Source organism: Triticum aestivum, chromosome 6D (assembly GCF_018294505.1).
Source record: "Triticum aestivum cultivar Chinese Spring chromosome 6D, IWGSC CS RefSeq v2.1, whole genome shotgun sequence".
Lineage (NCBI taxonomy): Eukaryota > Viridiplantae > Streptophyta > Magnoliopsida > Poales > Poaceae > Triticum > Triticum aestivum.
The window spans coordinates 174,791,412-174,863,500 of NC_057811.1; the positions used below are offsets into that span (position 1 = coordinate 174,791,412).

At 45.2% G+C, this 72,089-nt stretch overlaps 1 protein-coding gene across 2 annotated transcripts; it reads left to right on the forward strand.

Moving 5' to 3' along the window:
• The first annotated feature begins 19,239 nt into the window (after window positions 1–19,239).
• On the forward strand, window positions 19,240–51,596 carry LOC123144361 (nuclear pore complex protein NUP205). 2 transcript variants are annotated; one of them, XM_044563463.1, is made up of 44 exons: window positions 19,240–19,529; window positions 19,626–19,721; window positions 20,328–20,402; window positions 20,502–20,606; window positions 20,691–20,801; window positions 21,802–21,961; window positions 22,170–22,252; window positions 22,367–22,489; window positions 22,596–22,823; window positions 30,906–30,995; window positions 31,179–31,334; window positions 32,269–32,385; window positions 32,455–32,661; window positions 33,301–33,402; window positions 33,489–33,620; window positions 35,675–35,805; window positions 35,881–36,000; window positions 36,272–36,389; window positions 37,108–37,305; window positions 37,391–37,509; window positions 37,826–37,976; window positions 38,065–38,177; window positions 38,249–38,330; window positions 38,423–38,509; window positions 38,597–38,674; window positions 39,239–39,433; window positions 44,377–44,469; window positions 44,537–44,650; window positions 44,725–44,883; window positions 44,961–45,016; window positions 45,098–45,170; window positions 45,272–45,462; window positions 45,566–45,776; window positions 46,616–46,780; window positions 47,641–47,811; window positions 47,894–48,028; window positions 48,634–48,777; window positions 48,852–48,974; window positions 49,053–49,145; window positions 49,961–50,146; window positions 50,307–50,407; window positions 50,785–50,904; window positions 50,993–51,068; window positions 51,266–51,596. In XM_044563463.1, the coding sequence occupies exons 1-44, from the start codon at window positions 19,383–19,385 to the stop codon at window positions 51,347–51,349; spliced, it is 5,619 nt and encodes a 1,872-aa protein (XP_044419398.1). In that variant the 5' UTR covers window positions 19,240–19,382; the 3' UTR covers window positions 51,350–51,596. The 2 variants fall into 2 exon arrangements, with proteins under 2 accessions (XP_044419398.1, XP_044419400.1); XM_044563465.1 differs by having other exon boundaries at window positions 49,961–50,089.
• Window positions 51,597–72,089: the final 20,493 nt, after the last annotated feature.

Sequence of the window (72,089 nt, forward strand, 5' to 3'; positions counted from 1 at the left end):
GCTCAACCTGGTAATGATAATGATGTAGAAATTGAACCTGCTGTTGATCTTGATAACCCACAATCAAAGAATCAATGTTATGATAAGAGAGACTTTGTTGCTAGGAAACATGGTAAAGAAAGAGAACCATGGGTTCAGAAACCCATGCCTTTTCCTCCCAAACCATCCAAGAAAAAGGATGATGAGGATTTTGAGCGCTTTGCTGAAATGATTAGACCTATCTTCTTGCGTATGCGTTTGACTGATATGCTCAAAATGAATCCTTATGCTAAGTATATGAAAGAAATTGTTACTAATAAAAGAAAGATACCGGAAGCTGAAATTTCCACCATGCTTGCTAATTATACTTTTAAGGGGTGGAATACCTAAGAAACTTGGAGATCCAGGAGTACCAACTATACCATGCTCCATTAAAAGAAACTATGTTAAAACCGCTTTGTGTGATCTTGGAGCCGGTGTTAGTTTTATGCCTCTCTCTTTATATCGTAGACTTTATTTGAATAAGTTGACACCTACTGAAATATCTTTGCAAATGGCTGGTAAATCAACTGCTATACCCGTTGGTATTTGTGAGGATGTGCCTGTTGTGGTTGCAAACGTTACTATTTTAACGGACTTTGTTATTCTTGATATTCCCGAGGACGATAGTATGTCTATTATTCTTGGAAGACCTTTTTTTAATACTGCAGGGGCTGTTATTGATTGCAACAAAGGCAATGTCACTTTTCATGTTAATGGTAATGAGCATACGGTACACTTTCCGAGGAAACAACCTCAAGTCCACAGTATCAATTCTATCGGAAAAAATCCATCGATTATTTTTGGAGGCTTTGAATTTCCTCTTCCTACTGTCAAGAAGAAATATGATATTCTTATTATTGGGGATGTGCATATCCCCATTGAGGTAACATAGTTTTATTCGAAATTTCTCCGGCTCCATGTTATTCGGAATGGGTTTGTTAACAAGACTTGATCAACCTTGTTAGTGGATTCCTTTTGATGAGCATGAGATGGATGAAACTAGAAGGCACAACCTTCTGTACCCTCTCTCTACTTTCTGTTATTTAGTTGAAATAAAGTAAAAATAGTATTTTCTTGTCTATTTTCTGAATTATCCGTGCAATATAAAAATACCCCAAAAATAAAAGTTCTCCAAATGCCCTGCCAATTTAATATGATTTTTTCTGGAATATTTGAGAATATCTGGAACTGAGAACACATCAGGGGGAGCAAGCACCTGGCCACGAGGGTCCAGGGCGCGCCCCCTGCCTCGTGGGCCCACGGTGGCTCCCCTCCACTTATTCCTGCACCCACACACTTCTTCTTCCTCCCAAAAAAATCACCATCCAGCTCAAGCACGAGTTCTAGGTCATTTTGCTGTGATTTTCGATCTCCTTGCTCAAAGCACCTCTCACAAAACTGCTTGGGGGGATTGTTCCTTGGTATGTGACTCCTCCATTGGTCCAATTAGTTTTTGTTCTAGTGCTTTATTCGTTGCAAATTTGTGCTGCCTAGGTGACCATGTTCTTGAGCTTGCATGTCAAATTTATATGGTTGCAAGTAGTTCTAATGCATGATATAGGCTCTAGGAACTTGTAGGGGTAGTTGCTATCAATTTTGTTGAGCTTGGTTCACTTTTATTTGAAGTTACTAAAAATTTCAGAATTTTTCAGAAAATAATGAATAGATTTTTGAGGGGCTCATCGAGCCGAAGCTCGAAGGAAAAGCAAAGTGAAGAAGCACAGAGGCCCAAATATAATTTGCCTCGCACCGCAGAGGTCCGGCCGTGTGAATGGCCTTCCAATGATTTCTTGAGAGCAGCCGGGATTCATGATGATTTTTATGAATTGGCTGAGAATGCAGGCCTCACCGACTTCCTCCACGACCAACGCGAACAGTATCTCTTACTCACCAATACTTTTGTGCAAAACTTCTACTATTATCCTAAGGAATCACCTCCTTCAGTAGAGTTTCATTTATATGATGTGGTTAAGAAGATGCCACTAGATGAATTTTGCAAGGTTTGCAAAATACCTTTCGAGGGTAGTTTAGAGGAACCACATCGTAAAGATGTGGATGGGTTTATTGACACTATTACTGTAGGGGGAACTAGGAAGGTTTCCGATGCAAGAATCACTAGCATACATTTTCCTGTTTTACGCTACTTTGCCATATTTGCTAGTCGTTGCTTAATTGGTCGCGGAAACTGCGGAAACCTTAGTGTTCCTGATATTATCATTTTGTTCCATGGTTTATTCTGTGATAACACTGTTAGTATGGGCGGTATTATTGCTAAACGGTTAAGTTTGAACCGTACAAAGGGCCCCATCTTTGGAGATATTTACGCTTCACGCCTTGCTGCACATTATAACATACCTATTAGGCACTATGAAAAAGAAGAAAAATTGCTGCCCACTGCTTATTTAGATTATAAGAGTATGGTAGCGCATGACTTTATTGTTAAGAATAGGGAAGGGGCGCTTAAATACAAATTGTTCTTTGATAAACATCACCCTGAGACTATTACCTTGCCTGCTCCCTCCTTGTTTAATTTACTGCAGGTCCGTATCTCGTTCCGTTGGCAGCCATTCACGCCTATCGGAACCCTACACCAGCCACGGAGCCGGAACCACAATTTGAACCTCCACGACAGTCTAATTACCAGTGGGATCCGGGATGATTGCCAACCAGTGGCAATCAGGGTCTTCTTCATCTCAGTACGACCCCAGCTACAACTATGGATATCCGCCAGGCCATCCGTGGCAATAAACCAACTTAGGCCAAAGGCCTAAGCTTGGGGGAGTACGTATTTCTCACCGACATTACATTCATGTTCACACACTCATTGCTAGATGTCGGTGCTCATACTTTTTCACTGTAATATCCTTGCTAGTTTATTTTTCTTGCTTTCTTCTTGTGTGATTGATAAACCTTAAGAAAAACCCAAAAAATTAGTTGTAGCTTTAGCTAGTTTACTTTCTTGCTGTAGTAGTAATAATTAAAAAGAAAACCCAAAAAGATTTCTCGTTCTTCTTTTGCTTGTTGGGAGCTTTCCCGTGTAAATAGTTTTTATTTCTTTTCTTTGGGGGTCGATAGGAGAAGACCATACTTAAATTGTTGAAGTGGCTCTTATATGCTTTGTTGTTGATTTAACCAAGAGCCCATATTGCCTTGTCTTCTCCTGTTTATTGAATGCTCGCAGATTCCAGCTTAGTCCAATGCACGTGCACTCTTATTATTATTCACATCGCTCGGTCGTGCAAGTGAAAGGCAATTATGACGATATATGATGGACTGATTGAGATGAGAGAAGCTGGTATGAACTCGACCTCTCTTGTTTTTGTAAATATGATTAGTTCATTGTTCCTAATTCAGCCTATTATGAATAAACATGTTTGCAATGACAATTAGAGATCATAGTTGCTTATGCCATGCTTGATTAGCTATGAGTTATAATGGTTTACCTTGTGTGCCAGCATGCTATTAAAATGGTTGTGATGTGGTATAGTGGGGTGGTATCCTCCTTTGAATGATTTAAATGACTCGACTTGGCACATGTTCACACATGTAGTTGAAACAAATCAACATAGCCTTCACGATATTTATGTTCATGGTGGATTATATCCTGCTCATGCTTGCACTCAATGCTTATTAATTTTAATGCATGTTCATGACTGTTGCCGCTCTCTAGTTGGTCGCTTCCCAGTCTTTTGCTAGCCTTCACTTGTACTAAGCAGGAATACTGCTTGTGCATCCAATCCCTTAAACCCCAAAGTTATTCCATATGAGTCCACTATACCTTCCTATATGCGGTATCTACCTGTCGTTCCAAGTAAATTTGTATGTGCCAAACTCCAAACCTTCAAATGAAATTCTGTTTTGTATGCTCGAATAGCTCATGTATCAACTAGGGTTGTTCGTATCTTCCATGCTAGGCGGGTTATTCTCAAGAGGAGTGGACTCCGCTCCTCACTCACGAGAAAATGGCTGGTCACCGGGATGCCCAGTCCCATGCTTTATGCAAACTAAATCAAAATAATTGCAAACAAAACTCCCCCAGGGCTGTTGCTAGTTGGAGGCACTCGTTGTTTCGAGCAAGCCATGGATTGATGCTTGTTGGTGGAGGGGGAGTATAAACTTTACCATTCTGTTTGAGAACCGCCTATAATGTGTGTAGCATGGAAGATATCGCCATCTCTTGGTTGTTATGTTGACAATGAAAGTATGCCGCTCAAAATATTATTTATCTCTATTTCAAAATCGAGCTCTGGCACCTCTACAAATCCCTGCTTCCCTCCACGAAGGGCCTATCTATTTACTTTTATGTTGAGTCATCACCCTCTTATTAAAAAGCACTAGCTGGAGAGCGCTGTTGTCATTTGCATCCATTACTATTAATTTATATTGGGTATGACTATGATTGGATCTCTTTTACCATGAATTACAATGTCTAGTTAGTCCTTGATCTTTAAAGGTGCTCTGCATTTATGTTTTGCGGTCTCAGAAAGGGCTAGCGAGATACCATCCTATTATATCATATCATGATTGTTTTGAGAAAGTGTTGTCATCCGAGATTTATTACTATTGCTCGTTAGTTGATTATGCCATTGATATGAGTAAACATGAGACCTAAGAGTTATTGTGAATGTGGTTAGTCATAATCTTTGCTGAAAACTTGAATGCTGGCTTTACATATTTACAACAACAAGAGCAAACAGAGTTTGTAAAAGTTTTTCTTTATCACTTTCAGTTTGTCAACTGAATTGCTTGAGGACAAGCAAAGGTTTAAGCTTGGGGGAGTTGATACGTCTCCGTCGTATCTACTTTCCCAAACACTTTTGCCCTTGTTTTCGACTCTAAATTGTATGATTTGAATGGAACTAACCCGGACTGACGCTGTTTTCAGCACACTTTCCATGGTGTTATTTATGTGCAGAAACAAAAGCTCTCGGAATGACCTGAAACTCCACGGAACATATTTTTGGAAATTATTAAAAATACTGGAAGAAGAATCCACGTTAGGGGGCCCACACCCTGTCCACGAGGGTGGGGGGCACGCCCCTGCCTCGTGGGCCCCCTAACGCTGCACCGACCTCAACTCCAACTCCATATATTCGTGTTCGGGGAGAAAAAATTAGAGAGAAGGATTCATCGCGTTTTACGATACGGAGCCGCCGCCAAGCCCTAAAACCTCTCGGGAGGGTTGATCTGGAGTCCGTTCGGGGCTCCGGAGAGGGGAATCCGTCGCCATCGTCATCATCAACTATCCTCCATCACCAATTTCATGATGGTCACCGTCGTGCGTGAGTAATTCCATCGTAGGCTTGCTGGACGGTGATGGGTTGGATGAGATTTATGATGTAATCGAGTTAGTTTTGTTAGGGTTTGATCCCTAGTATCCACTATGTTCTGAGATTGATGTTGCTATGACTTTGCTATGCTTAATGCTTGTCACTAGGGCCCGAGTGCCATGATTTCAGATCTGAACCTATTATGTTTTCATGAATATATGTGAGTTCTTGATCCTATCTTGCAAGTCTATAGTCACCTACTATGTGTTATGATCCGGCAACCCCGAAGTGACAATAATCGAGACCACTCCCGGTGATGGCCGTAGTTTGAGGAGTTAATGTATTCACTATGTGTTAATGCTTTGGTCCGGTACTCTATTAAAAGGAGGCCTTAATATCCCTTAGTTTCCATTATGACCCCGCTGCCACGGGAGGGTAGGACAAAAGATGTCATGCAAGTTCTTTTCCATAAGCACGTATGACTATATTCGGAATACATGCCTACATTACATTGATGAATTGGAGCTAGTTCTGTGTCACCCTATGTTATGACTGTTACATGATGAACCGCATCCGGCATAATTCTCCATCACCGATCCAATGCCTACGAGCTTTTCACATATTGTTCCTCGCTTATTTACTTTTCCGTTGCTACTGTTACAATCACTACAAAACCCAAAAATATTACTTTTGCTATCGTTACCGTTACTTCCATATTACTTTGCTACTAAATACCTTGCTGCAGATACTGAGTTATCTAGGTGTGGTTGAATTGACAACTCAACTGCTAATACTTGAGAATATTCTTTGGCTCCCCTTGTGTCGAATCAATAAATTTGGGTTGAATACTCTACCCTCGAAAACTGTTGCGATCCGCTATACTTGTGGGTTATTAGGAGCTAACCCGGACTGACGCTGTTTTCAGCAGAATTGCCATGGTGTTATTTTTGTGGAGAAACAAAAGTTCTCGGAATGACCTGAAACTCTATGGAACATATTTTTGGAAAATATTAAAAATACTGGAAGAAGAATCCACATTAGGGGGCCCACACCTTGTCCACGAGGGTGGGGGCGCACCGCCTACCTCGTGGGCCCCCTGACGCTCCACCGACCTCAACTCCAACTCCATATATTCGTGTTCGGGGAGAAAAAAATCAGAGAGAAGGATTCATCGCGTTTTACGATACGGAGCCGCCGCCAAGCCCTAAAACCTCTCGGGAGGGCTGATCTGGAGTCCGTTCGGGGCTCCGGAGAGGGGAATCCGTCGCCATCGTCATCATCAACCATCCTCCATCACCAATTTCATGATGCTCATCACCGTGCGTGAGTAATTCCATCGTAGGCTTGCTGGACGGTGATGGGTTGGATGAGATTTATCATGTAATCGAGTTAGTTTTGTTAGGGTTTGATCCCTAGTATCCACTATGTTCTGAGATTGGTGTTGCTATGACTTTGCTATGCTTAATGCTTGTCACTAGGGCCCGAGTGCCATGATTTCAGATCTGAACCTATTATGTTTTCATGAATATATGTGAGTTCTTGATCCTATCTTGCAAGTCTATAGTCACCTACTATGTGTTATGATCCGGCAACCCCGAAGTGACAATAATCGGGACCACTCCCGGTGATGACCGTAGTTTGAGGAGTTAATGTATTCACTATGTGTTAATGCTTTGGTCCGGTACTCTATTAAAAGGAGGCCTTAATATCCCTTAGTTTCCATTATGACCCCGCTGCCACGGGAGGGTAGGACAAAAGATGTCATGCAAGTTCTTTTCCATAAGCATGTATGTTTATATTCGGAATACATGCCTACATTACATTGATGAATTGGAGCTAGTTCTGTGTCACCCTATGTTATGACTGTTACATGATGAACCGCATCCGGCATAATTCTCCATCACCGATCCAATGCCTACGAGCTTTTCACATATTGTTCTTCGCTTATTTACTTTTCCGTTGCTACTGTTACAATCACTACAAAACCCAAAAATATTACTTTTGCTATCGTTACCGTTACTTCCATATTACTTTGCTACTAAATACCTTGCTGCAGATACTGAGTTATCCAGGTGTGGTTGAATTGACAACTCAACTGCTAATACTTGAGAATATTCTTTGGCTCCCCTTGTGTCGAATCAATAAATTTGGGTTGAATACTCTACCCTCGAAAACTGTTGCGATCCGCTATACTTGTGGGTTATTAGGAGCTAACCCGGACTGACGCTGTTTTCAGCAAAATTGCCATGGTGTTATTTTTGTGCAGAAATAAAAGTTCTCGGAATGCACTGAAACTTTACGGAGAATATTTTTGGAATAAATAAAAAATACTGGCGAAAGAAGCAACATCAGGGGCCCCACACCCTATCCACGAGGGTGCAGGGCGCGCCCCCCTGCCTCGTGGGCCCCCTGAGACTCCACCGACCTCAACTCCAACTCCATATATCCACGTTCGGGGAGAAAAAAATCAGGGAGAAGGATTCATCGCATTTTACGATACGGAGCCACCGCCAAGCCCTAATCTTCCTCGGGAGGGCTAATTTGGAGTCCGTTCGGGGCTCCGGAGAGGGGAATCCGTCGTCGTTGTCATCATCAACCATCCTCCATCACCAATTTCATGATGCTCACCGCCGTGCGTGAGTAATTCCATCGTAGGCTTGCTAGACGGTGATGGGTTGGATGAGATTTATCATGTAACCGAGTTAGTTTTGTTAGGGATTGATCCCTAGTATCGATTGTGTTCTGAGATTGATGTTGCGATGACTTTTCTATGCTTAATGCTTGTCACTAGGGCCCGAGTGCCATGATTTCAGATCTGAACCTATTATGTTTTCATGAATATATGTGAGTTCTTGATCCTATCTTGCAAGTCTATAGTCACCTACTATGTGTTATGATCCGGCAACCCCGAAGTGACAATAATCGGGCCCACTCCCGGCGATGACCATAGTTTGAGGAGTTAATGTATTCACTATGTGTTAATGCTTTGGTCCAGTACTCTATTAAAAGGAGGCCTTAATATCCCTTAGTTTCCATTATGACCCCGCTGCCATGGGAGGGTAGGACAAAAGATGTCATGCAAGTTCTTTTCCATAAGCACGTATGACTATATTCGGAATACATGCCTACATTACATTGATGAATTGGAGCTAGTTCTGTGTCACCCTATGTTATGACTGTTACATGATGAACCGCATCCGGCATAATTCTCCATCACCGATCCAATGCCTACGAGCTTTTCACATATTGTTCTTCGCTTATTTACTTTTCCGTTGCTACTGTTACAATCACTACAAAACCCAAAAATATTACTTTTGCTATCGTTACCGTTACTTCCATATTACTTTGCTACTAAATACCTTGCTGCAGATACTAAGTTATCCAGGTGTGGTTGAATTGACAACTCAACTGCTAATACTTGAGACTATTCTTTGGCTCCCCTTGTGTCGAATCAATAAATTTGGGTTGAATACTCTACCCTCGAAAACTGTTGCGATCCCCTATACTTGTGGGTTATCAGGAGCTAACCCGGACTGACGCTGTTTTCAGCAGAATTGCCATGGTGTTATTTTTGTGCAGAAATAAAAGTTCTCGGAATGACCTAAAACTTCACGGAGAATATTTTTGGAATAAATAAAAAATACTGGCGAAAGAAGCAACATCAGGGGGCCCACACCCTGTCCACGAGGGTGCAGGGCGCGCCCCTTGCCTCGTGGGCCCCCTGAGACTCCACCGACCTCAACTCCAACTCCATATATTCATGTTCGGGGAGAAAAAAATCAGGGAGAAGGATTCATCGCGTTTTACGATACGGAGCCGCCGCCAAGCCCTAATCTTCCTCGGGAGGGCTAATTTGGAGTCCGTTCGGGGCTTCGGAGAGGGGAATCCGTCGTCGTTGTCATCATCAACCATCCTCCATCACCAATTTCATGATGCTCACCGCCGTGCGTGAGTAATTCCATCGTAGGCTTGCTAGACGGTGATGGGTTGGATGAGATTTATCATGTAACCGAGTTAGTTTTGTTAGGGTTTGATCCCTAGTATCGATTGTGTTCTGAGATTGATGTTGCGATGACTTTTCTATGCTTAATGCTTGTCACTAGGGCCCGAGTGCCATGATTTCAGATCTGAATCTATTATGTTTTCATGAATATATGTGAGTTCTTGATCCTATCTTGCAAGTCAATAGTCACCTACTATGTGTTATGATCCGGCAACCCCGAAGTGACAATAATTGGGACCACTCCAGGTGATGACCGTAGTTTGAGGAGTTCATGTATTCACTAAGTGTTAATGCTTTGGTCCGGTACTCTATTAAAAGGAGGCCTTAATATCCCTTAGTTTCCAATAGGATCCCGCTGCCACGGGAGGGTAGGACAAAAGATGTCATGCAAGCTCTTTTCCATGACTATATTCGGAATACATGCCTACATTACATTGATGAACTGGAGCTAGTTCTGTGTCACCCTATGTTAAAACTGTTGCATGAGGAATCACATCCGACATAATTATCCATCATTGATCCATTGCCTACGAGCTTTTCACATATTGATCTTTGCTTAGTTACTTTTTCGTTGCCATTGTTACGATTGCTACAAAACTACTATTGTTACTTTTGCCATAGTTACAGTTACTTCCATACTACTTTGCTACTAAATACTTTGCCGCAGATATTAAGTCTTTTAGGTGTGGTTGAATTGACAACTCATCTTCTAATACTTGAGAATATTCTTTGGCTCCCCTTGTGTTGAATCAATAAATTTGGGTTGAATACTCTACCCTCGAAAACTGTTGCAATCACCTATACTTGTGGGTTATCATTGTGTTGTTTGACCGATAAAGATCTTCGTAGAATATGTAGGAGCCAATATGAGCATCCAGGTTCCGCTATTGGTTATTGACCGGAGATGTGTCTCGGTCATGTCTACATAGTTCTCGAACCCGTAGGGTCCGCACGCTTAACGTTCTATGACGATTTGATTATATGAGTTATGTGATTTGGTGAGCGAATGTTGTTCGGAGTCCCGGATGAGATCACGGACATGACGAGGAGTCTCAAAATGGCTGAGAGGTAAAGATTCATATATAGGACGATAGTATTCGGGCACCGGAAGTGTTATGGGGGTACCGGGTACATATCGGGTCACCGGAAGGGGTTCCGGGCACCCCCCGGCAAATATATGGGCCTATTGGGCCAAGGGCGGGACGAACCAGCCCCTAGTGGGCTGGTGCGCCCCATATATGCCAAATAGAAGGAGAAGGGAGGAGGGGAAGAGAGAAAGGAAAGAGGAGGATTCGGCCTCCCCTTCCCTTCTCTCCCCCATCTCTTTCCTCCCCCCTCCAACACTTTTGGAAGGGGGGAGGCCGAATTGGACAAGGCCTCAAGTAGGATTCCTCCTACTTGGGCGCGCCCTTGCTACTCCCCTCCCCCTCCCACCTATATATACGTGGGGACGGGGCGCCTAGAACACACAACAAACATTGTTAGCCGTGTGCGGCGCCCCCCTCCACAGTTTACGCCTCCGGTCATATTCGTGTAGTGCTTAGGCAAAGCCCTGCGCGGATTACTTCACCATCACCGTCACCACGCCGTTGTGCTGACGGAACTCTCCCTCGACACTTTGTTGGATCAATAGTTCGAGGGACGTCATCGAGTTGAACGTGTGCAGAACTCGGAGGTGCCGTACGTTTGGTGCTTGGATCGGTCGGATCCTGAAGACGTTCGACTACATCAACCGCGTTACTAAACGCTTCCGCTTTCGGTGTACGAGGGTACGTGGACACACTCTCCCCCCTCATTGCTATGCTTCTCCTAGGTAGATCTTGCGTGATTGTAGGCAAAATTTTGAAATACTACGTTCCCCAACAATGGAGGCCGCCGGGATGATGAAGATGGCCTCCGGTGATGGTTTCCCCCTCCGGCAGGGTGCCAGAACGGGCTCCTGATTGGTTTTTCATGGCTACAGAGGCTTACGGCGGCGGAAATCCCGATCTAGGGTTCTTTTCGGAGGTTTCTATATTTATAAGAATTTTTGGCGTCGGAAACAAGTCAAGGAGGCGTCCGAGGGGCCCACAAACCCTCAAGGCGCGCCGGGGGGGGTAGGGCGTGCCCCTAGCTTGTGGGCTCCTCGCAACTCTTCTGGTCCAGCTCCGGTGCTTCGGGGGTCTCTTTTGGTCCATAAAAATCACCATAATTTTTTAGCCCATTCCGAGAACTTTTATTTCTGCAAAAAAACGACACCACGGTAGTTCTGCTGAAGACAGCGTCAGTCCGGGTTAGTTCTAATAAAATCATACCAAAACCATATAAAATTGTTGCAAACATGGCCTTAATACTTCATAAATTATAGATACGTTGGAGACGTATCAACAGTGCCCACGGCGGTCGCGCACGTAGATAAAACAAGGCACGTGGCGGTTTTTCGGGGTGTAGATCGAGGTGTCATGCCCCACTTTCCTCACTAGTCGCGGCGTAACCGCTTCCGCGCATGCATGCACGATTTCAAATCCCGATACTTCAACAGTAAATCGATCTGATTGATTGCCCTCTGTCCCTTTCCTAAAAGGACACTCGTCGGCCCGACCGACCACCCTCCAAGGGTCACCGTGCACTCAGACACGTAAAACACCTGACTGAAGTCATCTTCAGAATTGTGATGGTATGAGCTCGACGCCCCTTTGCGGGTTAACTTCGCCCTTTTTCTAGGCTCCAAGGCGTGAGCCTCATAAACTTGGACTCGAAGATGGCCCATGCTTGTGTTCCCCTCGGATAATGAGTGGCATCTCTCTAGAGAATCAGATCACGCGTCGGCGTACTCAGGTTTCATGGCATGCCCTCATTCGGACCCCTAGTCTATCTCTCCCGAGAGACACATGAATGCCACCAAGTTTTGCCCAACAATAACCATGATCCGATCACTCGAAAACCTTTAGTCCAGGATCTGCTGTGGTTTCGCCCAGGTCACAATAGGTAACCACTTGGCAACAGATCCCGGGTGCTCCCGAAGCACTCGGACCAAGCCAATGATTCAACCCATTCGTCCTACAAAACCTCATCCAATTCGGGGGCTAATGATGGGGTCACCTACTACTGGTAGGGTCAAGGACCTGACATCTAAGGCCCACCTAGGGTCTCACACCATCATTGGAAGGTCCCTGGACCGCAGGCGCATTCGGATGCGCACGCCTAGAAATCCACTCGGATATTCCATCAGCAGTCAGACGTCTTCCCCTAGCCGGTCTCGCCAACATCACTTGGACAGCGTGAGGCGTGGAGGCGACGTGGGAACCGCAACGGTCGGGTGCCTTAAGCTCGGTCTTCAAGTGTAGTTATAGCTGTCGTTACCAGTAACTGTTGTAGTTGTGCTCATTTAACCTCTTGTAACGTGACATTAATGGGTCGGGGCACACTCTATATAAGCCTCCCCTCATCTCCATGCAAGGGTTCAACACCCATTGTAATCATACACCCAACAGAAAACACAAGCCCCCGGCCAAGAGACGTAGGGTTGCCTCTCCGAGAAGGGCCCGGACTCGCTAAATTCGAGTGATACACTTGCGTCGTAGGTAGGCTTTGCCCTTACTTCATACCCCTACCACTCATTGTCAGGTTCGTTGCCTCGACAACCGCAGCCATCCTCCTCCGATCCCGTTCTCCTCTCTGCACCACACCATGGCCTCCTCGCGCTCCAAAGTCCTCTGGGTCACCCTCTCCTCGGAGCAAAAGAAGGAGATGGCCGCCATTACTGCCATCCAACAGGCTGGCCAGCAGACAGAGGCCGATGACGCCCCAATGGAGGACGAGGCGGCGCCACCCTCCTCGCTAGTGCATGCGGGCCTCACCATCGGTAAGGCCCGTGTGCACTACACGAACATGCCGCGGGAGGAGGAGGAGGCCAAGTTCCGGCAGGTGCAGGTCGACCAGGCCTACAACCTTCGCCTCCTAGAGGAGGACCGACGCGCGGAGGAGCTGCTCGTTGCCGGCACATCCATCGTGCCATACATGGACATGCTCGAGCAAGAGGCGTTGCTCGAGTACTACCGCTCCGCCTGCGAGATCGGCGGCGCCCGTTGGTGCTTCTGCCAACACCAGGCTGAATTAGAAGCCGCCTACAGGGAGTTTGACGAGGCGGAGGATGAGGTGTAGGGCAAAGCGACGAGGAGGAGGATATCACCAGCTCCGCCCTGCCCGCGCCCCGCCACCATGACCATGAAGCCGACACATTCACCGACGCCGCCGGTAGCAAGGAAGAGTAGTGCATGGTAGGACGCGACCACTTGGGTCCCAAGAAGGCCACTGCTCCCCCTCCCGTTGAAAGCAAGCTTGGTGGGCTAAACATCTTCGACCGATTAGCTGCTTGTCAGCGACATGGAGGTGGACAGTTTCACTTCCGAAGGCTCCAAAGGTGAAGCTGGAGAGCGCCGAGGCGGAATTGGAGAAGGCGAAGCTTCAGTTCTCGGGGCTCATGGTCAGACATGGGGAACGGGCGCCGACGATCATTTAGTTTAGGTTTAGAGTAGGGTTTACTATGGTTTATATGAAAAATGTAATGAATTTCATCCGGTTTATATGAAAAATGTTTAAAATGTAATGAATTTCGTCCGGTTTACATGAAATCCGCCGTGTTTGCACGGATTTCGTCATGTTAGTTCAAACAGAGATTGAAATGTATGCGGGCAGCGTTGGATGGCCGCCTTCGGCATCAGCGTCCGTGGCCTGGTCCCTCCTTGTCCGTGGACGGACGTCAGAGCAAATTTACGGGGAGAGCGTTGCAGATGCCTTTAGTCGGATTTCGGGTCGGCGCTGCAAAGCAACAACGCGACGTTATTCCTGGTGCTCCCCAGCCCACCAGGGTTCAAGTCCTGGTGCCCGCATTATTCCTGGTTTTATTTCAGGATTTCTGGCGATGCATGCTACCTCTTGAGCATGCGTTGGTTTTCCCTTGAAGAGGAAAGGGTGATGCAGCAAAGTAGCGTAAGTATTTCCCTCAGTTTTTGAGAACCAAGGTATCAATCCAGTAGGAGATAACACGCAAGTCACCTAGTACCTGCACAAACAATCAAGAACCTTGCAACCAACGCGATAAAGGGGTTGTCAATCCCTTCACGGTCACTCGCAAAAGTGAGATCTAATAAAGATAATAAGATAAATATTTTTGGTATTTTTGCTGTATAGATCGGAAAGTAAAGATTGCAAAATAAAATAAATAGGAAACTAGAATTGTAGATCGGAAACTTATATGATGTAAAATAGAAGATTATATGATGGAAAATAGACTCGTGGGGCCATAGGTTTCACTAGTGGCTTCTCTCAAGATAGCATAGTGGGTGAACAAATTACTGCCGAGCAATTGATAGAAGAGCGCATAGTTATGAGAATATCTAGGCAATGATCATGAATATAGGCATCACGTCCGTGTCAAGTAGACCGAAACGATTCTGCATCTACTACTATTACTCCACACATCGACCGCTATCCAGCATGCATCTAGAGTATTAAGTTCATAAGAACAGAGTAATGCATTAAGCAAGATGACATTATGTAGAGGGATAAACTCAAGCAATATGATATAAACCCCATCTTTTTATCCTCGATGGCAACAATACAATACGTGCCTTGCTGCCCCTACTGTCACTTGGAAAGGACACCGCAAGATTGAACCCAAAGCTAAGCACTTCTCCCATTGCAAGAAAGAGCAATCTAGTAGGCCAAACTAAACCGATAATTCGAAGAGACTTGTAAAGATATCAAATCATGCATATAAGAATTCAGAGAAGAACCAAATATTATTTATAGATAAACTTGATCATAAATCCACAATTCATCGGATCACGACAAACACACCGAAAAAGAGTATTACATCGAATAGATCTCCAAGAACATCGAGGAGAACTTTGTATTGAGAACCAAAGAGAGAGAAGAAACCATCTAGCTAATAACTATGGACCCGAAGGTATGTGGTAAACTACTCACACATCATCGGAGAAGCTATGGTGTTGATGTAGAAGCCCTCCGTGATCGATTCCCCCTCCGGCAGATCGCCGGAAAAGGCCCCAAGATGGGATCTCATGGTACAGAAGGTTGCGGCGGTGGAAAAGTGGTTTCGTGGCTCCCCTTGATGTTTTTAGGGTATAAGAGTATAGGCGAAAGAAGTACATCGGTGGAGCTCCGTGGGATCCATGAGGGGGGGCGCCTACACCCCTGGGCGCGCCCTCCTGCCTCGTGGCCGCCTTGCGGAGTTCCAGACTCCAACTCCAAGTCTTCTGGATTTCTTTCGTTCCAAGAAAGATCATCGCGAATGTTTCATTCCGTTTGGATTCCCTTTGGTATTCCTTTTATGCAAAACACAGAAATAGGCAAAAAAACAAAAACTGGCAGTGGGCCTTCGGTTAATAGGTTAGTCCCAAAAATAATATAAAAGAGCATATTAAAGCCCATTAAACATCCAAAACAGATAATATAATAGCATGGAACAATAAAAAATTATAGATACGTTGGAGATGTATCAATGCACTTTCAGTGGGAGGAGACTATCCCGTCGACGACGAGGCGCCTACGGTGACTTCGTAAATCTGAAGATCCCCCAGGGCGACTTTTTTCGTGCCGGCACTAAAAAAAACCCCAGCTGCGCCCCCAAGACGCCGAAATCCGCCGGCTCGGCCCGTTTTTGGGCCTGGCGATCGCAGGCCGAACCCAGCGCATTGGGGGCGCTCGGGGGCTCCGGCGGAAGGGGAAAACACGCCTAGGCCACACTGTCAGGCGAAAAGTCAAGGCAATCGTTCAGATTCGCCCCCACCCCCGCGTGCTCGGCCACCACCCTGCCGATCCCAGCGCCGCCCACCGCCCAGCACCGCTAGATAGGCTATTCCCCGCCGGAAAAGAGAGAAGGTTTCGCCGCGACAACCTCTCCACCACCGTCCGGGCGAGTTTTCTGGCGCTCCAGCCGCGTAGGGTGGTATACCGGCGGCTGTGCGCCCACCACGCCTGCCAGGTGTTCGGCGATTTGTCTGCTCAGCGATGGACTCGGACGACGAGGAGGCGCTCGATGCGCTGCTGCAGGAGGAACCGGATGCCGACGTCCAGGGCGAGGAACATCTCATGGTCCTCGCCGCCCTCGCCGGCCTGCTCGTGAGCAATGAAAAGCCGCGGCGAGGTTGCTTGGAAGCATCGATTGCATGCATTGAAAATGGAAGAACTGTCCATTTGCTTGGCAGGGGATGTACAAAGGCGCCAAAGGCGGTTGCAGTGTGGTACTTGAGGCAGTGGCCACACAGGACCTCTGGATTTGACACTCCTTATTTGGTATGTCAGGAACTCACAATGACATCAACGTGCTGCAGTGCTCCCCTGTCTTTGCCAAACTTGTTGAAGGTCATTCTCCGCCGGTGAACTTCGAGGTCAATGGGCGGCATTACAACAAGGCGTACTACCTAGCTGATGGCATCTATCCAGATGGTCTACATTTGTGAAGACTATCTCAAACGCTGTGCCAGGAGGCAAGAAGTCCCACTTTGCGAAGGTTCAGGAGGCTTGCAGGAAGGATGTCGAGCGGACATTTGGTGTACTCCAAACTCAATTTGCTGTTGTCCGGTACCCTGCTCAGACCTGGTCGAAAGATCAAATGTGGGAGATCATGACTTGCTGTGTCATCTTGCACAACATGATCATTGAGAGCGAGCAGGAAGAGCCAGTGTTTGACACTGAACCATATTACAGGCATGGTCCTCTTGCGCAAGTTGATCACTAACTACCGGCAACCTGGACTGCCTTCCTCAATATGCGTCAGGAGATCCGAGACCCACAGGTGCATCAACAACTGCAGCAGGATCTGGTGGAGCACCTATGGAGGCTCAAGGGCAACGCCTAGCTCGACGTGTGATGAAATATGAGTTTTTATTGTTGAACTATATAATTTGTATTGAACTATTTGTTGTTGAACTATTTGATTTCTATTGATTTTCTATGATGAACTATTTGATAAAAAATTACTTTTGTTGAATTTGCGTCGAACCACGACGAATATGAGCTGATTTGCGCCGATATCAGGCTGAATTTTTGCCGAAAAGCGGGCACATTTGCGTAAAAAATAGACCAATATCAACGCCTGGGGGCGATCTGGGAGCGGTGAGCCGATTTTAGCGCCGGCTCGCCCTCCAATGACGATTTTTATGCCTCGTGGGGGGCCAACAGGTGGAGATGCTCTAAGAGCATCTCCAGCCACGCCCCCAACAAGGCCCCCAGGCGATTTTTCGGCCACCGGCGCCGAAAAATCGACCCAGTCACGCCCCCAAAGGCCGAATTTTTGCTGGCTCGGGGCCGAAATTGGCGCCGGCGGACCCAGGGCGAACCCGGCACGCTGGAGGCGCTTGGGGGCGCCGGCCGAATCGTTTTTGGCGCGAAAATCGGCGGGCCCTCCTTGGCAGCGACCCGGCTCTTCTCGTCGCTTCGTCGTCTTCATCGCCTCGGTTCCCGCGGCGGAATCAATTCCAAAGCTGCCGGGCGCTGCCGCGCCGGTCAGCCTCCTCCATTGATGCCTCATAGGCGGCGCAGTGAAGACCGGACGACGCACGTCCCTCGCCCGCCACGCGTACACACGGCGGCTCCGTCTATATAAGCCGCCCCCTCCCGCACCGGTGACGTACAGACTCTCCACCGCCGATGCCCCCGTTCCTCCCTCTCTTCTCGCCGTTTCCAGTTCACCCAATGGCCGAGCGCTTTCCAGGCGGTGGCGCGGCGGCGAACGGCTTCGGTCGCCGCCACCTTCACGAGGACGAAGCTCGGCTTCTCTATGAGGCCGAGTACCCGGTCCCGCCGGACATGCGGGTGCCCCCGGCGTGGAGGATCACCGCCGGTGGGGTCCCGGTGCCACCGCCGCCCACCGGGGCGGCGCGTCGTGCGGAGATCGCCCGTATCCGGTCCTCTCTGCCGCAGGCGGCGAGGGAAGGGCCGAGGTACATCCCCGACAGCCCGCTGTGGGAGCAGTACTTCCGTCGCCGCCACGCCGAGCAGCTCGAGGCCACCAACGGCGTCGTGCCCTCCGAAAGGCTCAACTCCGACGGCGGCCGCCGATGGTGGGGCATGCTCGACCGCACGCTGGAGGCCGTCCTCGAGTACATCGAGGGCGGCAACACGCCCATGCTGGAGTACCCCGCTCCCCCTCCTTCTCCCGCCGGCGGGGGAGCTCGTGGACGCCGAGACGCATGGACCCGACGTCCTCCTCCTCGTCCGGCCGCTTGTCCGGCTCTCCCTCCCTCCTTCCCGTCAAGCCGGAGCCCCAGGACACGCCGATCAGTCAGCGCACCCGCAGCTCCGGCGTCCGCATCGCCGAGTCCCCCCACCTCTGCCCGGCTCGTCAGGCCGAAGGTGGAGCCCGGCCTCCCCGCGGAGTACGAGGCCATAGTCCGGCGCGACTTCTCCGACGAGGCCGCCCTAAAGTGGGCGCGGGACGACTACCTCCGCGACAAGATGGTCCGACAGCGCCGAGCCCTGCAGGAGATAGCCGCCCGCCAGCGTGGGCGCGAGGACGAGAAACAGCGTGGTGATCCTCGACAGCGACGAGGACGAGGACGCCCCCGGACCGTCCAACCCGCCGCGCGTCCCTCGGAAGGGGAGCAGCAGGGACGGCGGCTGCGGAGGAGGCGACGACGACGACAACGGCGACGACGGCGGCGACTACACGCAGTTCTACAGGCTCCTCGGCATGTGGAGCTTCAAGGGCGTCGGGCGGTGAGGAACGGCGAGGGCGACGGCGGGTCTATTAGTGTTTTTTTCTTTTTTTGCAAAATATTTTTATATATGTATGAACTCGTCGAAATTTGATTAAATTTGTGCTTTGTTTGTACCGGATTTTGTTAAAAAAAAAACATGGGGCGGCGACCTGGAAGCATCACGCTCCCAGCTCGCGGTTAGAGCCGGTACGTCGATTTTCACCGCGGTAGGCCACGGCTGGAGATGCTCTAATAAGCAGCCCGAAACTCCCGTCTCCAAAACCCAGAAGCCCGCCACGAGCTCCCCTAGGGTTTAATCCGTCCCCCTCCCATTCCGCCGGCCACCGCCGATTTATAGGGTTACGACGGGAGAGCTCACCGGCCATGGCGCCGCCACCGCCGCGCGAGCTCCTGGCCGTCGTCGAGGCGGCGCTGCTCGGTCCCGCACCGGCGTCGCCGACGCAGCGCGTGGAGCTCCTCCACGCCGTCCGCGATGCCGCCCCCGCATTCCGCGCGCTCCTCTCTTACCCGGTTCGTCCCGTGCCCTCCTCGTTGTATAATTAGGCTGGTGTGAGCTCGGTTTGATTCGGCTCGGTTTTGGTGTCTCTGCCGTGTGCGCGCGTGCAGGGGCCAAAGGCGTCCGATCGAACTCAGGTGGAGGCCAAGGAGGTTCGGCTCTCGGACATGCCACCAATCACGCTCGATGACACCGACGTGCAGACTGTAAGTTTCCCCCCTCAGTCCAGATATATTGGTGCGAGACACGCAAGGAACGCTTGCAAATTGCATAATTTGCTATATATGCTGCTTATGTTGATCACTGTGTGACATTTTGTGCTGTTAATTGGAGCTCAAGAATAGAGATGACAACTTACTATAGTTAGCTCTTGATTCCTGGAGTAAACTTGTAACTTTGATTAGTCTGTGGACCGTGGTAGATAACTGAGTGGGATTAGCTATTGCAAATGCATGAATTTTGTTGGGATTTTAAGGACGGGTTTGATTGATGTTTTCTCAGGTGGTGATTGTGGTGCTAAGTAGCTTATTCAACAATGTTGCATGAACAGATGGGTCTACTTTTGGTAGGCCATGCACAATTTTTTAAACCTACGAGTTGTGAATTTGGCTTATAGCGCTCAATTGAGATCGTGTACAATCGTCTTAGCTTAAGGTGCCTATTGAACCATGGAAAACTGCTGTTCACGTGTCCTGTAATTTCATACCTTCTAATTATACTTACGTTTCTTTACATTCAGTTTGTAGTATGGCTCCTGGCATCCTTTTTGGTAGCTTTGTTGATGCTAAGATTTGCATCTATGATTTTTTCAGGCCCTTAAGCTGAGTGATGAACTCAATCTTAATGAAATTGAGTGTGTTCGCTTGCTAGTTTCTGCCAACAGAGAGGTATAATTTGCAGAACTAAAGTTTACTTTATGTCCACATGTTATCTATGTTTGTATTTGACCATTTGCCTTACATGCACGCCTTGTTGTGATTTTGTAGTGGGTTCTATATGGTCGGGAGCCACTGGAAATATATAGGCTTGCAGCTGGCCTTTGGTACATGGAGAGGAGAGATCTGATAACTTCTCTGTACATTTTGTTGCGGGTAGTCTACCAATCGAGTTCATCCTAGCTACATCCAAATTTGAGATTAAAGGGCGCTTTCATTGGTTTTCTTTATCTTCTGTAGTCTGTTGTACTTGACCAAGGGCTTGATGCTGATCTGATGTATGAAATCCAAAATCAAATGGAGGCTCTTTTTAGCGACGGTCTCCGACAGCGGATAATCACCCTTGTAAAGGTTGGACTTTATGGAACTTGAATATGCCATATGCTGCATCCTTCACATTTTATTTTCCAAGCAATATTGACACACATTATATTACAATCATGGGAGGTAAGAGTGTAACGATTTGGCTCCTAAGTCTTGGCCCGAGTTAAAACATGCGATATTAGATATTAGAAAATTCTGAAAGAAAACACACATACAAATGCTTGAGTACTTGATGCATAGCAACTGAATTTAGTCGCAAAGTTGCTAGATTTTCTGCCTTTTTATGCACAGGGCACACAATTTTTTTCATGAATATTTGCAGGCAACATAAATTACACACACATCTACAGGTTCTTTCTATTTTTTTTGAAACATACTTATGTTTCCAGTGGCAACAAGTGAACACAGGCTCCATTTGCTGATTTTGTGTACCTCCCTCCTCCTTATGAGTAGTTGGAGTTTGCTCTTGCTGAGCTCAAGCTTCAAGATTAATTTAAAATCAACTAAAATAGTGGACAATAGGAGGGGGCTTATGCAGCAACTTCACCATAACCTGGCCCTGTTGCTGTTGCTGGCATTGCCCCCTTCAAATTCTTGTAGTTGTATTCCTAGTCAGACCATAAAAGTCATGTCTTAGTGTCTACTCTGTTAATAATATATATATTACATTCGAAAATGTGTAGCCAGTTTTCTCATACCGTGTCCACAAATAAAGAGCCATCTAATTTGACACTGCGAACTAGTGCCATTTAATTTACCACCAGAAGTACTTCCATACTATAGATATTTACATTATTTTGTCAATACATTACTATTACAGAAAGTGATAGTCTTAACATATCACGGATTGCCATATCCAAAGCACCGTATATCTTTGAAGTTTGAATAATAGGAGTAGAGTATTGAACAAGTCATTCCAGGATGATGCATTAGTACAGGTGTCATTTCTCTTTAATTTCTATGATGCACCTCTCTTTCACTCTATTGAAAAACGGCTACTGACAGTTTTATCTTTTTCCCCATAAAGGAGCTTAACCGAGAAGAACCATCTGGTATTGGCCGACCAAGCTCTGAGCGCTATGTGCTTGATTTCAGAGGAGCTCTTGTCGAGAGGCGTGCCATTGTCTCCCGAGAGAGATTAAGTTTGAGTCACTGCCTTGCTCTTTCTGCACTTATCAAACTAATGGGTGAGTTAAATGCAATATGAATTTGAATTTGCCATATCACCTGCTATGATCTTCTGATACGTTTGTGCGATGACTTAAGTTGTTATTCTTTCTGAGGGAAATGAATCATTGTTATTCATTAGCCTTCCTGGACTGGAAATGTAGGTGTATCCTTCTGTTCACTTCAAGTTAAAGCGAACCACCACTAATGATCTGCAACTTCATGTAGGTCCCAAGGAGGTTAAGGATACATTTTCAATATTAAAAGACTGCGCAGCTGAAGTAAATGAAAATTCTACTGTCGAGCTTCAGGTTTGAAGTTTGAATTAGTTACTTTGACATTTGTAGACATGGTATTTGTGCAATTTTTAATTGTTTGTGCTCTCAACTTGTGATGCAATGCATAACTATCATTTACCTTTGCAGATCACCTATGGTGTCCTATTCTCTCTTGTAATAACTTTTGTTTCTGATGCCCTAAGTAATTCCCATGAGAAAACATCTCTGCCATCGTCTGATTCCTCGTTCAGACATGAATTTCATGAACTAGTAAGCTTCTTAAAAATATGCTTAAATTTACATATTAAACTAATCTATGTTGGAACATATAGCAAGATTTATGCTCATTGCAAGCTGGTATTGTTGTCATTGCCAGGTGATGAAGACATGTAACGATACCACCGCTGAAGGATTTGTTGGTGTTGTGCGGCTTGCATGGACTGTTCTTTTGATGTTAACACAAGATCGAAATAGCGCAAGAGACTCAGTCATTAATGCTTTCTCCAGAGCTGTGACTGATATTTGGTCATGTCTGGATATTATCTGTCGCCTGAATGCTTTTAAATTTTTACGGGAGCGAGTTATGCAAGCAGCTGCTTACCAGGTATGGCAACTCTGCTCTTGCACTCTGAGACCATCTGGTATTCTGATTTGGTAATGGTATACCCAATTAACCATTATGACCACCACTGGTTGAGCACAGCAAGCTTGTTTTGTACATATGAATATAAATGTTTCTCATTCAGTATTTGTATTTGTACAACCGTGTCACCTTAGGGTCACTTAGAATGTTAGATAGACATATAAAACACATGACTAAAAAAAAAGGGAACTTAGGGCCTGTCCGATCCTCTCTATGTAACACCCCCGTTATGGGCTGTCACCCTATGCTTCGTAACTGGGCCTGGCTACGAGATGGGCCGATCATCGGAGGCTGGTTCCCACACGGCACATGCTACATATACAACCGGGAGAGCAGAGGAGAAGGCCAGTGAATGAATGAATGTTCTGAATCCTATCTTGTGTTCTTCTGGTCCTCACTCCCTTCTCTGATTTCTCACCCAATTCTCTCAAATTACCCCAAATCTATCCAAATACTGAGCTGATTTGTGCGTCCTCGATCCATCCACGACCGGGTCGTGACACTCTGGCTCCGCGCTTAACCAAATCTGCGCGTGGTGCTGGCCCGAATGCTGCAGCTCCGCGAAGCCCATGCCTCTTGCAGTGTAATTTCGTGGAGCTGCGTTTGCCCAACTTCGCCAAAAGAGGAAGCGTGGAGTTGCTTGAAATTACGTGTGAATGCCCTCCCGAAGTTGTGCTTACCGTCTCGTCTTGCTAGAAGGCACCCTCGACCTCCCTCAGTTAGACCGACGCCAGCGCCTCTCTTCGCGTGCTAACCCTAGGCAGCCGCCACCCCCATCGCCCGCCGTCGTTCTCCTCTCCCCAGGGCTCACCTGAAGTCGTCGTCCCAGGCTGTCCGGATCCCAGTCGCCTTCCTCTCCTACGGGAGGAGGCGTGCTGTAGAGAGGCATGCCGCCGACTCACATTTGGAGGAACCATAGAAGCCCAATGTCAACGCACGGAGGTGGAAGAAGACGTAGTAGCCGCTGGATATGGTGAGGTGGACGAATCACGGCCATCCACGCCTTTCACCCCAAATTGGGTCTGTAGCCCATGTCTCCATCTGCCTTCCCTAACTGGCTATTTGCCTGCAGCCCATCCACAGCCCATGCAGCGTGGGGATAAGCTGACCACATCCTCCTGAGCGGACGCAGCTCCTCGTGGGAAGCCGGCGCACGAAGCCGGAGTCGTGGATTTGATGAAGCTAAGAGACATCCGAATGGGGCCTTAGTGTCATGCTGCCCAGTTCATTGTACTGTTCTGCAGAAACTGGCGTTAAAGAAAATATTAAAATATTCAAAATATGTGTTTGATGCACCACTAAAAATGCAGGAATTTTGAAGAATATGTGACGAAAGTAGAGATAGAAAGGAGAGATATATTGCACTTGCCCTTACACCCCATATGGATGCTGGAATTGAGCTGAGAATTTGGCAATTGGAGTTGTATTGCAGCCATATCTGCTGTTTGGATGGGCAGGGCCAGGACTGGATTTCGAGCCCAATTCGACAGGCTTTGCTGAACAACGAGGACCAATAGTGAGCTTGACACTCTGTATCGTTTGGAAACAGCCACCTCTCATTTCCTTCAATAACTCATGTCGACCCGCCACCACTGCCGCCAAGCTCCTGTGACACGCCACCGCCACCTTTTTTTTTTGAACGGTCACCGGGGGGAGAGCTTCCCCACCTGAATATATTACCACTCAAAGGGTTCAGGGGAATACAGGCAAGTTATTGTTACAAGTTCAGCTGGAGGGAATTGCAGAGGAGAGAAAATTTAGCCACTGTCTAGCCGAACCACTGTCCTCAGATTTTTTGAACCGGAAAACCCAGAGAGAGAAGTCTGCTACAATATTTCTTAGCGTTAATCTGTGAGAGTGACCCTCGTTCCTGAACACGAGAGCATTTCTTGAGTCCCAGAGCTTCCAAGTTATGGTGAGGGCCACCGATGGCCAGATGTTGGGGTTGAGGCCCCTGAATCGGTGGGTGTTGGTGAAGAGCAGTGAGAGATGTCGGGAGCAGACAGGCCCATGCTGGACCAAACTTGTGTAGCATAGGAGCAGGTGGAGATGAGATGAAGAGCATCCTCATATGGGTCTTGACATCGAGGGCACGCTGCGGATTGAGCCACATTTTTGTGAAACATGTTGGCCTTCGTATTTAGCCGATCGTGGAGAAGCCAAGCGAAAATCTTGACTTTGATCGGAACCTTAGAGGCCCAAACAAAATCATGGTGTGGATCGAAGGGGTCATCAGCAACAATGGAAGAGTAAGCATTCTTGGCAGAGAAAGCAAGCCCATGCGTGAGGGACCGCTCGTCTGGTCGGTCCACCTGCTGGAAATCCTGCAACAACAACAACAGACAGTCCAACTCTCGAGCAGCAGCATTAGTAAGACGGTTCCGCAGGTTCGATAATAAGCTGGTTTGCCAAACTGTAGCCACTAGAACCTTGTCATCTATGGAGTGGGAGTATAGGTGGGGGAAAACTTTTTGTAGAGGTGAGTCAAGAAGCCATTTATCTAGCCAAAAGAAAGTGGAGAGGCCGTTGTAGGTAATCACGAAGGAGTGCTCAATTAGGAGAGGCAGGTTTTTGTTTATAATCTTCCAAAGGAAAGAAGGCCTAGGGGTTTTTGTTGCAATCCCAAGTGGATATTGTTGATGATACCACTGGGTCCAGGGGATGTTTGGGTGTTGCAAAATTTTGAAGGAAAATTTCATAAGTAGGCAGCGGTTCTGAATTTCAAGATTTTTAATGCCTAGACCACCTAGTTCTTTAGGCTTGCAAACGTTTTTCCACGCGACCAGACACTTTGCACCCGTGCAAGTTTCTTCGTTGGACCAGAAAAAAGCTCTCCGGATGGCGTCTAGCTTAACTAGGATAGACTTCGGTAGGCGAAAAACGGACATGAAGTAAATAGTTAAGGAATCGAGGACAGCAGTGAGCAAGGTTAGTCTTGCTCCACGAGAGAGCAGACGCGCAACCCAACCGAAAAGGAGTTTTCGAAAGCTATCTAGTATAGGGTCGAAAGCTGAGAGTGGTAGTTTGATAGGGGAGAGAGGGAGGCCTAGGTAGATTAACGGGAAGGAGGAGAGATTGCATCCAATAGTTGCAGCGATGTTGTTTGGGTGAGGTCATCTGTGGCAATGGTGAGAAGCGAGGTTTTTTGGAAGTTGATGACTAGGCCAGTCGCTAGGGCGAAATCATGCAGGGTGTTTTTGAGAATAGTGGTTGCTGCGACGCTGGCAGCAGCAATAATAAGTGTGTCATCGGCGTATTGTAGGGTTACTGGTGGTTCATTCGAACGGAGGGGGTGGCATAGTTTGTTTTGCTTGAAAGCCTGTGCGATCAGTCTTTGAAGGACATCTGCGACGATGATGAATAAATACGGCGAAAAGGGATCACCTTGTCGAAGGCCAGCTCTACATTGGATCCAGGACCCCGGAGTGCCATTGAGGAGAATAGCCGTTTTGCCAGTGTGGAGAATGTTTTGGACCCATGCACAGAAGATAGGAGGGAAACCTCTCGCTTGTAGGATCGATGTGAGAGAGGACCAAGAAATGGAGTCAGAAGCTTTTCTGAAGTCCAGCTTGATGACCATGGTGGGGGCCTTTCTTGTGTGGCAAGCGCTGAGAATATCAGCAGCGTAAATAAAAGTTTCTGCAATGTTGCGGCCATGAAGAAATCCTGTTTGGTCGTAGTGAATGAGTAGACCCTGTTTGTAAGAACTTTGGCCACCGCTTTTGGGGTACAGTTTTGCAGAGAGATTGGTCTAAATGCATCGGGGGAGGTTGGGGCTAGTGTTTTTGGAAGGAGGACCATGTATGCTCGGTTAAATCGATCGAGGGAAGCTGTTTGATCATGGAAAGCAGCAAAGAACGTGAGGAGATGTAATCATGGCGAGCCCAAAACACCGGAGCCCGAAGCGATATCAGCCGCCACCTCCGGCGGAGCACCGCAGGCAGTAGCAATGGCCGCGAGATCCTCTGGCGAGGCAGGACCACGGGCCGAGTCGTCGATGAATCCATCCATATCGCAGAGACGAGCGTGGACAAGGGCGTCCGAGAGATCCTTGGAAGCAGCTGAGAGGTCGAGCTTTTTCGCCTTGGAGCGCATGGCCTTGGCAGTCATGGAGGAGTAGTTTGGGGGCTCGATTTTGGCCAATCGAGCGCTGCGTCTGGCCTTAACACCAGAGATGGCGGGGCGAAGGACGACACCGGAGGAGAGGCGTTGGAGGCTCGAGGACCGAAGATGAGAGGGAGGCGGAAAGGAGGGAGGTCGTTGGTGAGGACGCAGTGGGAGCCGAACTAGATGGGAGCGCCGTCCGAGTGCCAGGATCCGGCCGACGAGCCGGAGGCGGTGTGGGTGCCCGTCGTGTGCGCCATTGAGCTGCATGGCGGACGTACAAACGCAGGGTTAATACGCGGAGAGGGGGGCATAGGGGGGAAGAAAGGAAGGAAGCGGACGGCTTTGCACCTGAAACTTCGGCGACCGGAGCACCAGCAGCGAGAGCAGCGGACGGGATCACGGCAGTCAGAGACGGTGTGGTCACTGGCGAGACACCGGAAGCATCTGGGCTTTTGCTTTCGGGGCTGGCCGTCCGGGGAGGGGCTGATTTATAGGCCGGAGAGGCCAGAGGATGGGAGGGGGCGATTGCAGCGGCCGGAGCTGGGGAGCTGAGCAAAACCTCCCGGTAGGAGCGCGGGCACGCAGGGGTGGCAGGGGTGGCAGCAGCGTGGCACTAGTCCATGGCGGTCTCGGGACGAAGCTGAGGGGACGGGGCGGTGTGTAGGCTGACGGAGGTAGGGGAGGCAGGTGGTGGAGTAGACGTGATGATGGGCGCATGCGTGTGCATGCAAGCGTTGGTTGGTGCGAGCGGTGAGGGCGAGCGGGTGAGGGAGGATGGGTCCCGCAAATCAGCGACAGTAGGGTATGCTTTTGGGTCAGCGCAGGCGGTGGCAAGATCGAGCAGCCCCGGGAGCCGACCGGGGGGCGGCTGCGGCGACGGCAGCGGGTCCAGGCAGTCAGTGGTGGATAGAGGGCGTGGGGGCGGATGGTCTAGCGTTTTAGGGTTTAAAGAACTGGGTAGGCTGGGAGGGGAGGGGGAGGGGACGGCGCAGACCGCACCCAGTTTTTGTTTTCTTTCCTTGGAAAGGTTTCGGGGAGACGTGACGGGAGAGGCCAAGCTGGCCGAGAGGTCCACGTGTCCCAGGCCATCGAGTGGATTTTGGTCAACCGGGGACGATGCAGGAGAATCCTCGCCTAGAACAGTGAGATGAATCCCCGGGTTCAGAGGGGATAGATTTTGTGTGTTTATTCTAGTTGACGGGTGTGGTCCAAGCAAGGACGTGGAGTGGGTAGGCCGGACGGTGTGGGACGGGTCAATTGAGCCTGGTTCGAATACAGTTGGCAATGGTACTGATCGCACTGTTTGTGATGCATGGTCAAAAGAGTCAAAGAGCAGAATTTTGAAATTTGAAACCTCTAGTGGCGCGCAACGGAGAACCTCTCCTCTGACCAAGACCGAGAACACATGCACTAAGAACAGGTTCGGAGCAAGCGTGGTTGCGTGGAAGACACATTTAAAGGAGAACTGGTGGTCTAAGGCATTATTAATCAGTGTTTCATTAGCGCAAACCGAGCCAGAGTGGAAGACAACCCATATAGGGGTGGTTGGTTTATGTGTGAGGCATGTAGTGGGCGTGGTGACAAGGCAGTGGTACTTAGAAAAAATCAGCTTATTAAACGAGATCCCAGGACGGAACGGTCGTACCTTTGCATGTGAACGCGAGAGGCTGAGTGTTAGGGAGGTCACAGGAGCCCCAAGTGGCGGACGACCGTTGGCGGTTGCGGGCCCCACATGCATGGAGGCCATGCACGGAGGAGAGGCTGGGGGCGGAGCGCCAGCAGGTTGAGGTGGCACGCCCTCAAGCAGGAGCGGCGAGGCCACCGGAGATGGAGGCAGGGCCGGCATCGCAAGCGGCGCGACCGTGACCGTGGCGAACATGCGAGGAGCAGCGATCGGCGAGCAGGCGGCCATGAGTGACGCAACGTGGTAAGACGATACCGACGCTGTGAACACCGCGTGGGATAGGCGCGTGATGGAAATGCTTCGTGGAGATCCACCAAAACTGAATGAGAGCAACACGGCGATGAGCGGTTCGTCAACCATGAAGTTAGCTTTGTGGACGAAGAAAATTATCCTAGTGGGCGAGGAGGAGTCTTGTGGCGAAGAGAAGACCTTGGTGGAGAACAGATCGAAGATGTTGCGTGAAAAATCGATGCTGGGCGAGGGGATGAACCCGAGTTGAGAGCGCAGGAAGGCATTTGCATGGCCAAAGCGGTCGCCGATGTCCAAGGTTGTTTGGATGTTGGTGGGTGGGTCATGAGTTTGTTGGGGCAGAGGAAAAGGCAGAAACTGGATCGAGTGGGTGGTGGCGACGAGCACGGGCTCGGCGAGGAGAGCGTGAACAATGCGCACGTCGGAGACAGAGATTCGGAAGAGGTCATCTTGGAGGCGAGTCACCTGGAAGGCAGGAGCGTTGCCACCCAGACAAGCTTGCATGAGGACGGCAACGAGCTCCTCGTCGAGGTCGAGTGAGGAGTGGCGAACTTGCACGGAGAGGAAGCATGGTGGCTCGTGGTGGCGCGGGTTGATGTGCTTGGAGAGGCAGCGCCAGACCTGTGCTTGGAAGTCGTCACCCATGGCGTCCCCAACTCCAAGAGCCATGCGCAAGGCTCGGGAGGTGGGGGAGTCGTGCCATGGAATGGGGTCGTGGAAGGAGGCCGGGGCAAATGGTGCGGACGATGGTGCTGGAGAGTGGACGGTGGCCGGAGGTGTGGGCTGGGTGGAGCTGGGAGCGGCTGAGGGACCGCAGGGGAGGAGAGGAGGAGGAGACATCCCTCGGTCCGGAATGGTTCTTCGCCACCGCCACCTGATCCTCTTCTTCCCCATTGCTGGCCCACAACCTCTTCTTTCCCATTGTCGGTGCTCCGTCTTCTTCCCCGTCACAGGTGCCACCTCATCCTCTTTGTCTTTGCCGATTAAGCAGATGAGTGCAGAGTCTGTCATAATCCGAATCTGACTCCTGCATGTTATCTAGTGAGCTCAAGATCTGCACCTCCCCTTACCTCCCCGTCTCCATCTCTCGAGGTTACATCTGGAGGAAGTTCTCAATCTCTATCGTGTGCAGGGTGAGTTTACCGGAGTTCGGTCATGTTGCTAGAGTCGCAACTCAGGATGCTAGGGAAGCAATGGCCATGTATGGAATTGGGAAGAGCGACAGGGGGAAGATGAGAAGAGGAAGAGTGGCATGAGTTTTTAGGCGTATATATGGATAGCCAGCAACAAAACAGAAAATGGAACCAGGCTGTGATTTCATTTCCATGATAATATTCCTGAACCACAATAAAATAATATCAAAGTATGGGATGCTCCCATTTTCACATGAATCGAACTGGTACTCTGGTTTCAGTAGACCAATTCAATCCAAACGGACACTTAGGGTTTTCACCTGCACACACAGAGCCACGGCATGATGAGAAAGAGCTCGACACCATGGCAGTTAAGGGCACATTGCTGCCCTGATCTCGACGACAGCCATTCTCTCTCCCCCTCCTGCACTCGAGTCCCCTTAGCTAGTTGGCCACCTAGGTGAGCTGGGTGCTAGTTAGCCCTCTGCTGCCCGACCAGCACCTAGCACCATTTAGAACTTTGAGCTGATTAGGCGCTGTTCTGTTGCCTTGGTGAACAAATCATCTATATTATTTGCTGTTATATTGTTCATGAATACTTGTAATATGGACAGCTGAGGTTATCATTAGATGCCAAGTAATGGTTAATATTTTGTCGATACAATGCTACCATTTTCATATCAAAATTTGGCCAAATCTGACCACAACACATGCAGAAGTACGTAGATTTGGGCCATTGTGCACATGCAAAGTGAGATCAATATCTCTTTTGGCCCATCTTGATTTTTTGATATTATTCGTCAAATTTGTTGTGTAAGAATAGTTTTTGATATGGAGGTAATATATCATGTTTCTTTCCATTTGATGCAGAATGACGATGATGACATTGTTTACATGTACACTGGCTATGCGCACAAGTTGATGATGTGCTTTCTCTCCCATCCGACTTCTAGAGATAAGGTTAGAATAGTTCCTCAATGTATGTTGACACTTGCCACAACATGATTTCTAATTTCTTTGTTACAACCAAATGTGATCATTATTAGTAACTGTTATAACAATGCTTATAACGTGCTAAGTACCTTTAGTCACTCTTGTTACAGAAAAAGGAAAAGAAAACAATAACATTATCTTCTTTAACAGATAAAAGAAATCAAGGAAAAAGCAATGAATGCTCTCAGCCCATACTCTCTACCACAGGATCATAGAGAAGATCCTAATATAAGTGGGGAACAGATTGGTCAGCCTATTAACCAGCCTTTTGTATCCCTATTGGAACTAGTTGGGGAAATCTATCAGGTATTGCTTCATTCATTTATATGTTCTTCCAGTCAAATGTATGGACCTGAAAATGTACATGAGATAGCGCGATGTCATGGTGTTTAACCTGTCTTCTTGGTTCTATGATAATTTGTGTAATTAGCTATAGTACTTTAGTATTTCCTAAAGACACAGGGGTCATTAACTATCCTGTGCACCATACGATATGATGTGTGATTTCGGTTTCTTTGCTAAAGCTATGAAACTATTTATGTATGATGTGCATGTTTTTGGGATATTTTTGCACAGATTTGACATACTATTTAAATCACAGATAATGGTTCTGTCAATATTTCCATCCACTCCAGCAGTACCGACTCAAACCACAGTTTGCTTTCCTAGTTAGATGCAACCTTTGTTTTTATTGGTTAGGAAACTGTATCTACAAATATGAAGTGTTTGGCGCACCTAGATTCCTAGGCATCCAATTCAATACCTGCTGGTGTATATTGATGTCTGTAATGCTCAAAGATCTGCAATTTGTTTTTTGGTTGCCAATTGCAGTAATTTGACCAGGATTTAGTGTGGTCAAGCTAGTTGACACACTGCTTGTACTGACTGAATTAGTCAATGTTTTCTCTAAGTTGAGTTTAGGTTTAGGCTTCAGCAAACCTCTTCTTGACCAGTTTCATCTAGCAACTGCCACCAGCCGTTGCCTTTGTGACAATCGAATGAATGTTTTTGTATCAATTGCTTGACCTTAACATGGAATTCCTGTTTTACATTGAAGAAACTTCACTGCCTTTGTTATCTCTTTCTATGTACTTTTTAATTGTTGTCAGTAAAAGGACCTCCAAGTGTGCTCACATTTACGTTTAAAAAAATGTGCTCACATGATATTTTTCGTTGCTTTATAAGCTTAGTTTTGATAACTTGTTTCTATGATTACTCCATCCTTTTGTGTTCTCATCAGAAAGAGCCTGAGCTAGTGCATGGAAACGAGGAACTGTGGACCTTTGTCGTATATGCAGGCGAAGATCACACCAATACACAAACCCTCGTGGCCTTCCTTGGACTTCTAAGTACTTTGGTATGCAAAATGTTTACTATCTGTTGAATATTCCATCTTTTGCTCTGACTGAACTATTTGGACTTTCAGGCTTCCAGTGACGTTGGTGCCGCCAAGGTATATGAATTGCTCCAGGGAAAAATTTACCGCTCAGTTGGATGGAACACTTTGTTTGACTGCTTATCTATTTACGAAGAGAAGTTTAAGAAATCCCTTCAATCTTCCACAAGCATGTTGCCTGATTTTCCAGAGGGAGATGCACAGGCACTTGTTGCGTATTTAGCTGTCCTTCAGAAGGTTTGCAATGTTGGCTGCTCTTATTCTTGTGCCTTCTATCATCTTTCATAGTTGGAAATTTTCAAATCTCTATTTTTTCAGTATTAGCTCCCCCTGACATATTATACATGCTGTAATTCTCTAGTTCTGGACAAATGTTGTCAAGTGTATATTTTTCTAGTGAAGTTGAGAAATCGTAGTAAGATTATATGTTAGCAAATTCAATCTGTTTCTAACCTTTTAACTACTTCCCTCGTTTATGTTATTACCGGCATTCCAAAATAGTAGGATTTTCAATAAAGCTAATAAAACATTTGTCTTAGTTCTAAGTTATCTCACTGATCCCTGCTGCCTATCATGGTCCAAGTTGTCCTTCGCCTGATGTTCCTCTCTGTATATGTTGTATTTAAGCTAGACTGTCTTTTCTATAGGCTTGTTTATTTTTGCCAATGATGTATTAGTATTTAAATTCATGCTGCTTTTGGTACTTGTGCACATGCATCTGTTTCTCAATTAATCTGTTTCTGTTGTCTCAGTCTGCTTCTTAGATATGTTCTTTCTGAAGCAAGGAGCTATTTGTGGCTTGCCTAAAAAAGTATGTTTTTTGGTTACGAAGGAATACTCACTTCCGTTTTTTTGGAAATTGTCAACATACTGTAGGTGGTGGAAAATGGAAATCCATCTGAAAGAAGGAAATGGTTCCCTGACATTGAACCTTTGTTTAAGCTTCTAAGCTATGAAAATGTGCCCCCGTATTTGAAGGTACATGTTTTTTTTATGCCTACATGTGTACTTTTTGCATCTTTTTTTGTTGTTGCTTTTCATAATTTGTGCTAATTCATGTCCAGGGGGCTTTGCGGAATTCAATCACTGCATTTGTCAAAGTTTCACCCCAGTTGAAAGATGCTGTTTGGAGTTATCTTGAACAATATGATCTTCCGGTGGTTACGGTACCACCTGGGCAGCATGCGGCAACACAGGTACCCCCAAAGTTCACTGTGAAATTACTCATGTTTACCTCACATGGTTTATATTTGCTACTCAGCGACTTGAGTTCTAACTTGTCGTAAAGCAATACAAAGTGAAGGAAAAATAAATTATTCCTATTCTCTGTCCTGTATGTTAAGAACGTAAAATATAATATACTCCCTCCGTTCCTAAATATTTGTACATAGACATATTTTAGAGTGTAGATTCACTCATTTTGCTCTGTATGTAGTCACTTGTTGAAATCTCTAGAAAGACAAATATTTAGTAACGGAGGGAGTACTACCCTTGACTACCCTTAAATGGACTGTAGTTCTTGGTAATTACATTTTTGCTTGTTCATATTGCTGTTGTTTAGCATGCTAGTGCATATTTTTGGTTCTTTTGAGGCATATTTGCGTCCTTTGACTACCCTTGCTACTTGCAAGTTGGCAATGCAATCACTGTTAGTGGAGGTGATCAATTTGTTTCTTCCTCAAAAGCAAGGAATTAAGGATGTCCTACCTCACTTTGCCAAAAGCAAAGATTACAAGTCGTAAAGTCAAGTGGAGTCGTGGGGGTACCGACTTGTGGATTGGTCAAGACTAGCTAAGATTAATCATGGCTGATCGTTTACTAGTCGTTGACTACTATATCCTACAAATACAATACCTAATAACAATAAATAGGAAAAATAGGGAGAATGACCGTTAGTTGTTGGGCCAGCCCAGCTAGTGCCATTTCCTCTCCCATTGTCAAGAGCCACTGGATGCTACAACTATTAATCTGCACCATCGACTCAAGCCCCTATCTCTCTCTGTTCTAACTCCGTGAGAAACTGTGACCAAGCTACCACTGCTCAGTCCTCACTTCCACACGATGGATCTCTCACGTCTCAGCTCCCTTGCAGCAGCTCTCTTGCCACCGCCCCTCCTCTCTTGCTGCTGCAGCGGGGGATGCGGTGGGGGCGCAGCAGCAGCAAACTAGCACAGCAGCAGCAGCAAACTAGCACAGCAGCAGCAGCTTGACGGCGTGGGTTCCTCCAGATCCAGCGCAGCCTCAAGTGGGACAACCAGGAATCTCTGATTAACAGCGCCTAATCGATGATTAGTCACCCAGTTGCGCAACCAGGACCGCAAGTGGAGTTGAGCCCAAGTCGAGGCTGCTTCTCTGGCCGGTGGATTAATCGACGATTAGTCGTCTAATTTTTTTCTTTTGCCAAAAGTAAAGCTAGGCAACAGAACCACACTTGTATCCGTTACCTCCCATTTGCTCTTGTTGTGGCCGTGAGCATGCTCACCTCCTTCTGTACGTATGCAGTGGGGGATGATGACCTATGTGTTGGAGCTGTTAACACTGCCACCACTGCTCCCTTCCTTTCCCCCTTACATTTCATCTTTCTTCATTTCACCCCCCTTCACTTTCCTGTCTTCTCCAAGCCAAGTCAACAACTTGGAGTTCAATTCGCCGGCTAGCTAACCTAGTCAAATCGCTAAGTCTAGCATGCTGGTCTGATACAGAAAGTGAGGTGGCACTTTTCTGGTCACTGGCAAGCCCAAATTGGTGAATAGAAGAGGTACACCGAAGGAGAGGAGCTCAGCAAATACCAGTTGTGTAGCTGCCAACATGGCAATGACCAGCGTACGAGTGATTTTGCACCAGTTTTGATAGTCTTAGGGTGTCGAACACCTGGTTTAGGGTGTCGAACACCTGGTTTTGGTTCTGGATTGTGACCAGGAGGTCACGGGTTCGAGTCCTGGAAACAGCCTCCTGAAGAAATGTAGGGAAAGATTGCGTACAATAGACCCAAAGTGGTCACGGGTTCGAGTCCTGGAAACAGCCTCCTGCAGAAATGTAGGGAAAGATTGCGTACAATAGACCCAAAGTGGTCGGACCCTTCCCCGGACCCTGCGCAAGAGGGAGCTACATGCACCGGGCTGCCCTTTATTGTTGGGCATGAATTGAGAACTTGAGGGGGTAAAATGGAGTTCTTACTAATTTCCTATATAATACTAGGTGTAGTAGCTTGGTTAGTGTTTTTCATTGTTGACGAAAGTATTTTTCATAGGTCTATGACATGAGGTTTGAGTTGAATGAAGTTGAAGCAAGGAGGGAAAGTTATCCATCAACCATATCATTTCTCAACTTGGTCAATGCTCTCATTGCAGAAGAAAGAAACATAAGTGACAAAGGCCGGAGGTAAGTCATCATCATCATATTCTGTACTTATGCTCAATTTTAAACATTTTGAATAGTAATATCTTTTCCTTCTAGGTTCATGGGTATCTTTAAATTTGTATATGAGGATGTCTTTGGGCCTTTTCCCCAAAGAGCCTATGCTGACCCTCGGGAAAAGTGGGAATTAGCACTGGCCTGCTTGGAGCACTTTCATATGTGAGTATAATGATTTATATCTCTCTCTTTATCTATAATTTGTTTATTTGCTAACAGTCGGGAGAGGCGTATTTATATTGTATTGAAAGACCAACTATATGCAAGTGGGAAATAACTCCTCTATGTTATCCCAGCCAGTGGGAAATATCTTCCTTAGTGAGAGAATTCAGCAGTTTTATTGTTGATGGAAGTTTCTATTACACTGAAGTTATTCTGCTACACAATGCAATTATTATGCTCTTCAAATAAGTTGGCTATTGTTTGAATCCAGGGTTTTGCGCATGTACGACATAAAGGATGATGATATTTATGCTGCTTTTAACACGTCTGGGCCTTCAACATCAAATGCCTCAGTCGAGAAACAGCTCCCGGTGCTAGAACTTGTGAAAGTATGTCCATCTTTTTTGCCCTTAGATCTTATATAATTTACATGTCAGTATTGTACCTGGGAGTTCATCAGAACTTTCGCCGTTTGGATCCCTTGTGAACGGTGCATAACTTTTGTCCTTACTCATTGTCCAATGCATTGATCTACAGTAGTATGTCCTATTATATTTGTAGTAGCCTTTCACTTTATTTTGGTCAAGGGTCATCTGGCATTATGCTATATATGTTTGTATAGTTTTCTTGATTATAGTGGCTGATAACTTTCTTGAGCACCCTACTAAAAGTAAAAAAAAAAGATCTTCCTCTACTGTATTTAGAAATTGAAGGCTGCAAGATAGTCTCTGGCACTTGTCATCAGGCGTGCTGTCAGTTTTCTTTCCGTATGTCGTACATCTTAGCAATATAATGATCCGAGAGAAAACTCTTTTCAGGAATTACTACCTGATTTAATTTGTTAATTCTCATACTTATCAATGTCAAGTACAGTGTACAGATTTATTTTCTTGACTACATATTTCTCAACGAAACAAAGGTTTAAAGCAGATGTGTATATATTCTGTGCTCTTGAATTTATATAATATACTCATGTTCTTTGCTCCAGTAGCTGATTGCTGCTTATGCTTTATGGTGTATCTCTGATGTCATAAATATATCTAGACATTGTTTCAAAGATCTAAAGATTTTTCATGAACTTGTACACAACAACCTTCATATGTGCAGGATTTCATGTGTGGGAAGGTTGCATTCCGCAATATTATGAACATCATACTAATGGGTGTTGACACTCTAATTAATGAACGGACTACCCAAACTTACGGGATTCTTCTGGAGAAAGCTGTCCATCTTTCACTTGAAATATTTATTCTCGTAATGGAGAGAGACCTGGTTCTTGCTGATGTTTTCCGTCCACTCTACCAGGTTTTTATTCTTTCTTATGCCATTTTCTAGTTTTTGTTGGTCATTATTCTTTCTATCTGATTGTTTTTTCCTTTGAATTATGCAGCCCTTGGAGATTATATTATCTCAGAATCATAGACAAATTATATCTTTGCTAGAGTTTGTTCGATATGATTATCTTCCTCAGATTCAGCAGTGTTCAATAAAGATTATGGGCATCCTGAGGTATGGATTTTCTCTAATATTTTGATAGAAGTATTTTCTGGAAATTTTCACTTGGGAATCCATATTACTTGCATTTTTTTTTGCTTCCGGCTGCCTGTTTCAGCTTGCTATATGTTGGAGACTACATTTCATTCCCTATCAACATCTACAATTTACTGAAGAGAAATATGCAAATTGCCAATGTGCTTACTAATTTCTTCCCATGAACGTTCTAGAATAGTTGGGCTTGTACTGCATTTCATTCCCTATAATCTACAATTTACTGAAGAGAAATATGCAAGTTGCCAATGTGTTTACTAGTTTCTTTCCATGACAGTTCTAGAATAGTTGGGCTTGTACAGTTGCTTCTGAAAGAAGATGTTGCTAAATCTGTAATTGAGGATTACGCTGCTTGCTTGGAGTTCCGTTTTGACGATTTCCAGGTCATAGAGAACACAAAAGATGACGTCGGTGTTCTAATACTGCAGGTTGCTATTTGTAGCTTTCTTTGAGTTTCTCTTACGGACTACTTAATATACCTGTCATTTTTAACTCTGCTAGACATGTTTCATGCAGCTACTTATTGACAATATTTGTCGTCCAGCTCCCAACATTACACATTTACTCCTAAGATTTGATGTCAATGGACCTATAGAACGAACTGTTCTAAAACCAAAATCCCACTACAGGTTAAATTCATGCCATGTGCTTACATATAGTGGTGTACTTTCTTGATGAACTGACTGTCATTGTACTACAGTTGTTTAAAGATAATCCTTGACAATCTCGAAAAGGTGACAAAGCCAGATATAAATGCTTTACTTCACGAGTTCAGTTTTCAGGTTTGTTTTCTGAGTTGACAGAAACCAGATAATCTTATTTAACAATTTTTGTCTTTTTGCACAAAAAATCATTTGCCTTTGTCTGAATTCAGCTGATGTACGAGTCATGTCTTGATCCTTTAACTTGTGGACCTGTCATGGATCTCCTGAGTACAACGAAGTACCAGTTCTTTTCAAAGGTTCTCGTTTCTTGTTTCCTACTGTTCAATCAACATAGCTAAATGCTTAAATTGAAACTCATAGTTTTCTGTGCCTACTGATTTCAGCATGTTGGGACCATCGGTGTTTCACCACTTCCCAAAAGGAACAATAATCAGGCTCTTCGCATCAGCATGCTCCATGAGGTATATATCTCTGCACATCTATCTTTCTTGTTTTCTTTGTAGAAAAAATCTTTCTCGATCATCAATATTTAGAAGTCCTTTTTGAATAGTTAACAAAACTGAGAACCAATCTAGGTAAAAACTTGATGTCAATCCATTGAGCGATTAAGTCTTCCATTAAATTATTCTTTATATATATCAAATTATAGTTTGTCACGAAATGTAGGGAAGTACAATCTGAAAACAGTTAGGGACATGCTAGGTAGTTTAATAGCGACCTTCAGGTATTCTCCATTTCAGGTAATTTGTTGCATTTGTGCAACTACTTGGACACTACCAAACTGCTAATACTTTGCAATAACTGAAAAGTGCTAGCAAGTTGGCAGCACAATTCTTTTATCTGATGGGATATGGGAAAACAACTGGATTTTTGGAGATCTTGTTTTGCTACTTAGCAATCATATATCAGTTGCGAAACCAAATGGCTGATTTTCAGGATATTATTGGTTTTGGTGGTTGACTGCTATTTTAGTCTTGTTGGTATTTTTGTTCTGTTATTAAACTGTAGTTTGTTGTTGGTTTCAGAGGGCGTGGTTGCTAAAGATACAAGCATTGGCACTACATGTATCTGATATATCATCATCTGTGTATCGGGAAGCTTGTCTGGCTATTCTTAGCGATGCTTTTGGTCACTGTGCTGAGAACATGAAGAATGCAAGCATGTTCCAATCTCCTGGCACTCCCATTTGCACTAGCAGTGGGCTGATGAATAGAAATAAGGTAAATGTGTGCTATTTTTGTTTGTTGACTTGCTTGTTTTTTGAATGAAGAAATAGTTCTGTGCGGTAGTGTCTGTAAATCTGTGATCTAGTGTGTATTGGATTATTGTCAGTATATTTTCATATTAAATGCAGCTTGTTAGAAGATGATCTGGTTACGAGAGTTGAACTTGATTTCCCGCTTCCAAGTGTACGGATTATACTGAACTACAAAATGTCCTGGGAACTGATGTCACCATTAGCATTCAGTTGGACATGTGTACTTAGATAAGTATGATGTTATCTCCATTGTGATGGAATGTTTTTTTCTGCGGCAGGACTTATTTTTTATTACCTCACTGTAGCTCTGCGCAATTATTGCAAGCCCTTAGTTTCTTAGTGAAAGCACCTCGAAATCTGTTGGTACCATTAAGGCTGTTAGCCTGAACCTCTCCTTTCTTTCTGGACACACACACACACACACAAGAAAGTTCTTGTTCTGGGCAACAGATGCCCTTGCTCAGGCTAACAGCTCTGCGCAATTATTGCAAGCCCTTAGTTTCTTAGTGAAAGCACCTCGAAATCTGTTGGTACCATTAAGGCTGTTAGCCTGAACCTCTCTTCTTTCTTTCTGGACACACACAAGAAAGTTCTTGTTCTGGGCAACAGATGCCCTTGCTCTTTCACTTAGTAACCAATGCTTATTTTTACATCCATGGGGCGCATGTCCTTATATAAGACTTTACTCAAACCGACCTAGCTAAACTACTCTTAGACAGCTAGCACATGATCAGTATCTTCTACCAAAACAAGAGTACAACTCTGACAACAACAACAACAACAACAACAAAGCCTTTAGTCCCAAACAAGTTGGGGTAGGCTAGAGGTGAAACCCATAAGATCTCGCAACCAACTCATGGCTCTGGCACATGGATAGCAAGCTTCCACGCACCCCTGTCCATAGCTAGCTCTTTGGTGATACTCCAATCCTTCAGGTCTCTCAACGGACTCCTCCCATGTCAAATTCGGTCTACCCCGCCCTCTCTTGACATTCTCCGCACGCTTTAGCCGTCCGCTATGCACTGGAGCTTCTGGAGGCCTGCGCTGAATATGCCCAAACCATCTCAGACGATGTTGGACAAGCTTCTCCTCAATTGGTGCTACCCCAACTCTATCTCGTATATCATCATTCCGGACTCGATCCTTCCTCGTGTGGCCACACATCCATCTCAACATACGCATCTCCGCCACACCTAACTGTTGAACATGTCGCCTTTTAGTCAGCCAACACTCCGCGCCATACAACATTGCGGGTCGAACCGCCGTCCTGTAGAACTTGCCTTTTAGCTTTTGTGGCACTCTCTTGTCACAGAGAATGCCAGAAGCTTGGCGCCACTTCATCCATCCGGCTTTGATTCGATGGTTCACATCTTCATCAATACCCCCATCCTCCTGCAACATTGACCCCAAATACCGAAAGGTGTCCTTCCGAGGTACCACCCGGCCATCAAGGCTAACCTCCTCACACCTAGTAGTACTGAAACCGCACATCATGTACTCGGTTTTAGTTCTACTAAGCCTAAACCCTTTCGATTCCAAGGTTTGTCTCCATAACTCTAACTTCCTATTTACCCCCGTCCGACTATCGTCAACTAGCACCACATCATCTGCAAAGAGCATACACCATGGGATATCTCCTTGTATATCCCTTGTGACCTCATCCATCACCAATGCAAAAAGATAAGGGCTCAAAGCTGACCCCTGATGTAGTCCTATCTTAATCGGGAAGTCATCGGTGTCGACATCACTTGTTCGAACACTTGTCACAACATTATCGTACATGTCCTTGATGAGGGTAATGTACTTTGCTGGGACTTTGTGTTTCTCCAAGGCCCACCACATGACATTCCGCGGTATCTTATCATAGGCCTTCTCCAAGTCAATGAACACCATATGCAAGTCCTTCTTTTGCTCCCTATATCTCTCCATAAGTTGTCGTACCAAGAAAATGGCTTCCATGGTCGACCTCCCAGGCATGAAACCAAACTGATTTTTGGTCACGCTTGTCATTCTTCTTAAGCGGTGCTCAATGACTCTCTCCCATAGCTTCATTGTATGGCTCATCAACTTAATTCCACGGTAATTAGTACAACTCTGAACATCCCCCTTGTTCTTGAAGATTGGTACTAATATACTCCGTCTCCATTCTTCTGGCATCTTGTTTGCCCGAAAAATGAGGTTGAAAAGCTTGGTTAGCCATACTATCGCTATGTCCCCGAGACCTTTCCACACCTGGGTCCATCACCTTGCCTTCTTTCATCCTTTTTAAAGCCTCCTTCACCTCAGACTCCTGGATTCGCCGCACAAAACGCATGCTGGTCTCATCAAAGGAGTCGTCCAGTTCAATGGTAGAACTCTCATTCTCCCCATTGAACAGCTTGTCGAAGTACTCCCGCCATCTATGCTTAATCTCCTCGTCCTTCACCAAGAGTTGGCCTGCTCCGTCCTTGATGCATTTGACTTGGCCAATATCCCTCGTCTTCCTCTCTCGGATCTTGGCCATCTTATAGATGTCCCTTTCACCTTCCTTCGTGCCTAACCGTTGGTAGAGGTCCTCATATGCCCGACCCCTTGCTTCACCAACAGCTCGCTTTGCGGCCTTCTTCGCCATCTTGTACTTCTCTATGTTGTCTGCACTCCTATCCAGGTATAGGCGTCTGAAGAGTACAACTCTGACACCTAATGTAAATTCCAACTTCGCTTTTACTACTGCTTGCTGCAGCCCTTTCTTACTCACTACTAACTACTAAGGCAACTAGCTAGCTGTTGCTGGCAGCTTCTGGCACGAACCCAACTTGGACTTATCTTCCTTGTTCAAGTCACAACAAGGTTAGCTCCAACAAACCACAGAAATGTGGCTAGAAATACGATGGCTACTGTTTTTCTCGTTGATCATCGTCCTAGATATAATTCTTGCTGCTGCCTTTAATAGTCCAACTTGATTTAGCTGCCTGCCTGCATTTTTGCCAGTTCCTTTTAGTAACCATAAGCTAGTATCACACCTAAGGTGCGTTTGGTTGGAGAATGTAGTGGATTGTAATGGGTTGGTTCCAGATTTGGGGCCATCCGGCTGTTTGGTTGGAGGAGTGGAATGCAATGAGGTGGTTCCACACAGAGGAATATTCCCTCAGATGCTGAGGTAACACCAAATCAGCCGGACTGTCTTGTTCTTGCTAGAATCTCATGTTCTGTGCTCTCATGCGACTTCCCAACCTCACCGCTCCATCCTCTCACCCAGTAACCTCTCACATACTCGCCTCCTCTCTCACGTGGGCGCACCTCAAGCATCGATGTGCAAATGTTGCGGAAGGGGGAGGCAGGGGGCCAGGGCTGGTTTTGGCCAGCGGTGGCCACACCTGGGTGGCAGCCCGGCAAGGTGAGCACGGCAAGGTGAGCACACACAAGATCCATTGGGAAGTCAACGGCTGCGCTGTGGAATCTCTGCAGGTGCTCTTGCGCTGGGAGACACACCGGTAGCAGGTGCCACACTGCATCGTTGGTGAGCCTGCCCAAGGCACTGTTTATGAGTTGGAACGACTAGTCGTCGACTAGTCGATGAGTCGTAAAAAAATGTCGACTAGTCGACGAGTCGCGACTAGTCGCAACTACAGGGTCGACTATTCAAGAGTCGCTACCCCAAGGGCAAGGGTATCAAGCTCACCATCATCGAGGAACAGAGGAAGAGAATGCGGCCGCCCACCTCGCAGGCTTGATTTTGAGGCGTCAATTTGTTTTGCTATCGTGAGTCATCTGCAAGGATATAGAACCATGTTCCCAGAACTTCCGTTTCTAAGTTTTGGCTGTCTTTCTTGATTTGCGAACCCGAGGTTGCTAGGTGTAATGGGACAGTTTACATTATTTAAGTGCTATTCGAGGCATCCCTGGTTTTCTTGCATGTTCCAGTGATCAAGTTTCGGCATTCTCTATCGAGATGCGTTGGAAGTTTGGATCATAGGTTATATAATTTTACTTCTCAGGTACACTAGGAAGTAGCATGGTGTGGTCAATTATTTGAGGTGCTTGTTTCCAGGAAAGATAATGTTTTTTAGTCACATAGTAACCTTTTACTTTTTTGTGGTTGCTGAAATCGAGAAAACCTTGATCTGTTGTTAATGTTGACTTGTGTGGTTGTATGCACTAATTATTGGTACCATCTGGGTTATGATTGTTGAGAACTTGTGATTATACATAGCATATGAGAGAGGGGGGGGGGGGTAATCTCACCCTTCTTCCTATTGAAGGTATGGGATATCTCTCCAACAAAACACCGAGATGGAACCTTTCCATTATATTTTACTATTTTCGACCAAACAGAAGAATGGACCTGTTCCATTCCAGTTGGATGGAACCATTCCATTCCATTCCACTTGGTTCTCCAACCAAACACACCCCTAGTTGGGCATGCTTTATTTTACTAGGTACCATATACATGAAATCAAAAATCTATTAGAAATTCCTAGCACCTGTGCAACTACATCAGCTTAGAAGATTATGCATGGAGAATATTTTTGGACCAAAAAAGTGAATTATGGAGCAGTCTAGGTGCTCAATACCCTGAACATCGGTTTCAAAATTGAGTGGACCATGGACCACAAAGGACAGCTTCTTTGGATGAGGGACCATCTGGTGGCAACATCACTGGCTGGCTGGATTGCCTTTTAGACTTGGCAATGATTTGGGATTATTGATGGCCTAGCGACTGAACAGTGAACGACGGAGTCAGAGGTGGCTTGAAGCGCAAATGCTTCACCGGCGTTAATAAAACTCATGCCTGTACACCATTCAGGACACCAGAAAACTTCAGAAGTATCCGGACTTGCTAAACTTTTATTCCTTAACAGTGAGAGTAAGATGTCTTGACAATTTGTCAGCTAGAAAATCTTATGTGCTATTTGTTTCATGTAGGTTTTGGAATTGCTTGAAGTTGTACAGTTCAGATGTCCAGACACTTCAATGAAATACCCTCAGTTGCTTTCAAATCTGAGAGTTGAATCAAAGGTGTGCATTTGAACCTGTGAAATTATTATTTTGTTTTTTGGTATCTCATCAGTTTTTTGATACTTAGATTGAAGAGATCCTACGGAATTCTGCAACATCTGAATTTGGCGGTGTATATTATTTTTCGGAGAGAGGTGATCGACTGATTGATCTGGATGCGTTCCATCAAAAGCTTATCCAGGTTGCGTGTTCAGTCCTGTTCATATTGGGTTTTGAGATTATCATGTTCCTCAAGTTGCTTCTTTTGATGTTCAGATGTCACAAGAACTGCACACACAATTGAGCGAGTCTGAGAAAGGAGAGCTAAAAGAATCGTTCCATCGTATGCTGAAATGGGCCTGGAGATATAACAAAAATCTTGAAGAACAGGCAGCCCAGCTTCACATGTTAACTAGCTGGTCTCAAATTGTTGAAGTGAGTTGTGTTTGCATGACCACTTAATCTTTTCTGTTGTGAATTTGATATAGTAACCCGCTTGTTGTTAATTTCAGGTAGCTGTATCAAGAAGGATGTCATTGCTTGAGAATCGTTCACAGTTATTGTTTGAGTGAGTTTTTACTCTCTTCTCGTAGAATGTAAACTCTTGTTCTTGATAAGTGTAACAATCGTATTGGACACAATGCTGCAGGCTGCTTGACGCTTCATTGGGTGCCACATCATCTCCAGACTGTTCAGTGAAAATGGCGTATATTTTAACCAATGTAAGTTGTCCTTTAGCTGCTCTGTATCAATTATCATTCTCTTAATCGAGTACCATACCTTCTGTAGACTACTTAAATTTGTTCATGTGGCCATTTTCAAGGTAGCATTGACCTGTATGGCTAAACTGCGGGATGAAAGATTCATATGCCCAACTGGTGCAGATTCTGATGCAGTTACGTGCCTTGACATTATCTCGGCAAAACAGTTGTCAAATGCAGCCTGTAACTCATTGTTGTTCAAGCTCATTATGGCAATAATGAGAAATGAATCGTCTGAAACCTTGAGAAGACGGTAATTTCACCATCATTGGTGATTAGAGCACAAATAACCTTTTTTATCCAACTTGTTCTTTCCTTTTCCAGTATAAATGCTGACTTTGGATTGTCTTTTGCAGCCAATATGCATTACTATTGAGTTACTTCCAGTATTGTGGTAGCATTCTCGACTCTGATGTTCCTCCGTCAGTTATCCGTTTCTTGCTACTTGAAGAACAGGAGGGAGATGATGATGAACTCACTCTTCAAAATGTTCTGAAGGAGCAAAGTGAATTAGCACGTGCCAACTTTGCTATCATAAGGAAGGAAGCTCAAGCTGTCATCGATTTGGTTAGGCATTCTTCTGTTAATAAAAAATAATGGATGCTTTGTTTGATGCATAGTTAAAAAAGGCGCGCCTAAGCGAGCGCTTAAGGCCTAGGCTCTAGGCGTTGGCAAAACGCATTGCGCATAACTATGCTTAATCTGTGCATATGCTTTGGTCAGTAAAGCGCAAGGCGGTGGCAAAACACACAATTAACGCCTAGCGCTTTTTTGAACTATGGTTTGATGTGTTGCATCAGTCAGTTGAATTTTCTTTTAAAACCCTGTCATGTCTGAAGATGCATATGAGGTAGCTTGGGGCCATAATACTCAAAGGCCAGGTAGCTGAAGTGACAACTGACAGTTATTCAGTTGACACTAGGCTAAGTTTGCCATATGCTAGCCTGACAAAATTGTTTGGATAAATTGTAGATAATTTATGTATTATTTGTCATGCTTTAGATGATGCTCTTATTGGTGTTGGATAGCATTCCTTTCTCTGACCTTATGTTCTAATTAGAGATCTAGGCAAAATTTCTATTGCGATTATGTTAAAGAGAAGCATAAGGTATTGCAAGTTTGCTGTACATCTGTGACATGGTCCCAATCAAAGCGGCTGTGTAAACTTTTTATATGCATATCTCTGCCTGTCATCACCACACCAACATGGTTCTGGTCTTTTGTATGGCGAGATGGTTTTGGACAACATTCTCCAATTATACTTACTAAAGTGTGCATTGCTGTATTCTTATGTTGTCGACCAACCCTAATATTCATGAAATTTCATGTCTTATTGTAAGTTGACTACATTTACTAAGCACATTGTTGAATGTTATATGGTTCATTTTTATTTTGTTCCATTACAGGTTACTAAGGATGCTATCCATGGGAGCGAAACTGGGAAAGCAATTTCGTTTTATGTTCTTGATTCATTAGTTAGTATTGACCATGAAAAGTATTTCTTAAACCAGCTTCAAAGTCGAGGAATTCTCAGATCATGTCTAACTGATGTTAGCAACTATTTGTCAAAGGTGCAGACTTTGTTTCCAACTGCTGTAAATTTGTTTTTTGAGAATCTGCTGGCTAGTTTTAGGCATTATTTTATTATATACCACTGACTTATTGCTAACCTCCTTTGAAAATGAATCTGTGCTTGTGTTGTGAAGCTTTCTTTTTCCTTCTCACTCTCTATGTGGGATAGAGCTACCACTTGGGGGTGTATCTAATAATAACTACAAAAATAGGACAATGAGAAATAAAAACTAGTCTAGGCCACCATATCAGATTTGGGTAGTGCAATTCAAGCAGGGGTGTCTTCCATTTTACTAAAAGGTACACATGGATAGGAATTTAAAGGTGAAATTGTTATGGATTTTCTGGATAAATGTTGGTTGCTTTATTGGCCGTTTCAAACCACAAAGATATGGTTGTCCCTGGGTCTGACAGACAGTGTTGTTAAATCTGATTATTTTGTGGCTTTTATTTGTATCTGTCTGAACCATGAAGATATGGTCCCACAGCCAATGTTCTTACATCTGATTATTTATGGCTTTTATTTTATCTGTCTGAAACAAGAAACTCTAGGTATGCCTATGTTCTTTTTTTCTAGAAAGCAGTGATAACATATCTCTATTGTTTTATGAAGCCTGATAACTGCATTATTTTCCATTATCTTTGTCTTTTTGTACACATGGAGTATTAAAGATGAACAGCCACAGTAAGATGGGGTTTGTGTGGAAAAGTTTAGTGGAGTTTCTCTTTGAAAGATTTCGTTTATTGTCAGTGTGCTCGTGGTTTTGTAATTAGCATTAGCAATGAAGTTTGCTGCCTATAGTTCTTTGTCTTGCTTTTCCTACTGTCCTGTTTCATCAACTTTCTTTTGTTTTTGTAGGACATGTCATTCTCATCAGAGTTTTCACAGCGGTTTTGCACTATTGATGCTCAGTTTTCATTACTTCTGAGAATCACTCACCATTATGGCAAACATGGCTCTCAGATTTTGTTATCCATGGGTGCTTTACAAAATCTTTCATCGTGCAACCTCTCGGGTTATCAGAAAAAGGTGTGCTATGAAGTCTGTACCGTTTAGCTGTTAAATGCTTATTGTTTATGCAGATGCACTTACAATATTTGTATATTATCAGGGAAGTTCAAGGCTAAACTCCAATGTTGTGAAGGAACGAGCTGGGGAAATTGACAAGAAGTGGTCTCTTACTGCACCAGTACTGCGGATAATCACATCTTTCACATCCCTCGTGGACTCAGCTGATTTTCTTGAGGTCAGTATGTCCTCATTTTCTTATGTCATCTGCGCCGAGCATTTGGAAACATAAATGTGTACTATTCTGGGTATCCACTTTTTTTTTTTCATGCCATATGCCTAGTTACATTTGGGGAAAAAATTATTTGCACGAGAAGTAAACAATGAAGATTAAATGGCATTTGATCTCTGTGAAGTTCAATTTCTTTTTGATAGTCGTATACGGCAGGCAATGGCCCTGCAAAAAAAGCATTAAATAAAAGAATGTAAAAAGGAAAATTAGAAATATAAATTTTGATGAGCTATAAGCTAACATGAAGTACATAGCACTACTTCTAGGTATTTCTATATTGTTTCGTATTTAATTATGACGATCGATGGCTAAATATGATTAGCTTAACGATCTTGCTCTAGTCTTGCTATTTTGTCAATGGCCAGGGACATTTTACTGTTTAAGTTAAATAGCAATTCCTTCTAAGTAGCATTGGGCATAATCAATGGTCTTCATGGGGACCGTGGGCTATTGGTTGTGATGAGTTCCACTTGAGACGCATCCTTTGCTTTGATGTTAGTCTGTGAAATCTCTGTATTTCTGTTCCACTAGAAATTTAAATCTTGATTCAGGTGAAGAACAAAATTGTACGTGAGATAGTGGATTTTGCCAAGCAGCATCAGTCCATTTTTAATAGCATTTTAAGAGAGAACATATCTGGAGCTAATGCCTTCAGCTTGGAGCGGCTTAATATGGTGGTTTCTATTCTCAGCAAGGTTTGTTATTTGCTTCTCATTTGATTTTCGTCTTTTACATTATGGTGGGTTCACCTTCTTTGTATACTTTATAGATATGGGCATACGAGGAAAATGATGAATGCAGCTATGTCCAAGATCTATTCTCCATGATGCATTCTCTTTTTAGTCTTGATTTTGGATCTCTGAATTTCATTCAATCACCAAATATGATTGAGGCAAGTCCTAATCTTCTATTTGTGTACTCTTATGCACTTGGGTCTCTTCTAATACATGTAAATGTCACTGCCCACCAGAATCAGAAGTCAGAGTTGGTATTATTTGGTATCTGCTTTGGCCTAATCTCTTACCTATATTTTCTGGCTACAAAGAAGAACATGCGGTTTCAAGTAAGTGATGCTGTTTAAACCCCTATTATGTTTTTTGTTCATGGTCGTGTTCTCTGTACAGTCAGGTTTAAGTACAATAAAGGAAAAAAAAGTATTTTGGTGATTTTGCTATTTGGTTGCAGTCATCCTACTTTTTGATTGGTTAGAACCTTGCTCGTAATAATCTGTTAGTTAATAAACTCGTGCTTGTAGTGATCAGGCATGAGGCTTGTGAGTTGTGACGTCTTTCTCATAAATTTATATTCAATGCAACTTCAATGCTGCTTTCTACTCGATATTTCCAAAAAAAGGCGGTGAAAAAAAAACAATTTTGTCCCACATGTTACTGCACATGTCCCTAATGGTTGCTTTGGCAGTCTCCAGTATGGAACTTTGATTGTTTATTTTGAAGTAATATGCTGGTAAACACATAAACTTATGATATTGTCAAAATAAATACAAAAATCCTACACTTACGGACTACCAGCTACGGACTCGTCGTACGGACATACCTGTCCTCCCCACGCTAAACTCTCCCTCCCTGATTTTCGGTGGGGGCCCCAACGTGATCCAATAAGATAAGGCCGCCACCAGCCCGTGACTATAATCCGTAAGTATCACCCCGTAACTCTAGCAAAGCTCAAATAAATATACAAAAATTCTATCATATGATATGTCTGTCTGCAATCCTGCATAACGCTTGGGGAATTGAACTAAGTGACCAATGTAGTGTTATATGTGTATCACCATGTAAAAGTCAAATGCAGAGTCCAATTGTTTGGTGCTTTATATGTTTTCATACATTGTTGATTACATTCTGCAACCTGACCTTGCAGATTTCAGACGGTGATAACAACAAACTTGGCCAGCAGCAACCAACACTACAAATGGTTTCAAATCTTCTGAACTCTGTAACACTTGCTCTTGAGAGAGTAGGTGAAGAAAAATATTTGTTGTTGAATAAGGTATTTAATTTGCCAAGCTACCTTGACACTAAATATGTTACTTGGAGCGGATTCCAAGTAAGTAGCATATCCGCTGAATATGTAGTTGGAAGTTGAATACATATCTGGAGTTGATGGAAATGATCTGGTGGTTTAGTTCTTTGGATTTGAAAGTAACTATGTGTATGCTCTCAATCTTTGATTCCACAAGATTTAATTTGTCTGCTTCATCCTACAGGTTCGTGATTTGAATGAGTTATCTAGGAAGGAGGTCGATGAGATAATAAAAGTATGCATGAAGCAAGATTGCATCTCGCCCAATGATAACATCCGTAAAAGGTACCACTCTTTTGTTTCTGGATTCTTACCCACAATCTTGGTTCAGATGTACGCTATCTTGTCATTCAAACATCTCAGCAATAATGCGCACATTTCGAAGGGGAAAACATAATAGAGAACTAAACAAATATTCCTGGTCCTTTGACTAAATGTTCTTTATTCTGCTTGGGATGACAATAGCGAAAATATACAAGTACATCATTATTTGACCGTGGTAAAGTTTTTTCTCTCATGTGTTATCATGCTATTACTAGGCACTGTATCATGCATTAGCTATCCTGCAATGGTCGTAAGTTTATATTGTATCAATGGTTGATGCTATCTACTCATCAACAGCATTTCAGTAGGTAACCACGAGACTGTTTCTCTCTTTGTAGGAGATATATTGCAATGATAGATTTGTGTTGCATGGCTGGCAACCGAGACCAGCTTATAACACTTCTACTCCAAGTCGCCGAATGTGCCATCACTATTCTCCTTGTTCATTTCCACGATGAGTATGGATATTTATTGGTTTTGCAAACACTTTTTTTCTTACTGTTTATTCTTGAAGTCTGAAACACCATTACGTTCATATATTTGTAGAGCTTGTGCAGAAGACTTGTCTTCATTTTCCGATGAACTACTCCCTTTATTGGAGAGGCTAGAGCATCTAAAAGAGGTACGGAACTCATATAAATGTCTCAGTTCATTTGCTCAGCTTTAAATTAATGTATGTATGTAAGCAAAATTGGGCCAGGTGAATATAAAAACTTCTATTGAACTTGCTGAGAAGTTTGGGATCTACTTTCTCATGCTTGGCTTTGTTGGGGTTGGTGTGCTTTGAAAATGGAACAATTTCTTTGGCTGCCCTTTCAGGACAAAGTTGGACGTAATCTCAAGTTGTTCTACAGATCTGTTAGCACTCTGAAAGAGATGACCGTAAGAAGCATGACCATGTGATGGATATCGGGGAGCAGTATACAATAGAAATGATTTGTAGGATATGTGTAACAATGTTGTTGTATATGGTGACTTGCTGGCATATCGAAATGTTATTGCTCTGGTGAGAGGCCAATTTCTGCTTTGATATGTTGTTGATTGGGGAATTCAATAGTTTGGTCAAATTGTAAATTGATCTCCATCTTGACATTCATAATTTGGTGGATTTGTTGTTAAAGGTATGGACTATCCTTATTTTGGCTGTTTACATGAAGGGAAACACCTCCCTACAGTAGTCTGATGTGAATCATTTGTCGGACTTGTTGGAAAACGTCGGTTTGTATTTGATCTCATGGCTGAGAGAAGCCCTTAAATTAAGCCTGATGTTTTTTGGGTTTTTATCATTTATGCCACTAGTTGTGTCTCACTACTCAGTTTTGCCATTAGAAATTATAACTGCTCAAAAATGCCATCATTCCGTGAGATGTTTTCTCACAAATGACATTAGATATCTCAAAAATGCCATCGTTCCATTAGATGTTTGCTCAGAAATACCATTAAACATCGTTATTGTCAGGTCAAACTCGTTGACCATGTTATACGACAAAAATACCCCTATACCCACATGTCACCTCTCTCTATCTCATAATGATAAGTGTGGATCCCACTTGTTAGGAGTAAGCAAGCGGATAATTTTATAGAAAATAAGAACGCTGTTGGCATCAGGTGGGACCCAAACTTTATTGTAGTGAGATAGAGGAAGAGCTGACATGTTGATCTATAGGTATTTTGGTCATTATGATATGGCAAACGGGATTTGAGCCGACAATCATGGTGTCGAGTGGCATTTTTGAGCATGCACCTACCGAAGCGATGGCATTTTTGAGCAGTTGAAATTGCTAGTGGCAAAACTGAGTAGTGATAAATGATAAAAACCCATGTTTTTTAGACTTTTTTCTTGAAACAAACAAGGTTTTTAGATTACAGACCACCCAACCAAAATACAAAGGACCACACTGTCCCAAATACGCGGAGAAATGGAACCAGTCTGACACGGAGGCAAAACAAGATACTACTCGGGGAACGTGAAACCCGTTTCGACAGACGCAAATACCAACAGGCTCAAACTGTCGGGGTGGTCTGGCGAGCCAGCTTCAGTGTGTTCTTGCTCCCTCATGCGCCCAGCATCGCGTGGCTTTCCCAACGGTGTCCACATCTGTAAGAAGAGGTGACATTTGAAAATAATATCAGCGGATGAGTGGGGAATTTCTTCTCTATTGCAATTTTGTTTCGGGTCGTCCAAAGAGACCACAACAGTGCTCCTATGCAGCCAAACTATCCTTGCATTCATTCCCCGCTGGGACGAGAGCAAGGCAAGCAGGTCCCCACTGGAGAGGGGATTTTAGTTTTGACTGAACATTTTCCGAACGGCGCTCCACGCAAATCTAGCTAGAACGCAGCTAAAGAAAACATGGTTTGCGTTCTCCCCTAGTCTGCAAACGGCACAAGAACCATCAACTGGTCCTTTGCGTTTGGCCATGTTATCCGTTGTCGGCAATCGGTTTCGAAACATTTGCCACATAAAGGTTTTGATTTTGAGTGGCAGGGCCACCTTCCATAGCCCCCTAGCTATGCCGAGCGAGTTGCCCTCGGTCATTTTATTGTAAAGAGATTTGATCAAGAACTTTTGAGAGGCGGCCATGCCCCATGTGACAGCATCGGCCCCCAGACTGAGTTGTCAGTCGCCTAGCAAAGCCACAAGATCAGCCCAGCTTGCCTCCTCAGCCGGGTCGAGTGTGCACATGGAGTGAATCGCTTGGGGGGGGGGGGGGTGAGACCTAAGGGCCTCGCCCACCAGAATATTAGTGTCCGTGGCAAGTTGAAAGATCGCAGTGTGGGATTGCCACAACGGCGTCTGATCCAACCAGCTATCAAGCTAGAACCGTGTGGACATGCCGTTATTTACGTTAAAACGGCCCCCTACCGAGAAAGCCGGTCTAACCGCTTGAATCCCATTCCAAAACGAAGAACCGAATGACTTGGCCTTGAACAGATTCCCATCCGGGAAATATTTTGCCCGAAGGAGATCCGCCCAGAGTCCCGACTCGTTTTGGTCAAGACGCCACCACCATTTGGTAAGAATAACAACATTCATTAACTTGGAGTTAGTAATCCCCAAGCCTCCGAATTTTTTTGGCCTACATACCGCCGCCCACTTGACCAAATGGTATTTGCGTTTAATTCCGGTTCCTTCCGAAAAGAACCGGGAGCGGGGGGTGTCAAGTTTTGCGTGGACACCATCCGCGAGAAGAAACATTCCCATTGTAAAAAGAGGCGGTGAGGAGAGGCTCGAGTTCGTGAGAATCAATCTAGCCGCTGAGGACATGAACCTCCCTCTCCACGGGCTTACCCCATTGGCCACTTTGCCATATAAAGGTTCCCATTCATAGATTGACAACTTCCAATGTGAGATCAGGAGGCCAAGGTATTTGATCGGGAAGCCCCCAAGCTTGCAGTTGAGTAAATTAGCCACCCGCACACTGTCCTGATCACCCATCCCTATGGTGATGACTTCGCTTTTTAGGAAATTAATTTTCAGCCTCGACAAAATCTCAAAGGCAAGGAGCAATAGCTTGATCGAGGCGATATTATGGTTGTCTGGCTCAAAGAGGAGCATCGTAACCCTTTGATGTGACCCGCAGCCCTTGCCTTGGAAAGCATGGCCGCCAAGGCATCCGCAACAAAGTTAAAAATGAGCGGGGAACTTGGATCTCCTTGGCGGAGTCCCCTTTTATTGCGGAAAAACTTGCCCATTGTGCCGTTTATCGTGACCGCCGTATGCCCGCTACTGATTAAGTGCATGATACGATGGACGAAACCTGCCTCAAAACCCTTTTTGAGGAGGACCTCCCGAACAAACTTCCAGTTCACACGGTCGTATGCTTTTTCGAAATCTAGCTTGAGCAGAACACCCTTCCTCTTGGTGCGCTTGAGTTGGTGGACAATCTCCAGTAGCGCGATTGACCCTTCTAGGATGTTACAACCCTTAAGAAAGGTGGTCTGGCTTTTGCTAATCACTCGTTGCGCTATAGGCGCTAAGCGAGTGGCATACGCTTTCGCACAAACTTTGAACGGAACGTTTATGAGAGTGATCAGCCTAAACAATTTAGTGTTGTCCGCACCTTTAACCTTAGGGATCAAACTAATAGCGCCGTAGTTGAGGCGAGACAAGTCAACCGTACCCAGGGCAAACCCGTTCACGATAGCATAGAAGAGGTGCTTAAGGCATGACCAAAACTTTTTGGAAAACTCCACAGGCCACCCATCCGGGTCGGGCACCGCATCCGTCTTCATATCGGTCAAAGCTTTGTCAATCTCTTCCGGCAGGAAACACAGAGCGAGCCCATAGTTCTCCTCCTGCGATACCCGCTCCATTGGATCCCACAAATCCTCCCGCAGGCAGAGAGCCTTTTCATCAGCCGTCCCCAAAAGGCCAATGAAAAACTCATAAATATGGCTAACTATTTCACGCTGGGTCAGGATGAGGCCATTGTCGGACTGGAGACGCAAAATGGAACACTTGCGTTTCCGACCGTTAGCATACGCGCGAAAGTAGCCGGTATTCGCATCTCCTTTAGTCACCCATCTGACACCGCCTCTACGGCGCCAATATTCTTCTTCTGCTTGAAGAATCACGAGGACTTGGTTTTCTAGAGCGTATCTCTGGGCCCATTCACCTTCTGAGAATGGCCTAACATCCGCCTGGACGTCGAGCGACGCGATCTCGTCGACTATCCTAGCTCTCTCCCTCTTGGATTCACTCCCATGATCGCCCCCACCCACGAAGGAGCGCGCGCAGGGCGCCGGCCGCGGCAGTCCAGAACTCCGCCGGGGCGCGTTGCCGCCCTAGCTGCGAAATGATCAACTCCCAGCGATTGAAGACCATTTGAGCAAACCCCTCTGACTCAAACCAGGCCTTTTGGAAGTAAAATCTACTACTATGCCGAATGGAGTCCTCCCTGAGGATAGAATCAATGGGACGTGGTCAGAGCCAATTCTCGTCTCAGCCACCAGAGAACAGAGAGGAAAAAGAACCTCCCACTCTGGGGTGAAGAAGACCCGGTCTAAAATGCTGCGGACAAATCTCAGTTGCTTGTTAGTCCACGTAAACCTGGCCCCTTTTCGAGCAGCTTCACGGAGAGCGGCAGCTGCGATGGCATTATTAAACATGGACACCCTAACCCAGTCGATGTTATCATTGACATATCGAGGCTGATATTAACCACCCGATTTTCTGGCCCACGCCTCATATTCTTTCCCTGAATTAACGCTCTCCATCTCTCCTGTCCATCCCATGAAAATCGCCGAGCTTGCCATGCCCGTCTCCGCTTCTCCTCCATCGCCCAGCATGAGTTCCACCTCGTCATTGAGTCACCTTGTCCGGCGGCTGCGCGGGGAACCCACCACCTGCTCACCGACGAGCTGGTAGCCTCCCTCGTCGCAGTGCTTAATTCCGCTAGGATTGTGCCATGTTCCACTCCGCCAGGATTGGGCCCTGTTCCACCTGCAGTTTTGGCCTCCGATCCACCTCGTCTGAACGCTGTCTCGGTTTGGAAACGAGGCCATCTGGGATAGTCTCTTACGCCATGCAGGAGACAGGAGTGTGGATTTCCCGGTGATGTTGCATCTCTGCATTGTGATGACCCACAAGTATAGGGGATCAATTGTAGCTCTTTTCGATAAGTAAGAGTGTCGAAACCAACGAGGAGCAAAAGGAAATGACAAGTAGTTTTTAGTAAGGTAATGTCTGCAAGTGTTGAAATTGTAAGTAGCGAGTAGTTTGATAGCAAGATAATTTGTAACCAACAAGTAACGATAATAGTAACAAGTATGCAGCTGTTGGGGATCGTAGCAGAAATTAAAATTTTCTACGCATCACCAAGATCAATCTATGGAGTTTACTAGGAACGAGAGGGGAGGAGTGCATCTACATACCCTTGTAGATCGCGAGCGGAAGCGTTCAAGAGAACGAGGTTGATGGAGTCGTACTCGTCGTGATCCAAATCACCGATGATCCAAGCGCCGAACGGACGGCACCTCCGCGTTCAACACACGTATGGAGCAGTGACGTCTCCCACGCCTTGATCCAGCAAGGAGGAGGGAGAGGTTGAGGAAGAAGGCTCCAACAGCAGCACAACGGCGTGGTGGTGGTGGAGTGACAGTTCTCCGGCAGGGCTTCGCCAAGCACACGCGGAGGAGGAGAGGTGTTGGGGAGGGGAGGGGTTGCGCCTTCGGAAAAGTGTGGCTGCCCTCCCACCCCTCCACTATATATAGGGGCAAGGGAGAGGGGGGCCGGCCCCCTTAGATCCCATCTGGTGGGAGGGGCGGCGACCAGGGGGAGGTGGCTTGCCCCCCAAGCAAGGGGGGTGCCCCCCTTTAGGGTTCCCCCCAAACCCTAGGCGCATGGGCCCTAGGGGGGTTGGCGCCCAGCCCACTAAGGGCTGGTTCCCTTCCACCTACAGCCCATAAGGCCCTCCGAGGCAGGTGGACCTCCCGGTGGACCCCCGGAACCCCTCCAGTGGTCCCGGTACAATACCGGTATACCCCCGAATATTTCCGGTGACCGTATGGTGACTTCCCATATATAAATCTTTACCTCCAGACCATTCCAGAACTCCTCGTGACGTCCGGGATCTCATCCGGGACTCCGAACAACATTCGGATCACATACAAACCTTCCTTATAACCCTAGCGTCATTGAACCTTAAGTGTGTAGACCCTACGGGTTCGGGAATCATGCAGACATGACCGAGACACCTCTCTAGCCAATAACCAATAGCGGGATCTGGATACCCATGTTGGCTCCCACATGTTCCACGATGATCTCATCGGATGAACCACGATGTCGAGGATTCAAGCAATCCCGTATACAATTCCCTTTATCAATCGGTACGTTACTTGCCCGAGATTCGATCGTCGGTATCCCAATACCTCGTTCAATCTCGTTACCGGCAAGTCACTTTACTCGTTCCGTAATGCATGATCCCGTGACTAACTACTTAGTCACATTGAGCTCATCATGATGATGCAATACCGAGTGGGCCCAAAGATACCTCTCCGTCATAAGGAGTGACAAATCCCAATCTCGATCCGAGCCAACCCAACAGACACTTTCGGAGATACCTGTAGTGCACCTTTATAGCCACCCAGTTATGTTGTGACGTTTGGTACTCCCAAAGCATTCCTACGGTATCCGGGAGTTGCACGATCTCATGGTCTAAGGAAATGATACTTGACACTAGAAAAGCTTTAGCAAATGAACTACACGATCTAGTGCTATGCTTAGGATTGGGTCTTGTCCATCACATCATTCTCCTAATGATGTGATCCCGTTATCAATGACATCCAATGTCCATGGTCAGGAAACCGTAACCATCTATTGATCAACGAGCTAGTCAACTAGAGGCTCACTAGGGACATGTTATGGTCTATGTATTCACACATGTATTACGATTTCCGGATAACACAATTAAAGCATGAACAATAGAGAATTATCATGAACAAGGAAATATAATAATAACCATTTTATTATTGCCTCTAGGGCATATTTCCAACAGTCTCCCACTTGCACTAGAGTCAATAATCTAGTTACATTGTGATGAATCGTACACCGATAGAGTTCTGGTGTTGATCATGTTTCGCTCGTGGAAGAGGTTTAGTCAACGGATATGCGACATTCAAATCCGTATGCACTTTACAAATATCTATGTCTCCATTTTGAACATTTTCACGAATGGAGTTGAAGCGACGCTTGATGTGCCTGGTCTTCTTGTGAAACCTGGGCTCCTTGGCAAGGGCAATAGCTCCAGTGTTGTCACAGAAGAGAGTCATCGACCCCGATGCATTGGGAATAACTCCTAGGTCGGCAATGAACTCCTTCATCCAGATTGCTTCATGTGCTGCCTCCGAGGCTGCCATGTACTCCGCTTCACATGTAGATCCCGCCACGACGCTTTGCTTGCAACTGCACCAGCTGACTGCCCCACCATTCAAAATATACACGTATCCGGTTTGTGACTTAGAGTCATCCAGATCTGTGTCGAAGCTAGCATCGACGTAACCCTTTACGACGAGCTCTTTGTCACCTCCATAAACGAGAAACATATCCTTAGTCCTTTTCAGGTACTTCAGGATGTTCTTGACTGCTGTCCAGTGTTCCATGCCAGGATTACTTTGGTACTTTCCTACCAAACTTACGGCAAGGTTTACATCAGGTCTGGTACACAGCATGGCATACATAATAGACCCTATGGCCGAGGCATAGGGGGCGACACTCATCTTTTTCTCTATCTTCTGCCGTGGTCGGGCATTGAGCCGTGCTCAATCTCACACCTTGCAATACAGGCAAGAACCCCTTCTTGGACTGATCCATATTGAACTTCTTCAATATCTTGTCAAGGTATGTGCTTTGTGAAAGACCTATGAGGCGTCTCGATCTATCTCTATAGATCTTGATGCCTAATATGTAAGCAGCTTCTCCAAGGTCCTTCATTGAAAAACACTTATTCAAGTAGGCCTTTATACTTTCCAAGAATTCTATATCATTTCCCATCAATAGTATGTCATCCACATATAATAAGAGAAATGCTACAGAGCTCCCACTCACTTTCTTGTAAACACAGGCTTCTCCATAAGTCTGCGTAAACCTAAACGCTTTGATCATCTCATCAAAGCGAATGTTCCAACTCCGAGATGCCTGCACCAGCCCATAGATTGAGCGCTGGAGCTTGCATACTTTGTCAGCATTCTTAGGATCGACAAAACCTTCCGGCTGCATCATATACAATTCTTCCTTAAGGAAGCCGTTAAGGAATGCCGTTTTGACGTCCATTTGCCATATTTCATAATCGTAGAATGCGGCAATTGCTAACATGATTCGGACGGACTTCGAGTTCGCTACGGGTGAGAAGGTCTCATAGTAGTCAACTCCTTGAACTTGTCGATAACCCTTAGCGACAAGTCGAGCTTTATAGATGGTAACATTTCCATCCGCGTCCGTCTTCTTCTTAAAGATCCATTTATTTTCTATCGCTCGCCGATCATCAGGCAAGTCTGTCAAAGTCCATACTTTGTTTTCATACATGGATCCTATCTCGGATTGCATGGCTTCAAGCCATTTGTTGGAATCTGGACCCGCCATTGCTTCTTCATAGTTCGAAGGTTCACCGTTGTCCAACAACATGATTTCCAGGACAGGGTTGCCGTACCACTCTGGTGCGGAACGTGTCCTTGTGGACCTACGAAGTTCAGTGGTAACTTGATCATGATCGTCATCATTAACTTCCTCTCTAGTCGGTGCAGGCACCATAGAAACATTTTCTTGTGCTGCGCTACTTTTTGGTTCGAGAGGGGTCATCTCATCAAGTTCCACTTTCCTCCCACTTACTTCTTTCGAGAGAAACTCTTTCTCCAGAAAGGACCCGTTCTTGGCAACGAAGATCTTGCCTTCGGATATGAGGTAGAAGGTATACCCAATGGTTTCCTTAGGGTATCCTATGAAGATGCATTTTTCCGACTTGGGTTCGAGCTTTTCAGGTTGAAGTTTCTTGACATAAGCATCGCATCCCCAAACTTTAAGAAACGACAACTTAGGTTTCTTTCCAAACCATAATTCATACGGTGTCGTCTCAACGGATTTCGACGGAGCCCTATTTAAAGTGAATGCGGCAGTCTCTAAAGCATAACCCCAGAATGATAGCGGTAGATCGGTAAGAGACATCATAGATCGCACCATATCCAATAGAGTGCGATTACGACGTTCGGACACACCATTACACTGAGGTGTTCCAGGCGGCGTGAGTTGTGAAACAATTCCACATTTCCTTAAGTGTGTGCCAAATTCGTGACTCAAATATTCCCCTCCATGATCTGATCGTAAGAACTTTATTTTCCTGTCACGTTGATTCTCAACCTCACTCTGAAATTCCTTGAACTTTTCAAAGGTCTCAGACTTGTGTTTCATTAAGTAGACATACCCATATCTACTCAAGTCATCAGTGAGGGTGAGAACATAACGATAGCCACCGCGAGCCTCAACGCTCATTGGACCGCACACATCAGTATGTATGATTCCAATAAGTTGGTTGCTCGCTCCACTGTTCCGGAGAACGGAGTCTTGGTCATTTTGCCCATGAGGCATGGTTCGCACGTGTCAAATGATTCATAATCAAGAGACTCCAAAAGTCCATCTGCATGGAGTTTCTTCATGCGTTTGACACCAATGTGGCCAAGGTGGCAGTGCCACAAGTATGTGGGACTATCATTATCAACCTTACATTTCTTGGCATTCACACTATGAATATGTGTAACATCACGTTCGAGATTCATTAAGAATAAACCATTGACCAGCGGGGCATGACCATAAAACATATCTCTCATATAAATAGAACAACCATTATTCTCGGATTTAAATGAGTAGCCATCTCGCATTAAACGAGATCCAGATACAATGTTCATGCTCAAAGCTGGCACTAAATAACAATTATTGAGGTTTAAAACTAGTCCCGTAGGTAAATGTAGAGGTAGCATGCCGACGGCGATCACATCGACCTTGGAACCATTCCCGACGCGCATCGTCACCTCGTCCTTCGCCAGTCTCCGCTTATTCCGCAGCTCCTGCTTTGAGTTACAAATATGAGCAACCACACCGGTATCAAATACCCAGGAGCTACTACGAGCGCTGGTTAGGTACACATCTATAACATGTATATCACATATACCTTTGGTATTGCCGGCCTTCTTATCCGCTAAGTACTTGGGGCAGTTCCGCTTCCAGTGACCGTTTCCCTTGCAATAAAAGCACTCAGTCTCAGGCTTGGGTCCATTCTTTGTCTTCTTCCCGGCAGCTTGCTTACCGGGCGCGGCAACTCCCTTGCCGTCTTTCTTGAAGTTCTTCTTACCCTTGCCTTTCTTGAACTTAGTGGTTTTATTCACCATCAGCACTTGATGTTCCTTTTTGATCTCCACCTCCGCTGATTTCAGCATTGAATATACCTCAGGAATGGTCTTTTCCATACCCTGCATATTGAAGTTCATCACAAAGCTCTTGTAGCTAGGTGGGAGCGACTGAAGGATTCTGTCAACGACCGCGTCATCCGGGAGATTAACTCCCAGTTGAGACAAGCAGTTGTGCAACCCAGACATTTTGAGTATGTGTTCGCTGACGGAACTATTCTCCTCCATCTTACAACTGTAGAACTTGTCGGAGACTTCATATCTCTCGACCCGGGCATGAGCTTGGAAAACCATTTTCAGCTCTTGGAACATCTCATATGCTCCGTGTTGCTCAAAACGCTTTTGGAGCCCCGGTTCTAAGCTGTAAAGCATGCCGCACTGAACCAGGGAGTAATCATCACTACGTGACTGCCAGGCGTTCAGAACGTCTTGAGTTGCTGGGAAAACAGGTGCATCACCTAGCGGTGCTTCAAGGACATATGCTTTCTTGGCAGCTATGAGGATAATCCTCAGGTTACGGACCCAGTCCGTGTAGTTGCTACCATCGTCTTTCAGCTTGGTTTTCTCTAGGAACGCGTTGAAGTTGAGGGCAACATTAGCGTGGGCCATTTGATCTACAAGACATATTGTAAAGGTTTTTTAGACTAAGTTCATGATAATTAAGTTCATCTAATCAAATTATTAACGAACTCCCACTCAGACAGACATCCCTCTAGTCATCTAAGTGATACATGATCCGAGTCAACTAGGCCGTGTCCGATCATCACGTGAGACGGACTAGTCATCATCGGTGAACATCTTCATGTTGATCGTATCTGCTATACGACTCATGTTCGACCTTTCGGTCTCTTGTGTTCCGAGGCCATGTCTATACATGCTAGGCTCGTCAAGTCAACCTAAGTGTATTGCGTGTGTAAATCTGGCTTACACCCATTGTATGCGAACGTTAGAACCTATCACATCCGATCATCACGTGGTGCTTCGGAACAACGAACCTTCGCAACGGTGCACAGTCAGGGGGAACACTTTCTTGAAATTTTAGCGAGGGATCATCTTATTTATGCTACCGTCGTTCTAAGCAAATAAGATGTAAAACATGATAAACATCACATGCAATCAAATAGTGACATGATATGGCCAATATCATTTTGCTCCTTTTGATCTCCATCTTCGGGGCGCCATGTTCATCATCGTCACCGGCATGACACCATGATCTCCATCATCGTGTCTTCATGAAGTTGTCTCGCCAACTATTACTTCTACTACTATGGCTAACGGTTAGCAATAAAGTAAAGTAATTACATGACGTTCCAGTTGACACGCAGGTCATAAATAAATTAAGACAACTCCTATGGCTCCTGCCGGTTGTCATACTCATCGACATGCAAGTCGTGATTCCTATTACAAGAACATAATCAATCTCATACATCACATATATCATTCATCACATCCTTCTGGCCATATCACATCACATGACGCTTGCTGCAAAAACAAGTTAGACGTCCTCTAATTGTTGTTGCAAACTTTTACGTGGCTGCTATAGGTTTCTAGCAAGAACGATTCTTACCTACGCCAAAACCACAACGTGATATGCTCGAATCCGATCCGACTAAAGTGGGAGAGACAGACACCCGCTAGCCACCTTATGCAACTAGTGCTTGTCAGTCGGTGGAACCTGTCTCACGTAAGCGTACGTGTAAGGTCGGTCCGGGCCGCTTCATCCCACGATGCCGCCGAATCAAGATAAGACTAGTAACGGCAAGTAAATTGACAAAATCGACGCCCACAACAACTTGTGTTCTACTCGTGCATAGAAACTACGCATAGACCTAGCTCATGATGCCACTGTTGGGGATCGTAGCAGAAATTAAAATTTTCTACGCATCACCAAGATCAATCTATGGAGTTTACTAGAAACGAGAGGGGAGGAGTGCATCTACATCCCTTGTAGATCGCGAGCGGAAGCGTTCAAGAGAACGAGGTTGATGGAGTCGTACTCGTCGTGATCCAAATCACCGATGATCCAAGCGCCGAACGGACGACACCTTCGCGTTCAACACACGTATGGAGCGGTGACGTCTCCCACGCCTTGGTCCAGCAAGGAGGAGGGAGAGGTTGAGGAAGAAGGCTCTAACAGCAGCACGACGGCGTGGTGGTGGTGGAGTGACAGTTCTCCGGCAGGGCTTCGCCAAGCACACGCGGAGGAGGAGAGGTGTTGGGGAGGGGAGGGGCTGCGCCTTCGGAAAAGTGTGGCTGCCCTCCTACGCCTCCACTATATATAGGGGCAAGGGAGAGGGGGGCCGGCCCCCTTAGATCCCATCTGGTGGGAGGGGCGGCGGCCAGGGGGAGGTGGCTTGCCCCCCAAGCAAGGGGGGCGCCCCCCTTTAGGGTTCCCCCCAAACCCTAGGCGCATGGGCCCTAGGGGGGTTGGCGCCCGGCCCACTAAGGGCTGGTTCCCTTCCACCTACAGCCCATAAGGCCCTCCGGGGCAGGTGGACCCCCGGAACCCCTCCGGTGGTCCCGGTACAATACCGGTATACCCCCGAATATTTCCGGTGACCGTATGGTGACTTCCCATATATAAATCTTTACCTCCAGACCATTCCGGAACTCCTCGTGACGTCCGGGATCTCATCCGGGACTCCGAACAACATTCGGATCACATACAAACCTTCCTTATAACCCTAGCGTCATTGAAACTTAAGTGTGTAGACCCTACGGGTTCGGGAATCATGCAGACATGACCGAGACACCTCTCTAGCCAATAACCAACAGCGGGATCTGGATACCCATGTTGGCTCCCACATGTTCCACGATGATCTCATCGGATGAACCACGATGTCGAGGATTCAAGCAATCCCGTATACAATTCCCTTTATCAATCGGTACGTTACTTGCCCGAGATTCGATCGTCGGTATCCCAATACCTCGTTCAATCTCGTTACCGGCAAGTCACTTTACTCGTTCCGTAATGCATGATCCCGTGACTAACTACTTAGTCACATTGAGCTCATTATGATGATGCAATACCGAGTGGGCCCAGAGATACCTCTCCGTCATACGGAGTGACAAATCCCAGTCTCGATCCGAGCCAACCCAACAGACACTTTCGGAGATACCTGTAGTGCACCTTTATAGCCACCCAGTTACGTTGTGACGTTTGGTACACCCAAAGCATTCCTACGGTATCCGGGAGTTGCACGACTCATGGTCTAAGTAAATGATACTTGACATTAGAAAAGCTTTAGCAAACGAACTACACGATCTAGTGCTATGCTTAGGATTGGGTCTTGTCCATCACATCATTCTCCTAATGATGTGATCCCGTTATCAATGACATCCAATGTCCATGGTCAGGAAACCGTAACCATCTATTGATCAACGAGCTAGTCAACTAGAGGCTCACTAGGGACATGTTATGGTCTATGTATTCACATATGTATTACGATTTCCGGATAACACAATTAAAGCATGAACAACAGACAATTATCATGAACAAGGAAATATAATAATAACCATTTTATTATTGCCTCTAGGGCATATTTCCAACAGCAGCAAGGTAGCCCAATCCTTTTGAGGCAAAGGGCGGGCCAAAACGGTCTCTTATGATAAGCAAAGCATTCTTGAGGGTACACAGGAATTTCATCTAGTCACTTTCATCATGTTGGTTTGATTTGTGTTCGCTACTTTGATAATTTGATATGTGGGTGGACCGGTGCTTAGGTGATGTTCTTACTTGAACAAACCTCCTACTTATGATTAACCCTCCCGCAAGCATCCGCAACTACGAGAAAAGTATTAAGAATAAATTCTAACCATAGCATTAAACTTTTGGATCCAATCGGTCCCTTACGGAATAGCGCATAAACTAGGGTTTAAGCTTCTGTCACTCTCGCAACCCATCATCTAATTGCTACTCCACAATGCATTCCCTTAGGCCCAAATATGGTGAAGTGTCATGTAGTCGACGTTCACATGACACCACTAAGGGAATCACAACATACATACTACGAAAATAACGAACACATATCAAGTTCACATGATTACTTGCAACATGATTTCTCCCGTGACCTCAAGAACAAAAGTAACTACTCACAAATGATAAACATGTTCATGATCAGAGGGGTATTAAATAGCATAATGGATCTGAACATATAATCTTCCACCAAATAAACTATATAGTAATCAACTACAAGATGTAATCAACACTACTAGTCACCCACAAGCACCAATCTATAGTTCCGGTAACAAGATTGAATACAAGAGATGCACTAGGGTTTGAGATGAGATGGTGCTGTTGAAGATGTTGATGGAGATTGCCCTCCCCAAGATGGGAGAGTTGTTGGTGATGATGATGACGATGATTTCCCCCTTCGGGATGGAAGTTCCCCTGGCAGAATCGCTCCGCCGGAGGGCAGAAGTGCTCCCGCCCAAGTTTCGCCTTGAGACGGCGGCGCTCCGTCCCGAAAGCCTTCTCCTTATTTTTTCTAGGTCAAAATGACCTATATACCAGAAGATGGGCACCGGAGGTGGGCCGAGGAGGCCACAACCCACCAGGGCGCGCCAGGGGGCCCTGGCGCACCCAGGTGGGTTGTGCCCACCTGTTGTCCCCCTCTGGTAGTTATTTGCTCCAGTAATTCTTATATATTCCATAAAAAATCCCCGTGAAGTTTCAGTTGTTTGGAGTTGTGCAGAATAGGTGGCCTGACGTAGCTTTTCTAGGTCCAGATTTCCAGCTGCCGGAATTCTCCCTCTTTGTGTGTACCTTGTAAATTATGAGAGAAAAGGCATTAGAATTACTCCAAAAAGCATTATTATTGATAAAACATTATAAATAACAGTAAGAAAACATGATGCAAAATGGACGTATCAACTCCCCCAAGCTTAGACCTCGCTTGTCCTCAAGCAAAAACCAAAACCGAAAAACATGTCCACATGCTTTGAGAGAGAGGTGTCAATAAAAACAAAATACGGACATAGAAGCATCATGCTGATTATTATAACAGCAACAAAATTAAACATAGGACTTTTATCATACACTTCTCATGAATAAGTAACAGTTCATCACATAATCAAAATATAAAGCAAAAACTCTATTAGAAGCCAACAAACTATGTTCTTAGTCAACTTTGCAACTACAATTCATCATCCTTTCAGGAAGGGTCACATGTCGGAGCCTTTAGGCAAGTCCACATACTCAACCATCATATAGTCTTCTATGATTGCTAACACCGCGTACCCATGAGCAAAACGTTTCAACCGGACACATAGAAAGATAGGGGCTTATATTTTCGCCTCCCAACATACTCACCTCAAGGGTGATGTCAACAATAATAACTCATGCTATCTATATTCAACTGGAATATGTGCCTAGATCTTTCCTCACCACATGATGCTTGCCAAAGGAGAAAAATAAAAAGGAATAGAAGAAAACTTTGACTCTTTGCATAAAAGTAAATACATAAAAGTAAAAGATAGCCCTTCGCAGAGGGAAGCACAGGTTGCCATGCGCTTATTTGTTTGTATGCTCAATCCCTTAGTGCAAGAGAACGTCATGTTGTATTGCCCCTTAAGATGACAACCTTTATTAGGCAGTCTGTCGCTTTTATTCTTTGTCATCCAAGTTTGTACAACGCTCAATTTTCTCTTACACTAAATGATCTCACACTTTTAGAAGCAATTTTTATTGCCTTTTTGCACCGATGACAACTTACTTGAGGGATCTTGCTCAATCCCTAGGTAGGTATGATGGACACTTGAAAAAGATTTGGGTTTAAGGGTTTTTGGATGCACAAGTAGTATCTCTACTTAGTGCGGATTTTTTGGCTGGCAAATATAGGGGGCAAGTATCACATGTTAAAGGATCTATGACAATATGACTTCTATGTGAATATAAACAAACATAAACCATTAAGTTGTCTTCCTTGTCCAACGTCAACAATTTTGGCATATAATATTTTGATGAGGGCTCACAATCACAAAAGATTTCTAGGATAGTATATTTATATGTGAATCTTCTCTTCCCTTATTAATTCTTTCATGAGTTGCATCATTGACTAATGCTATGTTTGTCAATCTCAAATAAATTTTTCTACTTATACTTTTCCTTATGTGGTGCCATCACCTACCATATGATTAGTATATGATCTTATTGATTTGTTTCCTTTCTTTTATTTATTTCCTTTCTCTTTTTCTTTCTTTCTTATTTCTTTACCTTGTTGGCAACATGAAAATAAAGAAGGCAAAAACTCAAACTAAACTTTATTATATAACTTGCACACGATTACAGTGATAGATCACTAAGCAAACTCTCAAATAAGAAAAGATAGAACTAACTTTATTTCATCTAAAGCAAAAGAAATCGAACTAAGATAAGTAAAAGCAAAAGATAGTGGTATGATACGATACCGGGGCACCTCCCCCAATCTTGGCGGAAGGTAAGGGGAGTGCCCATACCCGATACTCAGTTCTCCTTTGGTGGTGAAGAAGATGGTGGTAGTGATGACAATTGTGCCTTCAGTTTTTTCATATTGTAGTTGAGGAGAGCAATTTCTTCTTTTAAATCATCGACCTCCAACTCTAGCTTCAAGATCTTGTCACATAAATATCCTTTGCTTTTCTGCCGAGAACGAAGAGGAATAGATCGGTTATTAGACCGGTTAGCTCTCTTAGGGAGACTGGACTTCTTGAACTCCACGTGCATATCCCCAGGTTGAGATAGAGGAATATCCTCCTCCTCCGAGCTTGAATCATCAATCCTCATCAAGTGAGCATCCTCCTCATCATCCGTAGTTCTACCATAAGGGGATAGGTCCCCATAGGTCTTTGGATCAGAAACGAGATTAGCAACATAGCTCTCACCCTCAGAGTCTTGAGATGACATAATTTCAGATCTAACAGGAAGACATCAAGAAAAGAGAACAGAGGATTTCTACGCGATACGGTGGTTAACAGGTTCGGGAAGTATATATAGATTTTTTTATCTTGGAGGACAAGCATACAGAAGAAAAATGGAGTACGGAAGGTGTCCCAGGTGGGCACAACCCACCTGGGCGCGCGAGGCACCCTGGTGTCTTGTTCCCACCAGGGGAGCTTCCTGGGAGTTTCTTTCTTTCCAAAATTCTAAAATATTCCAAAACTGATAAAAATATTTTTGCGGATTTTTCGGAGTCCGTTTACTTACCGTATCACGTACCTCCTTATTTTCACGATCCTGGAGTGTTCCGGGAGGACTCTTTTATATGTTCTTCCGGCGTCAAAGTTTGGATAATATTACTTTCAACATTAATGGGCGTACCTGAGATATAATGCTTTATTCGTTGCCCATTGACAACCTTCGGGTTAGTACCTTCGGAATTATTTATTTGGATGGCTCCAGACCGGTAAACCTCCTCGATGACATATGGGCCTTCCCATTTTGAGAGGAGTTTTCCTGCAAAAAATCTAAAACGAGAGTTGTACAAAAGAACATATTCTCCGACTTTAAACTCACGCTTTTGGATTCTTTTGTCATGCCATCTTTTAACTTTTTCTTTGAATAACTTTGCATTTTCATAAGCTTGGGTTCTCCATTCATCTAATGAGCTAATATCAGATAACCTCTTTTCACCGGCAAGTTTGAAATCGTAGTTGAGTTCTTTGACTGCCCAATATGCTTTATGTTCTAACTCAAGAGGCAAATGACAAGCTTTTCCATAAACCATTTTATAAGGAGACATACCCATAGGATTTTTATATGCTATTCTATAAGCCCAAAGTGCATTCTTAGACCAATTCTTCCTGGACCTATTAACAGTCTTTTGCAAAATTAACTTTATTTCTCTATTGCTAATTTCAACTTGACCACTAGACTGAGGATGATAAGGTGATGCAATTCTATGGTTAACATCATATTTAGCAAGAATTTTATGGAAAGCACCATGAATAAAGTGTGAACCACCATCAGTCATTAAATATCTAGGGACTCCAAACCTTGGGAAAAATAACTTCCTTAAGCATTTTAATAGAGGTGTTGTGATCAACACTACTGGTTGGAATAGCTTCTACCCACTTAGTAACATAATCATCAACAACCAAAATATGTGTATACCCATTAGAGGAAGGAAAAGGTCCCATGTAATCAAATCCCCAAACATCAAATGGTTCAACAACAAGTGAATAATTCATAGGCATTTCTTAACGCTTACCAATATTACCTATTCTTTGACATTCATCACAGGATGAGACAAACTTACGGGCATCCTTGAAGAGAGTAGGCCAATAAAATCCAGACTGCAATACCTTATGAGCAGTTCTATCTCTAGCATGATGTCCTCCATAAGCCTCGGAGTGACATTTCCGTAGGATTTGTCCCTGTTCATGCTCAGATACACGTCTAATAATACCATCTAATCCTTCTTTATAAAGATGTGGGCCATCCCAAAAGTAGTGTCTTAAATCATAGAAGAATTTTTTCTTTTGTTGGTATGTAAAGCTAGGTGGTAAATATTTAGCAACAACGTAATTAGCATAGTCAGCATACCAAGGCGTACTATGAGCAACATTTATTGCAGCTAACTGCTCATCAGGAAAACTATCATCAATAGGTAGTGGGTCATCAAGCACATTTTCAAGCCTAGACAAGTTATCAACTACGGGGTTCTCAGCTCCTTTTCTATCAATAATATGTAAATCAAATTCTTGTAACAAGAGAACCCAACGAATAAGTCTAGGTTTAGCATCTTTCTTTTCCATAAGATATTTAATAGCAGCATGGTCTATGTGAACAGTTACTTTGGAATCAACAATATAAGGTCTAAATTTATCACAAGCAAACACCACTGCTAAGAATTCTTTTTCAGTAGTAGCATAATTTCTTTGAGCACTGTCTAGAGTTTTACTAGCATAATGAATAACATTCAATTTCTTATCAACTCTTTGTCCTAGAACAGCACCAACAACATAATCACTAGCATCACACATATTTTCTTTGATCATGGACTAACTGCTTAAGTGCTTAGAGATATTGCTCCAAAACCCTCAGCCACACTCTCACATTGATCTATGTCCAAAACCCTAAAGTCTACCTCGGTCACACCGAACCACTCCTATCCGGACCCAGTGTGAAGCACTTGACATAGCCACTGACTAAACCCTAGCAACTCGGTCTCACTGAGATGACCCTTCGGTCTCACCGAAGAGCACTTGCCAAGCTTCTGTTTCCTATCAGTTTCATCTCAGAATTTTTGAGTGGTTTCAACTGGTCTCACCAAAGTGTGGACAGTGATTAGGTCATCACCCATCGGCCTCATCGAGATGTTCCATCCGGTCTCACTGAAAAGCCTAAAGTTCAAACCTTTCATACCAGTGGGTCTCACCGAGTGTTTTCTCCCGGTCCCACTGAGTAGTGCATAAAGGTGTATAACGGTTAGAACTTTGGTGCTGCTATATATACCCCCACCCATTCCAACATCTCTCAGAGAGCAACTAGGATGAAACCACCACTTCTCATATCCATTTTCTGAGAGAGAACCACCTACACTTGTGTTGAAATCAAGAGGATTCCACTCCAACCTTTGATCCTTGATTTCTAGCCTCCCCAAGTTGCTTTCCACTCCAATCCTTCTCCTACCACATAGCCAAATCTGTGAGAGAGTGATTGAGTGTTGAGGAGACTATCTTTTGAAGCACAAGAGCAAGGAGTTCATCATCAACAACACCATCTATTACCTTTTGGAGCCTGGTTTCTCCTAGATTAGTTAGGTGTCACTTGGGAGCCTCCAAGCTTGTGGAGTTGAACCAAGGAGTTTGTAAGGGCAAGGAGAGAACCTACTTCGTGAAGATCTACCCTGAGTGAGGCTAGCCCTTCATGGGCGTAAGCCGTGATGGCATAGACATGGTTGCTTCTTCGTGGATCGTTTTTGGGTGAAGCCCTCCGTGGACTCGCACATCCATTACCCTCTGTGGGTTGAAGTCTCCATATACGTGGACGTATGATAGCACCACATATGGGAACCACGAAAAAATCACCATGTCTTCATTGTGTTTGATCTTCCAAACTCTACCCCTTTACTTTCTTGCACTTGCATGTTGCTTACCATCCGCTGCCCATACTCTAGATATGCATGTGTAGACTATATTGCTTGCCACTAACTTGTGCTAAGATCTTCCTAAGTAGCAAGGAAACTAAACATTGCAACTTTTGAATTGTTAGTATCGTTGCTGGTACCAGGCAACTGCAGTGCTGCAACCCCTACACGATAATGTTGAAAATTATGGACGACATTGCTACAAGATGATGGTGGTGCTTCTGCTCCACCTAAGGTGTTACCGTCGTCAGCGGGAGCTGCATGCGGGGAAGCCAGCAAGAGCCATGACGACTGGGGGTGCTGCGACCGCGAGCACGCGGATCTATGACCAGGGGCAAGCCACACTACAATCAACGACAACAAGGCGGGAGCAACGTTGACGACATGGCGGTGAGTAGCGTCACTGGTGTTCCAAGCGAGTGGCGACACATGCAACCAGGGGCACTAATTTTTTCTCCCTTTTCTGTGCTCTTTTGGTGGAGAGAGATGCATGTCATGAGGTGCAAGAATTAGAATCATGAGTTGTTTGATCTGAGCTATTGAAAGGCATATCACACGGTTGAGAAGGACACCAGTGTCGGAGCTAAATCCGGCAGATCTCGGGTAGGGGGTCCCGAGCTGGTGTTCTCGGCTAGAGGGTAACAGTAATAATAGGGACACAATGTTTACCCAGGTTCGGG

What these genes read in the sequence shown, in the direction of transcription:
- LOC123144361 (XM_044563463.1), top strand. Translation starts at nt 19,383, where the DNA reads ATGGCGCCGCCACCGCCGCGCGAGCTCCTGGCCGTCGTCGAGGCGGCG. An exon ending in TGCACTTATCAAACTAATGG is followed by an intron (nt 21,962 to 22,169) that starts GTGAGTTAAATG and finishes AACTTCATGTAG; the next exon opens with GTCCCAAGGAGGTTAAGGAT. An exon ending in CGTTCACAGTTATTGTTTGA is followed by an intron (nt 45,017 to 45,097) that starts GTGAGTTTTTAC and finishes ACAATGCTGCAG; the next exon opens with GCTGCTTGACGCTTCATTGG.